The sequence below is a fragment of the Pelodiscus sinensis genome, chromosome 10, assembly GCF_049634645.1.
Source record: "Pelodiscus sinensis isolate JC-2024 chromosome 10, ASM4963464v1, whole genome shotgun sequence".
In the NCBI taxonomy this organism is placed as follows: domain Eukaryota; kingdom Metazoa; phylum Chordata; order Testudines; family Trionychidae; genus Pelodiscus; species Pelodiscus sinensis.
The window spans coordinates 49,308,360-49,366,344 of record NC_134720.1 but is presented as its reverse complement, the minus strand read 5'-3'; the positions used below and the strand labels follow the sequence as shown (position 1 = coordinate 49,366,344).

The following is a 57,985-nucleotide window of genomic DNA, read 5'->3' as shown; positions in this document are numbered from 1 at the left end:
CCTGCGGGCGTCTCCAGAAGCAAACATTTGCAATGCACATACAGCGCCAGCACTCGCCCCTGCCGACACAGCCCGTCCCTGCCTATAAATGGGAGAGACAGCTCCACTGAGCCATCAGCTTTTTATAGGCATCTCACTTGGGTGCAACCATGTAACGGGGGGTGCAACAATGATCGTAGGCACATACTACAATCCAGTAATGGCAACGGCGGGGGAGGACTGGCACGTGGAGGCCAAGGCATAGCCCAGCCCCTATCAATCCATGACACCATGCGTGTGTGAGATCCCCTTTCACCCAGCCAGGGAGGGGACACTATTTGGAGACAGAGCTATGCAGAGATTGGCTAAGATCAGTAGCATCTAAGCCGTGAGCTCAGGCAGTCAGGTATCCCTACTGCCTTCCTCGGGCACCTTTGCTTAGGGGGTCTCGAACCCTTGACAGGTAATAAAGGTGTGGAGGAAGGAAAGATCACACTCGGTTCACAGCTGGGGAAACTGAGGCCCAGGGAGGGGAGTGATTTGACCAGGGCCCCACAATAGCTCTGTGGCAGAGTTAGGGAAGAAAACCTAGGTCGCTGGCATCCCAACCCAACCAGAATCTCTGGGCTGGCAGGCTGGCAGGCTCGCAGGGGACTGCCTGGGCTCTCTGGTCCTATGGAGAAGCACCAACCCCCACCACAGATGTAACCCAGCCCTAATGGGGTTCCCCGAAATGGGGAACTGCCCCCACACCCCAGCCTGGGTCCTGATCCTGTGTGGGCCCCAGCTTGGGGCTGGGGATGTGTCATGGGTTCTCAGGGTCCGTGCTATGCTCTGGGTACAGACAGGCTGTAGGAGATCCCCTTTAGCACCCAAGGGTGCACTGCGTTCCACACGGTCCCACGCCGCGGGGCCTGCGCCTTCGTGCTCCAGCAGTGCTGGCTCCCCGCTGGGGGTGCTGAGCGGCAGGCCGGCCTGCGGCAGAGGCCCCGTGCAAGGCCCTTTGCCCTCCGCACACTTCAGGGGTGTTTGCAGCGACAGGGGCCAGCGGCCTCCGCAGCCAGCAGCTCAGCGTGGGAAAGGCAAGTGGGAGCCAGACGGCCGGATTCTCTGCGTCCCTCTGGCCCTCCTCCCTGAGAACAAGCTGGTGGCTGCCTGGGCGCTCTGGCTCCGGCTCCAGCCATGCGGTATTCGCGCCCTCAGGCTACGCTGGCCTTAAAGTCCCCGTCCGTGGGGCTTGTCACGTTGCTGGATTTTGAGGGGAGCAGCCAGATCACTGCTGCACCCACGGGGGGTGTTGGCCCCAAAAATGGTATAAAAGGGGGGCCATGTGAGGTGTTGAATAGAAGCTTACTGCCTGCTAATCCTGTGTACGCTGTTCATGTGATTGTATAATGCCTGTGTGTGAAATTATAAGCACGTACTTTGTATGGATACTGAATATTTCCCTGCATGTGGTTGAGCAGTGGGCAGAGCCTGGCCTATGGACATGCTAGTCAGCAAGGCCCTGGGGGACAAGGACACACCTAAAGAATGACTGGTGACTCATACCTAAGGGCTACCAGCAGGGAACACAGGGATAGGCCGTGGGCCAGGTGACCTGCTGTAGCCAAGAAGAGACCAGGAAGGAGGGATAAATAGGCCATGTGGTGGACTCCATCTTGGTCTTCAGCTCAGCACTTCATCCCAGAGGCAGCAATGCAGGAATCGAAGAGCCAGAAAGAACTGTGGACCCATCCTGATCCTAGGATGCGCAATAAGGACTTTTAAGCCAGCAGCTGTAACATCTCTGCTAGAGCCTGCATCGAGGACTGGGAGATTCGATGCATGTAATGTACTATTCTTCAACAATCTTACTCTCATGCTTTTCTTTATTGTAGTAATAAACCTTTAGAGGATAGTTTCTAAAGGATTGGCTCAGCGTGATTTGTGGGTAAGGTCCAGAGGGTAAATTGACCAGGGATCTGTGGCTGGTTTCTTGGAGCCGGACAGAACTTGTTCGGGGTAGGGGGGATTGGGTGCTAAGACCCCCCACCGGTGTATGAGGCCCAGGGCCATCTGGGGCACGGATATTGCTGGGATGTTGGAGGGGTTTTGCTTGGGAGGCTTCAGGCAGGCAGCTGAAGCGCTCTGTGGGACTGGTTTGTGGCCTGTTTGGAGAGGTCACCAGTCTGGGGGCTGTAAGGAGCCCCAAAGTTGAGCAATTCGCCCTGAGCGGACGCCCTCAGCTGTGCCCAGACACGGCCCGGTCCGTCACAGGGCTCCCCTTGGCTCTTCTGCATCCTCCAGTCTATTCAGACTAAGGATTCTGGCCTCCAACCAGGTTGCTACAGGGGGCTAACGTCTCCTCGGGACATAGCAGGACAGAGCACATGGGGAAACTGAGGCAGGCCGTGGCTCATAGGACTACTGACATTGCCCCACTCAGCACGGGGGAGGGGTGTCTGCGCGTCCCTGGCGGGCGGCTGCCAGGTTGAGTCGCCCCCTCCCCGCATGCCACGGTCAGCGCCCCGCCCCCATTGTTGTCTCCCGGCACTTGGCCATCCATGGGGAAACAGCTGACAATGCCGGCCGGACAGCTGGACCACAGGCATGGAGCATGGGGAGAGGCGGGGTGCAGGGGGCGGCCGCAGCCCAAAATAAACCTCCAGAGCGTGCCGAGCACACAGCAGCCGCTGCGCCGGGAGGGAGGCTGCTGCCACCATGCGCTGCCTGGCTCTGCTTGTGGCCCTCGGCTCCCTCACAGGTAAGCGGTGCCCAGCCCGTGGCTAAGGGGGAAGGGGGGGAGCGAGGGGCGGCCGGGTGTGGTGCTGGGGAGATGGCAGCTAAAGTCAGACTGTTGGCTCTGTCCTGGGCTCAACAGCAGGGAACCAGGGCAGCTCAGGAAACTACTCAATACCCCCCCACAACACACTCCATCCCAGGGCTGGGGGAGTGGGGAACAGCCCCCCCCTGTGACGGGCACCCTCCATCCCTTCTCAGGGCTTGGAGTGCAGCCGCACCCCCTCATCTGGCTAGGCCGCACAGCCGCTGGCAGGCTGGTCTAGTCGCTGTGTGTACGTACAGCACCTAGCGCGGGGGCCCTTCCTGATTGGGGCTCCCGGGACCATGGAGCGCACCTGGCCCTGTACAGCTGTGGGGAGTCCTGACCAGGACACACCCGCCAGAACCCTGCCCACCACCTGGGGATGGGACACTGCCACCATCCCCCATTGCGGCACTTAAATGGGTCACTCACCGTCGTGCATTTCAAGCTGCCGGTCGGGGGGGTCACTCACGCTCGTGCATTTCACAGTGTCGGTCGGAGGGTCACTCACCCTCGTGCATTTCACAGTGTCGGTCGGAGGGTCACACCCTCGTGCATTTCAGTGTTGGTTGGGGGGGTCACTCACCCTCGGGCATTTCACACTGTTGGTCGGGAGGTTACCCTCGTGCATTTCACAGTGCCGGTCGGGGGGTCACTCACCCTCGTGCATTTCACAGTGCCGGTCGGGGGGTCACTCACCCTCGTGCATTTCACAGTGTCGGTCGGAGGGTCACACCCTCGTGCATTTCAGTGTTGGTTGGGGGGGTCACTCACCCTCGGGCATTTCACACTGTTGGTCGGGAGGTTACTCACCCTCATGCATTTCACAGTGTCGGTCGGAGGGTCACTCACCCTCGTGCATTTCACAGTGTCAGTCGGAGGGTCACTCACCCTCGTGCATTTCACAGTGTCGGTCGGAGGGTCACTCACCCTCGTGCATTTCAGTGTTGGTTGGGGGGGTCACTCACCCTCGTGCATTTCACAGTGCCGGTCGGAGGGTCACTCACCCTCGTGCATTTCACAGTGTCGGTCGGGGGGGGTCACTCACCCTCGTGCATTTCACAGTGTCGGTCGGGGGGGGTCACTCACCCTCGTGCATTTCACAGTGCCGGTCGGGGGGTCACTCACCCTCGTGCATTTCAGTGTTGGTTGGGGGGGTCACTCACCCTCGTGCATTTCACAGTGTCGGTCGGGGGGGGGTCACTCACCCTCGTGCATTTCACAGTGCCGGTCGGAGGGTCACTCACCCTCGTGCATTTCACACTGCCGGTCATGGGCACCCGTCTTTATCCATTTTATACGGCCATTCCTGGTCCATTTCAAACTGGCCAGCGAGGGGCACTCACCCTTGTGCATTTCACGCTGCTGGTTCCCTTGTCTATTCGGCACCAGGGTGGAAGGGGGACTGAACTGGACTCCTCCTGCTTTGAGAGCGTGAATGACTGAGGCCGCAGCACCATACTGATGGGCATTATTGCTTGACAGGGGGGCCAGCTGCTGCCTGTTAGCAGGGGCTCTGAGCCCAGAGAAGTCAGAGACATGTGCACATGCCCATGCCACGTGTGCACGCACACACACACACACACACACACACACGTTGGCCAGCTGCCAGCACTGCACCCTGGCACACTTTGATTCACCCCGGCCCCCATGCTTTCCAGTAAGCAGCGGCAGGTTTGCTAACGAAGGTAATTCGTTAGCACTTCAAGCTTCCCGCAGAGGCGCCTCCTTCCCGCGATTGGCCTGTCATTGGCCATGGATAATTTAACCGCACCTGGGATTTGTAAAACAGCAGCTGGCGAGCCGAGGGTCAGGGCAACCGACGGGGATCCATCCCAGGCTGGAGCAGGCAGGCTGTGGGGTCTCATTCTTAGCCCACCGTGCAGCTGGGTTCAAGACACGTCGCCTGATGAGTTCACGCCACAGTTGCTCCTTCTGGGGCCTCGGAGTCGGGACCAGACTAGGCAGATGCCTGCCACAGGGCTTCTGCCCCCACAGCCACCTGCCGGTCATTGGCCAGCTTTGAACCAGCGCCCCTCGGCTCCAAAGCAGAGAGCTCTGCCCCTCGTGCGCAAGAAGTCACCCCTCGGCAAAACAGGCTTTTATCCTCAGCGTGCACAGCCCCCCAGACGTCCCATCCTCCACCCCGCAAGCTGGTTGCCCTCTTGCCTGTCGTCAGTTCAAACCCCAGGGAAGTTGCTAAAAGTTGCTCCCATGAATGGTTGGCTTGTGACACCGCCCCCCCCCCCCCCCACCCCCACCCCCAGCACAACTCTGGGCAGCCCCAGTTGCTCACTTCGGGCGTGGCTGGAGGGGGCAGGGACACGGAGCGCCCTGTCGAAGGGGCGAGGCTGGGGGAGGTGGTGGAGGGGCGGAAGGGGAGCGTGTCTTGCAGCCGCCTGGGCCAGCAGGACTCAGGTCAGGCGGAGGGTGGCCAGTGCTGGAGGGGCTGGGGTGGGGACGGCGTGGTGCCTGCTTCCCTCAGCGGCTGGCCGGGCCCTGCTTTCAGCCGTGCGGTGCCGGAACCAGGAGGAGAAGCTACTCAGCGACCTGATGGCCAATTACAACCGCAACCTGCGCCCGGCCCAGCGGGAAGGCGACATCATTAACGTCACGCTGAAGCTGACCCTCACCAACCTCATCTCCCTGGTAAGCCGAGCCTCCCGCCCGCACCGGGCCAGCAAGCGCCCCTCGGCGGCGGGAGGCCTGACTTCCCCCAGGCTGCTGCCCAGGGCCCTTCCCTGTCTTCCTCCAGATGCAGCTCCGCTTGCTCCCAGCCCCTGCCCCAAACCAAGGGGGCGGCGTCCCGTGAGGAGGGGGCAGGGATGGCTGCTTCCCCTCAGGCCTAGCGTGGAGGGCAGAGATCCGAGGGCAGGCAGCCCAGGATGGAGAATGACGGAGGCAGGAGGCACCGATGCCAGGAACATGCTGAGTCCGGGGCCAGCCTGTCCCGAAAGGCATCCAGCAGCACCTGGCCCTGATCCGGGACAGCCAGTCCCGCCCGGCTGTCAGCATGGGCAGGGGCAGGTGCCCATGGAATTGACTGCAGGATGCTGTGTCCTAGTCCCCAAAGGGGAATCCTCGTGCCAGGGCTGGGGGGGGAAGGCACGGGGTGGTGACTGAGGCTACGTCTAGACTGCAAGCCTCTTTCGAAAGAGGCTTTTTTGAAAGATACTTTAGAAAAAGAGCATCTCGACTACAACGGTACTTTCGAAAAAGCGAGCCGCGGCAGTCTGGATGCTCTCTTTCGAAAAAGCACAGTGTGCAGGACGTAGCCCCTTTTTGAGAAAGAGCACGTCCAAGAAAAGGCGTTCCTTGTAAAACGAGGTTTTCCGCGGTCGAAAAAACTGCCGTGTTCTTTCGATTTACTTTCAAAAGAACGTGGCAGCGGTCTAGACACAGGGGAAGTTTTTTCGAAAAAACCCTGCAGGCTAGACACACCCTGAGTGGGGGGAGCTGCATGGGCAGAGCTGGGGCTGGGGAGGAGGGCAGGGGGCAGTGAGCGCCTTAGAGCAGTGGTTCCCAACCTATTTTACGCCGCGGACCGGCAAACCCATTCACAAACTTTTGGTGGACCGGTAACATTTTATTAGAATAAATAACGAATATGCAAATATGCAAATACAATATTACCGCCGGGGCTGTTGCCCTGCTCAGGGCACGCCTGCCGCCCCCACTGCTGCAGCCTGGGATGTGATGCCTCAGGATCCCACGCGCCGGAGCCCCCCAAGGAGGGCGCTGCCTGGGGGCCCGCTTGCTGGCAGGCATTACACAGCTCCTGGGTGCCGCCACAGGGCCACCCACCACCACTGACCCCTTCTCCTTTCTTTCCGGCTCCCAGAACGAGCGGGAAGAGACCCTCACCACCAACATCTGGATTGAGATGGTAAGGTGCCCTGGGGCAGAGATCGGCCACGCCCCCCCCCCCCGAAGCTTCCTCAGCCCTCTGGCACCCATAACTGGGGGGCCGCAGCCTCTCCTGCCCTGAAGGCAGGTGCCAGACGCGCCCCCGCTGACGCCGGGATTGTGTGGGCCTCGCTCCGTAGCGCTGAGATCAGCTGCACAGGCAGAGCCCCTGGCTCGGAGCGCAGGCCCCGGGGTGCAGCCCCCAGCTACGCCCCCGCCCTGTCATCACCCGTGAGTTCTGGGGCTCCCAGAACAAGTCACAGAGAAACCCCAGCCGGGGCCGGAGCATGCCTGTTCCCTGCAGCCCACGCCCCTCAGCCGTGTGGTCTTTGGGTGGGGGAGCCAGAGTTGCTCCTTCTATGCCAAGTGACCGGCCCTGCTTTGCTCAGGCCCTTCCCCTCTCTTCCAGAAATGGTGCGATTACCGGCTGCAGTGGGATCCTGACAAATACGACAACATCCAGCTACTGAGGGTGCCCTCCACCGAGGTGTGGCTGCCCGACATCGTCCTGGAGAACAAGTGAGCGGCTGCAACACCCGGCAGGGCCGGGGGAAGCTGCTCAGGACACCAGCAGTCGAAACTCACCTCGGCCGGCCCCCCCTTTGCGGCTCCATTCGCTGCCAGCGACGTCACAGGCAGCAGCTAACCTCGCCCAGACAGAACCCCACGTGCTCTGCACTGGCAGCACAGGGCCCTGGCAGGTGGACTAAAGAGGGAGGTCTGCGATAGATGCAGCGGTAGTAAGCTTTTATCTCCTGGGAGCTGCCACCAATAGGCAGTGGCGTGATGCCAGCCATGAGCAGTTCTGATTCCATCCAGCAGAGGGCAGTGGTGGTGCACCTCCCCCACCCCATCACGCACTGTTCCACAGCTGATAGCGGGTCCTTGGGGGGTTGGGTGTCCAGGGGCATTTTGGGATCGCTCCTGCCTTGCTGGGCGCTGATCTCTGGCCCTGGGACGGTCCAGCCCCGTGGGCAGTGGCTCGCCCACAGCAAAAGCTCCGGGCGGGCAGGGTGGGAGGGAGGGAGCGCCCGGCTGGCCTGACTGGCCCGTCTCCTCCGGCAGCATCGACGGGGTGTTTGAGATCACCCTGTACTGCAACACCCTGCTGGAGTCCAGTGGCTGCCTCCTGTGGATGCCGCCCGCCATCTACCGCACCTCCTGCGCCATCTTCGTCACCTACTTCCCCTTCGACTGGCAGAACTGCTCCATGGTGTTCCAGTGAGTGCGGGCGGCCCGGGAACAGGGCCAGGGGGCGGGGGCAGCACCCGGGTGTGCACGCAGGGCTCCTGCTGAGCAGGCAGCTCTTGCACCCTCTTGCCCACACCAGCCCGGAGGGGCCTGTGGCACCATGCACAGCTGTGACCCGCTGCCCCTCCCTCCGCCGTAGCCAGAGGCGGGTCGCGCTCAGCTCTGCGGCAGCCGCCACGCCGGTTACTGTGGCACGACCACGGTGGTCGCCCAGCCAGCCACAATGGCAGGCCAGCCAAGAAAGCCAGGGCCCCCCGTTCCAGCCCTTCACCCTGGGCCCATCTCCTGAGTGCAGCAGCCAGGCGCCCTGTTTGTCAGACGTCCTGTGATCAACCCTTTCTCCCCCTGCCCACAAATCCGCCCATCGTGTGGCCCCCGGTCCAAGGGAGCCAGGGGGGTGTGGGTGGGAGAGGGATGCCAGCCGGCACAGAGTGCTGGATCGGCCCCCGGCGGCTTGTCTGACTGGCGTCCCCCTCCGATCAGCCTGTGGCTACAGAGCGTGGCCGGCTCTGGTCTCTGAAGCGCTTACTACATGCTGTGCCAGTCACGGTTAGTGACGCAGGTTCCCCTCCCCCAGCATCAGCCAGGAACTATTTAGAAAAGCTAAACGTACACAAATCCATGGGTCCGGACTTAGTGCATCCGAGGGTACTGAGGGAGTTGGCAAATGTCATTGAGGAGCCTTTGGCTATTATCTTTGAAAAGTCGTGGAGATCGGGAGAAATCCCGGATGACTGGAAAAAGGCAAATGTAGTGCCCATCTTCAAAAAAGGGAAGAAGGACGATCCAGGGAACTATAGGCCGGTCAGTCTTACCTCGGTTCCTGGACAAATCATGGAAGGGATCCTTAAGGAATCCATATTGAGGCACTTGGAAGAGAGGAAAGTGATTAGGAATAGTCAGCATGGATTCACAAAGGGCAAGTCGTGCCTGACCAATCTGATTAGCTTCTATGATGAGGTAACTGGCTCGGTGGACATGGGGAAGTCAGTGGATGTGATATACCTTGACTTTAGCAAGGCTTTTGATACGGTCTCCCACAATATTCTTGCCAGCAAGTTAAGGGAATGTGGATTGGATAAATGGACGGTAAGATGGATAGAAAGATGGCTAGAAGGCCGGGCCCAGCGGGTAGTGATCAATGGCTCGATGTCAGGATGACGGTCAGTTTCTGGCGGAGTGCCCCAAGGTTCGGTTCTAGGACCGGTTTTGTTCAATATCTTTATTAATGACTTGGATGAGGGGATGGATTGCACCCTCAGCAAGTTTGCGGATGACACTAAGCTGGGGGGAGAGGTAGATACGCTTGAGGGAAGAGATGGGTCCAGAGTGACTTGGACAAATTGGAGGATTCGGCCACAAGAAATCTGATGAGGTTCAACAAGGACAAGTGTAGAGTCCTGCACTTGGGACGGAAGAATCCCAAGCATTGTTACAAGCTGGGGACCAACCGGTTAAGTAGTAGTTCTGCAGAAAAGGACCTGGGGGTTACAGTGGATGAGAAGCTGGATAGAAGTCAACAGTGAGCCCTTGTAGCCAAGAAGGCTAATGGCATATTAGGTTGCATTAAGAGGAGCACTGTCAGCAGATCCAGAGATGTCATTATTCCCCTTTATTCGGCTCTGGTGAGGCCACATCTGGAGTATTGTGTCCAGTTCTGGGCCCCCCACTACAAAAAGGATGTGGACGCATTGGAGAGGGTCCAGTGGAGGGAAACCAAAATGATTAGGGGGCTGGAGCATATGACTTATGAGAAGAGGCTGAGGGACTTGGGTTTGTTTAGTCTGCAGAAGCGAAGAGTGAGGGGGGATTTGATAGCAGCCTTCAACTTCCTGAAGGGAGGTTCCAAAGAGGATGGAGAGAGGCTGTTCTCAGTAGTGACGGATGACAGAACAAGGAGCAATGGTCTCAAGTTGTGGTGGGAGAGGTCCAGGTTGGATATTAGGAAAAACTATTTCCCTAGGAGGGTGGTGAAGCACTGGAATGGGTTCCCTAGGGAAGTAGTGGAGTCTCCATCCCTAGAGGTGTTTAAGTGTCAGCTTGACAAGGCCCTGGCCGGGTTGATTTAGTTGGGATTGGTCCTGCCTAGAGCAGGGGGCTGGACTTGACCTTCTGAGGTCCCTTCCACTCTATGGTTCTATGATTCTGTGGGAGCTCCCCGGCTCGTCCCTGAAGGGTGTTGGACAAGCAAAGCTCCCACTTATGGTGGGACACGGCTCTGGGGACGTGCCTGAGGCCACATGATGCCGACAGTTGAGTCCCCGGCCTGCAGCATGAGCCCCCCACGTACCACCCTGATGTCAGACTCAGGGAGCTGCCGTGTGGGTTCAATTGCAGGATCGGGGCCTATCTGGAAACTTCCCCATCTGTGCCCAGGTCTGCCCTGCCCCAAAGCCACAGCTGCAGGGGTGCGGCGTGGGATGGGTCTGAGTCAGAGACAGGCCTGACCCCGAGCTGGGGAGGTGCTGGAGCAGTAGGAGCTAGGCCAAGCAGCCCAGATGCCACGGTGCTTCCAATCCCGCAGTCCAGTGCACGTCTGGCTGCGGCGCCGGCCCTAGGATTGGCTGAAGCACCCAGGGGCGGGTTGGAGCTTAGCACTTCCGTGTGCATGAGCATCTCCGTTAGACAGCCAGTCTCGGCCACACGCAGCCTCCCCCGCAGGTCCCAGACCTACAGTGCCAATGAAATCAACCTGCTGCTGACGGTGGAAGACGGGCAGACCATCGAGTGGATCGTCATCGACCCCGAAGCTTTCACAGGTAACAACCCGCATCCTCCGCCTGTCCCCGGGGTCTTCCCTGGCCCAGCGGGGCAAGCCGACCCGTTGTGGCTCCGGAAATCTTCCAGCTCTTGGCCCGCTATGATTTTGTTTTCAGTTGCTTCAAATCTTTGCCGAACTCCAAGCATTCGGCTGACATTTTCCACACCGGGCGCCTGCCTCGGGCTGAATTTTGGGAACTAGCAGCCAAAGCACCAACCAGGTCCAAGAATGAAGCCGGGGGTGGGGGGAGGGGGAGAGAGAATACTGTTCCAGGAAGAACAGCTGTAGCGCCCCCATGCTTTGAACAGGGGTTTGAAACATGGCACCAGGCAGGGGAGAGGGCTTTGAGCTGGGCTGGACCCTTTGCCATCCAAACCTGGCCCTGGGATAAGCCTCTGTGCTCAGCAGAGACTAGCAGCTAAAATCTCCAAAGATTCGGGCCGGACTGAGCATGCTCCATAGTCTCCCACTGCCAGAGCGACCAAGCTTGCTGCATTGGGGGGCTCCAGGGTGGCTGCTGCCGGGTGGGTCGGGGCTGGGCACAGGCGCTTAGAGCTGGGAACCTGCCCCAGTGCTAATGCCCAGGCAGCATGAAGGAGGAGCCATCTCGGGGGGCAAAAACATCCCGTGGCAGGGGGAGGGAGCAGCCTGGGGGGAATGGGGCAAGGGGGGAGGGAAGGCTGGGACTGGCTGGGCACAGAGGCTGGGCGGGGGAGAAGGGGAGACGGGGGGCGGGGGCAGGAGACTGGGGCTCAGCAGACGGCCGGGAAGGGGATGAGGACTGGCCGAGCGAGGAGACTGGGCCTGGGCAGAGGGATAGGCAGTCGGGTGGCAAGGAAGGGCTGAAGTTGGCCGGCGGGCGAGGGGGGGGGCCGGAGACAGAAGAGGCCCTGGAGCCTCCTCGAATCTCACTCCTCTCCTGCCCCGAAAGCTCCGGGCTGGGGCCATGCCCCCTCTCGGGCCGGTCCCCCGGCTCCATTAGTGTCTCAGCTCAAGTGCCAGTGGTCGTGGGAGCCACGGCTGGGACCCCCCTGCCCCGAGGGCTGTGAGCAGCCGGCACCAGCGCCCAGCTGCTTACGAGTCACGCCCCGAGAGAGCAGCGATGTGTTGCTCTACCCTGTCCTCCGGCGCTCTGCCTGCCCATCGCCCCTGGAGCGACCCGGGCCCAGGCGGGGAGCGATTCAGGACCTGGAACTCTCGCAGGCAGACGTGTCACGGCGTCCGGAGGGACAAAACGCTCTGGGGGCGGCGAGATCTAGTCTTTCGTCACCAGGCCGAGCCGGGGCGCCGGAGAGGCTCAGAAATAAGCGCTCCGGCAGCCGACAGGAAAACAAGAAACCTTCGTAAGGCCTCACGTGCGGCTCCCCAAAGCCTGCTTCCGAGGCCGCTGCACTGAACGGGCATCGCTTAGCCCCCCCAGGCAGGATCGGGCCCCTGGGCATCAGCCCCCACGGGGAGGCAGGAAGCTGGTGGCTGTGTGTGTCCTGCAGCTCCCAGCCACTGCTGTAAATCTCCCTGCCCCAGATCTTTATCTGCCCCCCCCCCCCCCCGGGAAGTCCCCAGGGCAGGATTTCTCTTCCCGGATGGATCAGGCATTGTCTCACGCCCGCTCCGTCCCCTAGAGACGCGGCAGCAGCTGGAGCAAGGGGAATGGGCGCCGGCTGCCCAGACACAATGTCAATACTTGCTCAGCTGGCCCTGTCATTCACGCTGCGGAGGTGTGCAGAGGGGCAGATAGACTCACAGCCCAGCCCCCCGCTGTTCCCAAGCCCGCCCCCCCACAAACGCCTAGGGAGAATGGGCACCTTGGTGCCATTCTGGCTGCATCCCGGGCTCCGAGCCAGCGAGCCAGATTCCCCTGCCCTGCAGCTGACGGCCCCAGCTGAGAGAGGCAGTTCCAAGCATCCACCAGCAGGGGTCGCTGGACAAGCTCCTTCGGCCCCCGCCCGGGGCAATGCCTGCTGCTCCCCAAGGGAGTCGGGGCCCAGAGTGGGGTCCCCATGATGCTGTGCCGGGGCGGTTTCCATTCTCGCGCGGTGTCGTCTTTCCGGCAGAGAACGGGGAGTGGATGATCAAGCACCGGCCGGCCAAGAAGATCGTGAACGCCGAGCGCTTCACCCCGGACGACTTGGGCTACCAGCAGGTCGTCTTCTACCTGATCATCCAGCGCAAACCGCTCTTCTACGTCATCAACATCATCGTGCCCTGCGTGCTCATCTCCTCCGTGGCCGTGCTGGTGTATTTCCTGCCTGCCAAAGGTAGAGCCTGGCTCGCTGGCTGGCCCCCGCCTTAGCAGCCCCCGGCACAGCTCGAACCGCTGGCATTGGCGCGGGGACAATCCACACCTCCCAGCATGGCAGCCACGGAGGGGGACAGAGCTCGACCCCGCTCGCGGGCGCAGGAGAAGAGCAAAGCTCCTCCCAGGAGGTGGCCAACATGGCGGAGGGGCCAGCGTGTGGGGGTTGGGGGGCAGACCCGGGCTCATGTCTCGCGTTCTGCATCCCGGCAGCGGGCGGCCAGAAGTGCACGGTCTCCATCAACGTCCTCCTGGCCCAGACGGTCTTCCTGTTCCTGATCGCGCAGAAGGTGCCCGAGACCTCCGACGCCATGCCGCTCATTGGCAGGTAAGGGCTGCTCCCCGAGGCCTGCCAGCCCACATCCGGCAGGGTCCGGGGTGGGCTCCCAAACCCGCTCGGCTCTCCTCCTCCCCTGCATCCCAGCTGATATGATTCGCTTCAGTCTCAGTGGGGTCCTTTGAGGCCCGGCTCTGAGGGACAACATGGGAATGGGCAGGGCCAGAGAATGAGAGCCGTCGCGGGTGGGGCTTGGGGGCACTGGTAGCTCAGCACAGAGGGCTGCCTCCGAGGCCTGTGCAGGCGTGGTTGTGCCGCTCCCAGTTTCCCTGCCCTGCACTGCCAGGATGAGGGCATGCCTGAACAGAATGCCTAGCAGCCCACAGGATACACCTTGCTGCACAGCCCACAGTTAATCTGCGGAACTCACTGCTGCATGATGATGCCGAGGCAAATAGCCGGGTGAGACTTGAGTGTGTGCTCCAGGGGGTGGGGTGGAGCTCTAAGCACCATCCTTCATGCTTGGAATGGCAGCTGCGAGTTCAGAGGGAGATTCCCCACCCCATAGGTGCGTTATCGGAGTTGGCTGCTGCAGGAGAAGGGATAGCGGATTAGCTGCCCATGGGGGAGTTCTGGTCCGGGCTCCCTTAGTCTCCTGCATGCAGATGGGCTGCAGCGTCACTGCTGGGCAGCGAGAGATCCGGGCAGTTCCCATTCCCTGGTGCTCGGCTTTGTCTGGTGTCTGCTGCCTGGACACAGCCCCAAGGACCAGCAGATGCCGTGCCTGGCTGTGGCTGGTGAGACAGGGTTGGGGGAAGCAGGCCTGGCGACCCGCCTCCGCGGCTCCTTCTCCCCGCCAGGTACCTGACCTTCCTCCTGGTGGTGACGGTGCTGATCGTGGCCAACGCGGTCATCGTGCTGAACGTGTCACTGAGGACACCCAACACGCACAGCATGTCGCAGAGAGTGCGGCAGGTAGGATGGAGGGGCTGGTGGGCTCCCCTCCCCCCCATGCTGGTAGCGACCTGCCTAACGCTCGCGGCATCAGCCTCCCCCTGCTCCTCCCTGAGCCAGCAGGGCATCTGGGGCACCGCTGAGAGGTGAACTGCTTAGAACCAGGGCTACTTGCAGCCGAAGACTGGGGGTCCCCCTCTATAAGGCACCGAGCCAGCCATAGAGCACTGCAGCTGCCACTCGGCCCAGCGAGAATCTCACAAGCAAAGACACCCCCCCGTTAATCTGTGCCACAGCCAGCACTGCTCCTTGCACAGGCGAGAGGTTATAAAACCCATCTCACCAGCTCTGCACAGGTTCTCCCCATCCCAAAGGACCAGCCACAGTCCCCGGTCAACTCACACCTTGGATCGTACCCAAAAGAGCCCGCTGGCCCTACGGATGTTACATTTGGATTAATTAAGTAATCGAATAGTCAATGAGATTTCCAGGGACTATTCAATTAGTCTATAAGGGCACCTCCACCTTTGAACTGTAGCATGGGGCTTCCTTTTGAAATGTACAAGAGCCCTATTCGCCGCTGGGACTCTTGTACATTTCGAAAGCAGAATCGCAGCAGGAGCGGCGTGAGTGAGGACTGCTTCAGTCCCTGCTCGCCTGTTTCCCGCTGTGTCTCCACCTTCCCTGCCTCTGCGGAGACAGTGCTGGGGGGAACTGGCTTGTAAACCGGTTCCCCCCAGCACTGGCTGCCGCTCTCCCCACCTTTGCTGCCACATCACTCCTCGTGAAATGAGGAGTAACGGTAGTTCATGCCCCGTGTAGCCGCGCTGCACGGGGTTCGAACCAGCGGGGTTTTAAAAATGGCGGCTCCCCGCTTATGCAAATGAAGCCTGGGAAATTCAAATCCTGGGCTTCATTTGCAAGTGCGGTATGCCTACATTACCCCGCTAGTTCGAACTAGGAGGGTAGTGTAGACATACCTTTACATCCCTAGCTGGGCCAGACCCTTAGACTCTAACATCTAAAGGGTTAGTAATAAAAGAGAGAAAAGGCTGAGAGTAAGACGTTAAAGAGAATACGTTACATAGATCGATCACCCAGGCTCTTAGCAGAGATGGAACAACCGGCCAGCTTACACGTCTCTGGAGTACATCCCATGTTAGGATGTCCTTGGCCAAGGTGCGTCTGGAGCAGAGGGCAGGAGGAGACCAGATGGAGGCGCCTCAGGATACTTTTATCACCTTGCCCAGGAGGAGGGAAACCCAGTGTTCTCCTGGGCGCTGGTGCCTCCCAAAATGGGGCAGATCCATGACCACCAAGCCAGCCTATGTCCTTCCTAGGCCAGGAGCCATGGAGTAGCCAGGTGGGTCTGTCTCAGGCAAGGGGCCATTGTGCGCTCCTCAGGGGTCAACTGGCGACCTTGCAGAGCCACTGTCCATGCAGCACTGAGCGACCGCCCCTCCCGGCAGGGGGTCCACGCCCACTGCTGCCTCCGTGTAAAATACAAACACAGAGCCCGTATTCGTCACGTTACACGCACAGATCGTACACGGACATGAGCCGCCTAGGCGGAGCCAGCATCGCGAACGCCTTCACTTCCCACCTCCCGGGGCCCCCGTGCACCCCATCTGGGGCAAACCCACACCAGTGGGTGCAATAACCATGTTCCTACTCGTATGTTCCTACTCGTATTAAAAATCCATTAATGTGATACCCCACATGCTCCCTCCCGCACCAGTCACTGCCCTCAGGAAAAGACAGGGGAAGGACTGAGGGCAGAGGCAAGTACATGGAGCTTTTGAGCCGTTGTGGGGGATCCTGAGCCCCAGAGACTCAAACAGACTGCCTGACCCACAGTGCTGTGGGGCACGCTCCCCCAGGAGGATGCAGGGTCTGGCCCTGGTTTCAGGTAGCAGGTTTACAACAAACCAAAGGAAGTATTTCTTCATGCAACAGAGAGTCAACCTGTGGAACTCCTTGCCAGAGGATGTTGTGAAGACCAGGCCTTTAACAGGGTTCAAAAAAGTCCTAGATAAATTCAGAGGATACGTCCATCAATGGCTGTTAGGCAGGATGGGTAGGGATGGGCTCCCTAGCCTCTGTTTGTCAGAAGCTGGGAATGGGTGACAGGGGAGGGATCACTTGATGATTCCCTGCTCTGTTCACTCCCTCTGGGACACGTGGCACGGGACACTGTGGGCAGGCAGGATACTGGGCTGGATGGACCTTTGGTCTGACCCAGGGTGGCCGTTCTTACGTTCTGTTTCACTACCGTGCAGCACCAGCGTTGCGGGCTCGCTACCTGATCCGACCGCGTCTCCACACCGCTTTGCGCAGGCCCACAGGAGGGCCTGGGGGGCAGGGCTGCAGGGATAGAGCCAGGCCTCAACCTGCCAAGGGACTGCTGGGCATTAGCCCCCCTCAGGCAGGCCCCCCTCGGCTGAGGTATGGGAGACGGAGCCAGGCTGCTCCACTCCCACTGGTGCCAGGAGTCACGGCCGGGTGCCGATGGAGCAGCCCCGGGGCCAGGCTGCCGCTCGGTGAGCCCCGTCCCAGCAGACAGGGCTCCCCTGGGCTGAGCGTGATGGTGCCGGCTGCCCCGGTCCCGTGCGTGTGACGGCGCCGGCTCCTCGCTCTGTCCCCAGATCTGCCTGCGGCGACTGCCCCACTTCCTGGGGATGCACATGCGCCGCAGCGACGTGGCCGCCCGCCCGCTGAGGGCTCGGCGCCGCAGCTCGCTGGGGCTCATGGTGAAGGCCGACGAGTACATGCTGTGGAAGGCCCGGACGGAGCTGATCTTTGAGAAGCAGAAGGAGAGGGACGGGCTGATGAAGGCCGTCCTGGAAAAGATCGGTGAGTGACAGCTCGGGGGGGCAGGGGCGGCCAGGGCCTGGGGCCCTTAGCATAGATGTCCCCACCCCACAGACTGTGGCTCCCCTTGGCCTTTAACCAGCAGCAAACTCACCCCCAACAGCACCCCCTCGGGGCTGGAATGGGGTTGGGAGGGCGGGGCTGACAGGGGAACGGGACCAGGCTGAGGGTGTCACCACGGCCACCAAGTGTGAGGAGCTGGACTGAGGAAGAGAGGAAACCCCGTGTTCCTCACCCCTTGTAATACGGGGTTTCTGGGGGCACCGCTGAGGGGGCCAATTCTGGGCAAAAGGCTTAGGGGCAGGGCTACTCGCAGCCCACGACCCGGGGCCCTCCGCCATCAGACACCAAGCCAGCCCCCAAGCGCACGTCCCTTCTCCACATTGGCCGGCAAGGAGCCGCCAAGCAGTCCCCTCCGACACTCCTGTTCTCTGGGCCGTGGCCAGCACTGCTCCTGGGGCCGGCGAGAGGGTGTGAAACTCCATCGCGCCAAATAAAAAGGCTCCTCCGGCCCCCAAGGACCAGTCACATCCCCAGGCCCACCTGCACCTCAGCTCTTCCCCAGCGTGCTCGCGGGGCCCGTCTGTTCGACCCTATAGGGGTTATTCAGAGAGCGTTGGGTGGTTAGAGGGCTCAGACCCCCCCAGCGGCAGAGTCCTTGGGGCAGGCTGGCAGTAGAGCCGGAGGCGACGGCTGGCTTCAGTCAAGTCTCCAGTTTAGCCAGAGCCCCTCAGCCCTTTGTTCGGAGCTTCAGCGAGTCAGGAAGTTCCCCCCGAGGGGAGAGTCTGGATGGAAGACAAAATGGAGGCCTCTCCGGGACCCTGTCTGTGTCCTGGGCCGTGAGGAGGGACTCCCACAGGTCCTGCTGGGGAAAGTCGGCCCCAGGCTGGAGTTTGGAGACACACGAGCAAGTCGCCTGCCCACGTGCGGCTCGGCCCTTTGCAGGGGGATGACAAGGCCCAGGCTCCGGCCTGAGGGGCTGCAGGGAAGTCCCTCCGTGTAGTTGGTGCCTCCCACGCTGCATTGTTCGTTGGAAGCTCCTTGAGAGGCCAGTCAACCTGGCTAGCCCTTCTCCCACACCCTGGCTGGCTACTTGGGGGCTGCTCCAGGAGCTGACCTCAAACACCGACACCGCTGGGGTGCACAGCTCCAAAGCCAAACACGAGAGACGCCCAGGAGACCCGTCCCCGCACAGGCCGTCCCCTCGGGGAGAGCCATGGACGCCAGCAGCATTCAGGCTTCTCTGGGGGAGGGCTGGCTGGTGCTTTGCAAAAGGCCAGGGGCCTGAGACGCCCGAGGGAGTGGGGGCTTTCTGGTGCCGCGCTGATCCGGTGCTATCCCGGCGCCTCCTCTTCATCTCCAGGGAGAGGCCTGGAAAACGGGCGCAGCCAAGATCTCTGCCACAGCTTGGTGCAGGCAGGTCCTGAGATCCAGGCCTGCGTGGACGCCTGTAACCACATCGCCAGGACCCTGCAGGAGCAGAACGACTTTGACAACGTGAGTCTGCCCCAGCAGAACAGGAGCCTACAGGGGGCCCATGGGAATGGGGCCAGAAGGGCTCCCCGTGTAGGGACCCGAGCATGGAGAAGCAGCTCGGAGACCGAGCTGGAAAGGGGAACCACTCTGGGGGGGATCCGGGGCCGTGCTTAGCCACAGGGGAGGTAGGCGCAGTTCTGACTGGGTCAGAGGCAGCAGGCCCTGGAGCACGTGGGCCGAGCGACAGTGGGAACCCGCAGCAGGTTTGGCCGTGAACATCTGTGTCTTCCCCCCCCCCCCCCGCAGGAGAACGAGGAGTGGATCCTGGTGGGGCGAGTCATCGACCGGGTCTGCTTCCTGGTCATGGCTTCGCTCTTCGTCCTGGGGACCGTCAGCATCTTCCTGATGGCCCATTTCAACCAAGCGCCCGCAGCGCCCTTCCCTGGGGACCCCAAGCGCTACCTGCCGTAGCCCTGGACGTCTGCACGCAGGCCCTGGCACCGGGGCTGCGGAGAGCCGCCCCCACAGCTCTGCCAGGGGAGGCTGAGCCCTGCCAGGGTCCCCTGGGCTCTATGCAGGAAGCTGCCACGTCCTAGGCAGGGTTCACAGAGCTGCAGGAGGATGGAGCCGGCGGCCGCACCCCCCCACCCACTGGACCCTTCAGCCGGGACTGCTTGTGGGAGCTGCAGATGGAGGCCACCCAGCCCGCGGGGAGGGATGGCAGACAATCTGCGGAGTGCAGAGCCGTCCGTGCCCACGTGGTGCCCAGCTGCAGCCCTCTCGCGTGGGAAGGGGACCGCTGAAGGGTGCTGGCTGAATTTGGGCCCCACCCCCAGCACTGAAGCTGGCAGCTCAGAGGCAAGCCACCTGCCTGTGCCCATGAGGGGGGCAGGGCAGCTGCATGGGGGTTTGGCAGGAGATCCCGGCGGCCGCGTGTGTATCACGTGCACCAGGCGTGGGAGTAAACACCACTGTGTGTCCAAACAGCTCCTGAGCTCCTTTGCTGGGGGCGGGGTGGGGCAGGCAGGCCCGGGGAGCCGGGGGGAGGGGAGATGTGTCCTCCTCCACTTTCCGTGCCACGCGGCAGAGGGATGTGGGCAGGAGAGGCTGCCCGTGGGCTGCTGTGTGTCCAGGTACGCCAGCCACGGCTGTGGGAACACACGTCCAGATCGGCTCTTCCAGGCTGCGGGATTCCTGTGCGTTAGCAGAGCACCCCCGGAGCACCCGCAATCCGGCCACGCAGCGTCCCGCTGGTGCCAGACTGTCTGGGGAGCTCTGGCCAGCCCCCTCATTGGCCATGAACCCCTATGGGCCAGGTGTCACGTTGCAAATGCGCTCGAAGGTGGCTAAAAACTCCTTTATCGTTGAAGATGGGTCAGATCCTTTCCCAAAGCTTGTTGGCAAGTGGGGACTGGCTCTCAGGTTGTGGTATCCTTTGTTGCTGTTCCGTTATTCGGAGTTGGGCTGCCAGCTCTTCCATTCGACGTGCGTGGTCCTCTCGACGCAAGTCGGCAAGGGCCCTCTCGTGTTCCAGCTCCACTTTCTGCAATGCCTGCTGCTTTCGAACTTCTTCTGCCACCGCATCTGTAGCATCGGGTGGGGGCCACTCTCTGGCCCTCTGGTCGTTCTGCACTAGCAAAGATATCAACTGCTGCTCAGGAGCTTTTTTCCTAAAGTCAAGGCCTCTCTCTGAGCACAACTCCTTCAAGGACTCTCTGTCCCGACTCTCATATTGTTGCTGACTCATTTCAGCTGCTCTTTACCCAATCAAACTCTCAAAACCAAAAGATCAAATTTAGACAGCGTGGGGTCTGGATCCGAAGCTCCTGCCGACTATGCCACCTTGACAGACCGGGCCAGGTCTGGGCACCACTGAGGGTGTCCGCTCAGGGCAAATTGCTCAAACTCGGGGCTCTCTCTAGCCCCTGACTGGCGGCCCTTCCCAAATAGGCCACAAACCAGTTACACAGAGCACTTCGGCTGCCTGCCTGGCCAGCCAGAAGCCTCTCGAGGAAAACCCCTCGGAGACCCCAGCTCTCTCCATGCCCCAAACAGCCCCGGGCCTGCCCCCAGGTGAAGGGTTATAGGACCCAATCTCACCTACCCCGAACAAGTTCTGTCCGGTTCCAAGAAACCAGTCATTGATCCCAGGTCAATTTACACTCTGGATCTCACCCACAAGACCACGCTGAGCCAATCCTTTAGAATCTACCATCTAGAAGTTTATTATTAAAAGAAAGAAAAGCATGAGAGTAAGGTTAAGTGTCATACATTACATGCATCGAATCTCCCAGTTCTCAATGCAGGCTCGCAGCAGCGATGTTATAACTGATGGCTTAAAAGTCCTTGGTGCACATCCTATGTGTCGGGAGGGGTCCACAGTTCTTCCCGGCTCATGATTCCCTGCGAGGCCGCATCTGGGGTCAGGAGCAGATCCGGGCAACCAAGATGGAGTCGGCCACATGGCCTATTTATATCCCCCGCCGCCAGCTTCTTCCAAGCTGGAGAGAGTCACATGGTCAGGTGTGTCTTTGGCCTGCAGGGGTCCATTGTTCCCTAGAGCTTTGCTCATTAGCATGTCCATGGCAAACATTCCTGGCCCACTGCTCTGCCTCAGACAGAAAGCCTTTCAGCATCCACACAGAGTCCGTATTTATAACGTCACACACCGACATTGTACAGGTATATGAAGAGCACATACAGAATCAGCAGACAATGAGCTTTCATCGGACACCTCACATGGCCCCCTTCGTACCAACGTTTGGGACAAACACCCCCCCCCCCAGGGGTGCAGCTGTGATCTGGCTGCTCCCCTTAAAATCCAGTAACGTGACACCGGGCCCAAACACCGGGCAGGCTGCGCTTTGTGCTGCCTGGGGGGAGTAGAACATCCGGCCACTTGCACCAAGCAGGCATGAAACCTCGCAAAGCCTTGTCCTGTTTCCGGAGGCAGAATTGCCCTGGCGCCCAGCTGCGATGGTCGAGTCAGGACAGAGGGTGGGGCTGGCCAGCGACCCTCGGAGCTTGCCCCTTTCCTGGGCACATCTCGGCGGGTGGCGAGGAGTCCCGTGGGGCGGGGGCAGCCGAGCGCTGAGGAGTCACAGCGTGGACACGGGGGATGGTGAGTCGCTCGGTGCCAACCCTGCCTCAGATTTGCAAGTGACCTTGTTTTCTCCTGCCCCCCAGGCGTGGCGGCACCCTGACCCGGCCTGGCACCCCTGGCCTCTGGTGTCATGTGCTCCCCCACTGCCCCACACGGGCCCCCTGCTCCCAGCCGGGTGGCTGCTCCCATCTGCCCCGGGCTAACCTCTGGAGGCCATAGCTTTGCCCTATGCGCTGCGGCCCCGCCATTGTCCCCGCACCACGGGGAGATCCGGCCGGTTGAGATGGCAACGCCGGGAGGGGGGGAATGGACGGGAGGGGCGCTGGCGGGGGCCGAGCTGAGCGAGGGGGCTGGGGCACAGCTGCAGCGTGGAGCGAGGGGCCGGGGAGTTTGCAGAACAGGTGCCTTCCCCACGCTGAGCTCCGCTGTGCTCCAGCCCGGGGCCTGCCCTCGGCGCTCGCCCCTCGGGATGGCATCTCCCTTCGGGCACCTGACGCGGGAGAGGCACATCCAGGCTCTGGCACGGCCCTCCAGGCAGAAGGAAGAGGCTGCAGGTCCCTGGGCCGGGGGGACGCCCCCCAGCTGGGAAGGCACAAGCCGGGCGAACCCAGCTCAGGAGCTGGCCTTCGGGAGCAGCCGGAGGAGCCCGGAGCCGGCGCGGAGGGCTGGTGCCAGTGCCCCTGGGAGGGCCGAAGAGGAGGCTGCTGGAGAGGAAGTCAGGGACTCGCCTCTGCCGCAGCGGGGCTGGCAGGGCAGCCGAGCCCGCGGAGGGTGTCTGGAGCAGAGCTGGCAGCGGGTTTGGGAGGACGCCGACGCTCCCCCGCCGGGGCTGCAGGCGCTGGCCGGCGTCCCCCAGCTGCACGTCACCGCCCAAGCTGCGCCACGCGGTAAGGTCCTTGCGAGGCCCCAGCCGGCACTCCGGCACGGCCCAGGGAGACCCCAGCACCTGGGGGGGCTCCGTGCCGATGGGGACAGAGCCCGTCAGCCCAGCTCCTCTTCACAGCAGCCCACCATTCGGGGCGGAAGCTGCTGCTGCCTGGCAGGGGCTGGGCTAGAGCCTGTCAGCCGGGCGCCCAGATCACCACAGCCAGCACCTGCCAGGCCTGGGGCCAAATAGTGCCAGGCCCCCCCAGAGCAGATGGGCCGCTTCCGAGGGGCAGAGCGGCCCCTAAGCTCGGCTCCAAAATCAGCCTGGCCCAGGCAGTGACCAGCCCCGGCCCAAGCCCAGCACAGAGGAGGGGCAGAGCCCCCAGCAGCCAAGCGGGGCAGAGGGAGGGAGGGACGGGGGCTTTGCTTTGGGAGAGGAAGCACCAGGCACCGCTGTACAGCCCGGGCCCTGTCCTGCTCCACGCAGGCGAAGGCCGAATGCCCGGCCCCTCCCCGGGCAGGGCACTTTGTGGGGTCCCGTCCCAGGAGCAGGGATCCATGTGCTGGTACGTACACGTTTAACCCAGGCTGGCGAGTGCGCGCTGGGCCCAGCGCCCTGCCTCAGCCCCGCGGCCCTCAGCATCCCCAGGCTGGCTCCAGGGACAGGCCATGAGCACCCCCCAGACCACGCCTGGCGACAGGGCCGTGAACTCCTCTCTCGCTCCCAGACCGGCCCTGGCGATGGAGCCGTGAACTCCCCACTCCTGTTCCCAGACAGGTCCTAGTGACGGAGCCACGAACATCCCCTGCCTGTTCCCAGACAGGCCCTGACGAGGGAGCCTTGAACATTCCCCTCCCCTTTACAGAGGGGCCCAGGCGCTGGAGCTGTGAATATTGAACTCCCGTTCCCAGACAGGCCCCGGTGATAGAGCCAGGAACATCCCCCTCCCATTCCTAGACAGGTCCTGGTAACAAAGCTGTGAACATCCCCCTCTCGTTCCCAGACAGGCCCTTGCGATGGAGCCAGGAACATCCCCCTCTCGTTCCCAGACGGGCCCTTGCGATGGAGCCAGGAACATCCCCCTCTCGTTCCCAGACAGGCCCTTGCGATGGAGCCAGGAACATCCCCCTCCCGTTCCCAGACGGGCCCTTGCGATGGAGCCAGGAACATCCCCCTCCCGTTCCCAGACAGGCCCTTGCGATGGAGCCAGGAACATCCCCCTCTCGTTCCCAGACAGGCCCTTGCGATGGAGCCAGGAACATCCCCCTCTCGTTCCCAGACAGGCCCTTGCGATGGAGCCAGGAACATCCCCCTCCCGTTCCCAGACGGGCCCTTGCGATGGAGCCAGGAACATCCCCCTCTCGTTCCCAGACAGGCCCTTGCGATGGAGCCAGGAACATCCCCCTCCCGTTCCCAGACGTGCGCTGGAAATGGAGCCAGGAACATCCCCCTCCCGTTCCCAGACAGGCCCTTGCGATGGAGCCAGGAACATCCCCCTCTCGTTCCCAGACAGGCCCTTGCGATGGAGCCAGGAACATCCCCCTCTCGTTCCCAGACGGGCCCTTGCGATGGAGCCAGGAACATCCCCTTTCCGTTCCCAGATAGGCCCTTGTGATGGAGCTATGAACATCCCCCTCCCATTCCCAGACAGGTTCTGGTGACAAAGCCGTGAACATCCCTCTCCCGTTCCCAGACATGCCCTGGAAATGGAGCTGTGAACATCCCCTTTCCGTTCCCAGATAGGCCCTGGGACAAGAGCCATGAACAACCTCTCCCACTCCCAGACAGACCCTGGCATCGGAGCCGTGAGCATCCCATTCCCAGGCGGGTGCTGCCTGCCGGCCCTGTGTGGGAAATGCCAGGGCGCCAGTCTGGCTAGCGGGGTTTGCCGCCCTGGCCAAGGGTGGGCGCGGCTCAGACGCGGCTGGTGTGACTGTTGCAGGGTCCGCGGGGCAGCCCGGGAGGACGTACGTGGTGGGCACCGCGCAGGCAAAGGGGCTGCTGGTAGCTATGGAAGGTAACCGGTCCCTCCCCTCCTGGCCTGTTCGCCCCCCGCTCGGTGTCACTTGCCGTGGGGAGGGGCACAAAGCCCTCCCAAATGGGGGGAGGAGTCTGTGTCGGAAGTCATAGAAAGGGCAGAGCCCATCCTCCATCGGGTAGCATCTCCCACCCCCTGCCAGCCCCTCCCGCAGCAGGGCCCGCGCCGAGGGTCTTGCTCACATCTCACACCCCCTCTATTCACCCACCCCCCAGCATTGGCGTGCAGGGCCCCCAGTGCCTGCCCTCCCCCCAGCATTAGGGCACAGGGCCCGCAGCACTGGGGTGAAGGCCCCCCATTGCGTGCCCCTCCCCAGCACTGGGGGGGGCAGTCTCTCCCACATGCAGTGGCCGCCCGGTCTGCCCGGTTCTCTGTGCCCGCTTCAGAAACCAGCCACTTGTGCCTGCACCTGTGTGGCCCTGCCCGCGCCTGCCGCATCCGCCTCCGGGACACGCAAGGCCAGGACGTCCTGTGGCTGCAACGGCCCTTCCGGGCAGGCACCAGCTGCCTGGGCTGCTGCCAGATGGAGGTGCGGGTGTTCACCGCCAGCGACCAGCTCCTGGGCAGCGTGCGCCAGAGGTGAGGGTCCCCTGGGCTCTGGCCCCAGGGCTGGGGCAGGGATTGGTCCTTGCCGAGACCCCCATGTGGGCGAGTGGCCGGTGGGGCAGCAACCCCCTGTGAGGCTCCAGGGCATGGCCACCAGTGAGTGGAGTCTGTGGGGGCAGATGGACCAAGGATCGGACCCTGCTCTGAGCCCAGCAGTGCAGCCCAGCTCTCACCGCCCCCCTGGCTGGCACGGGGCTCTCTGCCCTGCCCGCGGCCTGACTGTACCACCCGGCCTGTTCTGTGTCTAGATGGGGCCTCCTTGCCCACCTCTGGGATGTGTGCGACCCCCACGGCACAGGGACCATGAGGGTGCGAGGCTCCTGCATGGCCAGCCGCTGCTCCTCCAACCAGGAGTTCCAGGTAGGGGGGCGGGGGGGCTGTTGGAACAGGGCAGCGCGTCTCCCTGGGGCTCCGGCAAACACAGATGTTTTGGGGTGGATGGGGGGAGGGGCTTCTCATGTTTCCTCCCCCCCAGAAGCTGCCAGCTGCCCTCATTTCCCCTGCAGACAGGGCCATGGGGGCGAACCAGGGCAGGCTGCAACATGAGAGAAGTAACTGGTGTAAAATCCACCAGCACCCACCCCATGAATACTGCCTCCAGCTCTGGTTGCCCCATTTCAGCCAGGATATAGCGGGACTGGGACAGGGAAGGGCAACAGAGATGAGGAGAGATTAAAAGCAGGGTCTATTCTGTTTATAAAGGAGATGATTTGAGGGGGAGGGCAGTATGACAGAGGTCCATAAAATAATGACTAGTGTGGAGAAAGTACATTGGAAAGTTATTTCTCCTTCCCATAAACACAAGCACTAGGGAGCTACCCAGTTTAATTACTAAGCAGCATGTTTCAAACAAACCAAAGGAAGTATTTCACGCAACACACAATTAACTTGTGGAACTCCTTGCCAGGGGATGTTGTGAAGGTCAAAAGCATAACTAGGTTCTACAAAGAACTGGAGAGGTTCATGGAGGACAGGGACATCACTGGCTAGTAGCCACAACCCCTCTGACTGCCAGAAACCGGGAGTAGAAGACAGGGATGGATCCCTCCATACCTACCCTGTTCAGAACGCCCTTCCCCTCCTCCAAGCTCCGGTCCTGGCCATGGATGGAGACAGGACCCAGGGCAAGATGGACCATGGTCTGACCCAGTAGGGCAGCACTTAGGCTCTTGCGTGGTCTGGAGACGACCCCAAAGCCTTCACCGGGGATGTCCCCAGCGCCAGCCATCGCAAACACGGTTTTAGCACTGACGACCTGTCCTTGCCCCCTGCCCAGGTCACCTCCCGCACTGGCAGCCCCCTGGCCGTGATCTGGAAGAGGTGGCCGGGTTTCAACGAGGACCGGAACATGGACCATGAGTTCTTCGGGGTGGACAGTAAGTGGGGCACGCAGAGCGGGCCAGGGAGTGCCGGGGCCTCTGGGATGGGCAGGCTGGCCGTGCTGGGGGAGGGGGGGGCGGCAGGGTTCAGAGCTGGCCGTGCTCTCCGCAGCGCCCCCCAGCAGGACACACGGCTGCTGTCACTCCAGAAGGGTCCTGGTGCATCTCACCCTCCCAACAGGCATTGCCCAGGCACAGGTTTAATTTCCAGGTTCAGTGGCTGCCCCTCCTCCAGCATCTGCCCCCAGGGCCCCTGAGCTCCAGCAAGGCTGGGAGAATGGCCTGACCCACAGAGCCAGCAGCTGGGAGGGTGCTCAGCGCCCTGCTGTGTCCAGGCCACCGGAGACCAGGGGTCCTCTCGGATGCCCCAGGCCCTTGCCAGGGAGAGGAGCCGGCGGGATGCTCACCCCCGGGGCAGCAGAAGGTCCAGTGTGGGGGCGGGGTCCCCCAACCTGCCGCTGGGGTGAGACGTGGGGCTGCTGGGGGCGCCGGCAGCGACCCCGGCACCGTAGCCGAGCTGTGGGCAACGCGCCTTCCCGCCCTCTCTGGCAGTTGCAGCAAAGCTGGGGGCAGAGGACACGGCGCTCCTGCTGGCAGCAGCCTTCCTATTGGTAAGTGCCGGCAGCCGGCCCCGTCCCGCTCACACCGGCCCCCTGCTCGCACCCGGGCACGGCCCCTCCCAGGCCTCCCCTGGCACCCGGGCTCAGCTTGCCCCTCGCAAAGGGCTCTGCAGAAGCGGCCTCGGCGGACCCGCCTGGCACCGCGTCGCTTTACCCGAGCTCCAGCTCGCTGGTTACACTAGACCCTCGGTAACAGCCAGCCCTGCCAGCCTCCCCAGCCCCATGCTGCCTGCGGCACACACCTGGGCTGGTGCTACCTGGGGGGGGTCTGTGCCATGGGCACTGGGCAGGATTCACTTTGCCTTTTCCTTGGCCCCCACATCCGCCGCCAGCTGTCCTTTCCCCTGCTGGCCTTGGCTGCCCCGTGCACGGGCCCCGCCCCACGGAGCCTGCCGACTCCTGCCTGGGCCGAGCCCCTCAGCACCTCACCCAGCTGAAAAAAACCATTGATGCCCCGACCCAACATCACGTGCCTGGAGCTCCGGGGTGGGGCCGAGGATGGAGCTTTGGGGCGTGGGAGGGGGCTCCAGCTTGGGGGAGGGGTGGAAGGGGCTTAGCTTGGGCAGCTCCCGGTCAGTGGTGCGGGGAGGGGGGTGGGGCTAAGGCAGCTTCCTGCCTCTCCTGGCACCACGGACCACGATGCCCCAGAAGCAGCCGCTGGAAGGCTACATCTTCCCCGCCCAATTGCGTGGCCAGGCCACCCAGCAGGGGCAGCGGAGCCCTGTCGGTGGAACCCACGGACACATGGATTAGTGGGCGGGGCAGGGCTTTGGGGCAGTCCCACGTGTTTGTCACTTCTTCTTGCCGCTTCCCAGAACTTCATGTTCTTCGAGATGAGCTGAGGAGGCCCAGATGAGACCAGCTGGGAGCCCAGCCGCACCAGAGACACTGGACCAGCCCAGCAGCTCCACCGGGCCTCCTGGACCTGCCTGCGGGGGCAGGATGGCGCTCAGCCCCTGGCTTCGCAGGCGTGGGCTTCGCAAGGCAACGGGGGAACCTGGCGTCTGACACGCTTCCTGTGTCGTAGGCTGCGCTCCGCCCCACCCCCAGTGTGTCTGAACCCCTCCCAATCCTCAGTGCAACGTGCCTGCCCCATTGTATAGTGGGGAAGCTAAGGGAGGTGCCCCAGTCACACAGGAAGTCAGTGGCAGAGCAGCGAACTGACGCCTAGTCTCCCAAGTGCTAAGCTAGGGCTCAACCACTAGGCCACCCTTCCCCTCCTGGGTCACTGTAAAAGCCAGCCCCGACTTGGACTATTGCTGAGCTCCTGGCCAAGCAGCCACACACGCTCTTTTCACCCCTTGAACTCCGCGGTACCGTGCTGGGAATCCGTGCCAGCCCCAGCGCCACGAGGACAGGAGGAGGGGGGACGGCTCGAACCCAACACAAGCTGTGGGAGTGGAACAAGGCGAAGCTTTTAGACCTGCAGGAGTGCGCCAGGCTCGGTCCCCGGAACCTAGCGGGCACCCTAACTCATCCTTCCCAACGCCCTGCCAGGGAGCTCGGTTCCTGACGCAGGAAGCCCCGGGGACTGGTATAGGCGGTTTCCCCATTCAGCCAAGGAGAGGGAGTTTCCCTTTGGGCTGATAGGGGCTGGGCCGGTGCGGGTGGAAGAGGGAGGGTTTAAACCACCCCGGGAGTCATCTGGGGAATTGTTTCCAGAAACATACAGGTTCCAGAGCTCAGCAGCCCCATGCACAATTGCGGGTGGTGGGGGGTTGTAATGCTGGGGGCTCTCCCCACCGCAGAGGTCAGACCGCTGAACACAGGCCCGGCAGTGACCAACGGGCGCAGCTGTACGAGCGAGCGACGGGCGTGACCAGGCTGCAGGACACTGGGCTGGGTGCGCACGGTAACAGACGAGCCTTGCTCTTGCTGGGATGGTGCAGATCAGCTAATTAGCCAGCTCTCCTGTGACACAAAAACAGGGACCGGCTCACTAACCCTGCTGGCTGCCTGTCTACCCACTAACTAACAGCTGGTTCTCAGAGGCACAGGGCAAGTGATGGGGAGTGTTTCCAAGTGCCACAGGGTTAACTTGCAAGGCAGAGTTCCCACCTAGCCAGACCGCGCCCAGCTAACCCCACCCCAGGCACGGTTTCTTGGCCTCACCAAAGTGCGTAGCTTCTAGCGCAGACCTTGCTGCAGCACTTGGGTGTAGACGACCAGGGTGCCGCTCAATGAACTTCATACAAGCAGGGGAGGAATTAACCAGGCTTCTAAAACCAGCAGCCACGTGGCTCAGAGGGACGTGAAACAGCTAACTAAGCCTGAACCAGCATCAGCCCCATTTTATAGGGGGTAGCCAGTTATTCACAGGGCCATCAGTAGCCAAACCAGGAGTCCTGGCTCCTAATCCCTGGAGCAAGGTGACTGACTCCCCAGGAAAATGCAGGGTTGACCTGTAGCAACAGTGACTCCATCTCCAGGTCAAATCTATTTGCCCTCCCCCAGAGCAGAGGGCCCATCCAGCAGCAGTTGGAAAGACCAGGTGCTTTCAAAGGAACCCCCCCCCCCCAGCTGTTTTTCTACAGTTCCCTTAACCACAGCAAGGTGATGGCCCAAGGACCTTACCAGTGACTGTGTGGAGCCCCGTCTCCCAGCTGCCTGCTACCTCTCCTGCACCAGAGACAGATTTCACTCTGGTCAGCTGAGAGGAAATGATGAATTTCCCCTTTAAGACGGGGAATTCTGGGTAAGTTACCAGGTCTATAAAAGGGCATCTCAGGCATCTCTCTGACAGACAGTTGGGTTTCTTGTAAGCAGGGCTGGCCTTCCAGGAAAGGGGACTTCTTGTAATTGTAATAAATGGAGAAACCTGGCTTTTTCTCGCACAGCCTCTCTGTAAAGCTTCAGGTGCCCTTGTGGGCCTGTGAAACAGGAATATCTGGGTGCTCCTGGTCTCCCTCCCGAACTATGGAGAATCACTTCTTCCTGGATCACGCTTATTCTACTGTTGCACATGAGGGGGTGGTGAGGACTAGTGGTCAGTGTCGGTGCCCAAAATCCTGAGCCCCTTTCTCTGCATGTGGCTTTGATGGTGTATTACTTGCCTCCTCCCATCTCAGCAGGAACAGCAAATCCCTTCGGAGCAGGTTGGGTTGAAGCCTGTTTTCTACCGGTGGGAGAACCAGCATTTCTCCCGCAGTGCTTGAGCGTTTTCTCTCCCAGACTCGGGTCGGCTACAGGAACTGAGCAAACGCAGCATGGCGGGTTCCTCGTTGCCAGGCTCTCTGCCTTCGCTGGCTGGGAAGCCTGGCTTGTCCGGGGCCCAGCACGCTGGCTGCTCTCTGGCATGCGACACGTCGTTCCCAAAGCCTGACCTGACGCTCCACCAGCTCCTCGTGCCGCTGGCTGGTTGCTCCTGGTCATAGAGGCACCCTGACGCCCGCCTGGGATTGGTGCAATGCCGCCGTGACGCTCTCTCCAGCGGGAGCATCCTCGCGATGGGGCGCTGGGGGAAGGGTTGGCTTGTGGCGCACTCAGTGAAGTCCGAAGAGCGGGTTCTCCATCTCGTTCTGAGCGCCGAGAGCCGTGCCGGTTCCCAGCGCGTGCAGCGTGCTCCCTAGGCTAGCCGGGCTCTCGGGAAGGTTCTGGCTGGTGTATTCGCTGTGGAGCCAGGGGCTTGAACAATGCCCTGGCACGCAGCATCCCCAGCCAATTGTTCTGCTGGGCAGGCATGTGGCAGCGTTTTGTACCAGCTGGCCCCTTTTCAAGGCATGTGGCTTGTGCAGTCTATTTATACGGGCTTGACCTGCCAAGACTACCGAACCCGCATGACCCACTGGCTCCCAGCTTGCAGCTCTCCGTGGGTGATTTAGGTGCCCTCTGCTTTCTGACAGCTGCTCCGATGGTCTCACACCGGCCCCGCTGCCGCCATCGTGCTCGTGGGCCTTTGGGAAGACAGTTTCCATAAGGGGGTGTTGGCTGGCGCAGAGGCTGGTACGGACGCTGCAGGGCCAAACCAGCCCCCATTTGGCTGGCACAGTGTGGATGGCATCAGTGCCAGGGCTTTCAGAGGGTATCGGGTACGCTGACCTAGGGGGCAAGGAGCGCTAGGTGGCTGACTGAGCTCCTGCCTGAATGGGCATTGGTACAACTTCATCGAGGCATCGGAGTCTTTCAATCCATCCCACCACCCCAGCTCTGCAGCAGGGCCCTCGCCCTGCCAGCAACTCTGCCCAGCCTTTCCCCCGGGCCCTGGTTTGGTTGCCCAGCCTGCCCGAGCTTGGGCCTGCGTTTCACAGGCACTGAGCGCTCACAGGCGCCATGCGCGGCAAATCAAGGGAGGGTGGGGCCAGAGACAGAAGGAAGCAGAGACCATGGGGCTGATTTTCAGGGGGCAGGGCCCTCCCTCCTCCAGCTAAAGATGATGCAGAGACGTTGGCCAGCTCTGGGACTGCAGGAGCAAGTCCTGCCTGGGCCTGTCCTCAAGGCCCCCCCAAGGCATACACAAAATACGTGGCTGTATGGTGCACCTGAAAATTTGGGGCACCCCACATTTTTGGGTGCCCTTACACAACCAGGTGTGCTTGTATGTTCACGGCTGCTGCAGGGCTTCCCCCTGGCCCCTCCTCCACGTGCTTGCGGTCAGCAGGAGCAGGCTAATGAGGGCTCCCTGCTGCCAGACTGGGGGCAGAGAGGTGCCCTCGGCCCCTTCAGCTCTGCTCCAGCCGCAGACACACCCCTGAGGTGGGGTGGGAGGAGGGAATCCCCAGACTGGAGCTGCATGGGGGAAAGAAGCCCCAGGCCCTCTGCAGATTCATGCTGGGAGGGTTGGTGGAAAGGGAAGAACCTAGTAAGAGCTATGGGGGGAGGGATGTACCTGGACCCCAGCAGAATCGGGGGGGGGGGCATCAATTGCATAGGGCCATAATTTGTAAGAACAGCCCTGCCTCTCCTTCTGCAGCACGGGGGTGGAATTGACAAACACTTGAACGAGGCACAGGAGTAGGGGGAGCAGGTTGGCTCGCAGGAGGCACAAGGGGCTTTTCCCCCAGGCAAGGACGACGCTGTTTTGTGAAACAGCAGAGACACGAGGGCAGAGCAGCTCCCCGCCCCGCTCCCGGCCCTTAGTGGTGCTGAAAAGGCAGCAGAGGCTTCTTGTGTCTTTTGCTAGGAGGGGATTTGAAAGCTGGCCCGGGAGGGGCCTTTTCTACTCTAAGGGAGGAGAGTCCCAACAGGCCACGCGTTTAGTCTTGCAGGTTTTTATTAGTGCAGCAAAACAGGCTACAAAGGAACAGCCCAGTCGAAACACGCGTCTCACCAGCCACCATGACGGACACGTCTCCGTAACGCCCCTGCCCTCTCCCCAGAACTGCCTTCATTCGGAGCTTCCTCGATCAGTTTTCGTAGGAAAAGTCCCCCCCCCCCCAGCAAACTAATCGCCACCTCCTGATGATCAGAGCAGAGGGGACGGAGGTTTGGAGAGATCTTTGAACTGAAACACAAAGGAGCCGGGGAAGGAGACACACAGCCATCCAACCCCCTGGCCGTTCAACCAGGCGGCTCACTTTAAACAGCATTTAAGCCGAGCGGCTGCTCCCCCAGCAGAGCTTACAGTAAGCCTGCTCCTGGGGACAGCCTTCCGCAGCGTGCGTCCGAGGGGAAAAGCCTGAAAACACATAAAATAGCAATGCTGGACTCTGTGCACAGCTGGGACTAAGAACAGGACTAAAACCTTAAGCACTGTCATCTGCAAAAACGCTCAACGCAACACGGCTCAAAGGAGCCTGCAGAGAGTAGCTCAGACGAGCTTATATTGCCAGAGTGTAATTATGACGGAGAATAAATCCCCCTTACAAAAACAGCAGGACAGAGTAGTATTGAAAAAGGAGCATTTTAAGTGCTGCCGCTCTGGAATGCTACCTGGCTGTATCAGGCAAAACAAGCTGCCTCTGGACTGGATTCATTGTTTAAGAGAGGCCCTAGCAACCGATAGTGGGTAAACAAGCAGCAAGAGGTGAAATGGGACAAGGTGTCCTGAAAAGTGCAGCTCCAGAGAGAGGGGCTAGCCCATCCCGCCCCGCTTATAGAGAGCGGGCAGCTGGGGATTTTCATGCCGACTGTTCCGTGCCAATCCAGCCACCCTGTGAAGGGGCGCGCTGCCCAGGCAGATCAACGGCGGCTATTTTTTGTTCTTGCTCAGGAATTGCAGGCGCGGCTCTCCTAGAGCCTGGGATGATGGTAAGCGATAGCAGGAGGAAGAGCACGATTTCCAAAGACCCACATTCGAGTCTTAACCTGCAGTTAGCCTCGGAAGAGAGAAGTGGCTAAAGATCTCTGCAAGTAAATACCAGTCGCTGTCTGCCTTGATTCCCATGTGCCACACCCATCACATCCCCTGCTTCTTTGGGGCACTGCACAGCAGCTCTCCGTCTTTTCCTCCAATTTGACTGAGGGCTCCTCCTTCAGGCCGGCCAGGGAATGGCTACGTTTTTGTTCAAGTGAAAGTGTCAGCTCAAGCAGACAGGGAAAGGATGGAGCCCTGAAGGAGCAGCACTGGGGGTGGCAACAGCACTAGGCATTCCCGCTGTAGCTGTGGAGTCAGGGTGTGTTCTCAGCCAGCAACCGCACTGGGCCAATGCTAGGGACACAGCTGTGCCTAGCCCTATATCCCCTAGCACAGTGTTTCTCAACCAGTGGTTCGAGTCCCCCTAGGGGTACTGGAGAGAAGCCAGAAGTGGAGGGGAGGGGGTACATCAACACCTGAAATTTGGAGAAAACTTGAATTTTTGTTTTAAGTTTTACAGCATTTTATTATTTTTGTACTTTTTACACCCCAAAATTTAATCGTCCGCCCAGCTACGATTAAGTTGTTTAAACAAATGTGTTGCAATGGCAGGAAAAAAAAATGTGTCTGAAAACTGTAGGTACTGGGGGTACTTATGAATTTTTTTGGAAAAAGGGGTACTTTATTAAAAAAAAAAAAAGGTTGAGAAACACCACTTTAAAGCCGCCTTCACGCTTCCTAGCAGCCTGCTCTCAGACGGATGCACGCTCCCCAGCTAACCGCGCTCTGGCCGGGACAGCTCCAGGCTGGATTGCTCCCAGAGACAGAGCAAGGGACCCATCGCATTGGCTGCGAAGAGATGGGGCTTTCCCCTAATCCCAGCCACACTGACAGAGTAAACGTCACCACATTTGACCTTTCCGCCTGTCACAGCCTGCAGGATCACCAGAACGGAGGCCATTAAACCTGTGAAGCCCCTCCATTTACGGGACAGCTAATTGACAGGCTGATGGTGGCACAGGCAGGAGCGCCGGCAAGAGTCCTCCAAGGAGGCAGGAACGCAGGCCCGGGCATTTTTAAAGCTGACCAATCTACAGGTCAATGCCTTGGGCTGAGTTCTGTGCCTGCGATGAAACCCGGGGGTTACGCCAGGGCTGCACAAGGCCCCTCGTCTAGGAACGAGTCGGGAGCAGACTGCAAAGCCGACCCTCTGTTGGGACGGTTCCTGTGTGGTGCATGGGCCTGGAGGCAGCCCGGCTGGCCTCTCTGGGGTGAACAGGCAGAGGAGGAAAGGCCGCGCTAGACTCTCCACACCCTAGCTATTCTTACACAAACCGAACCAGAGAGGCTGAAAGAAACAGAGACCCAATAATTTATTGGCAGAGCGAAAAGGGGGCATTTGCAAACCAATGGGCTCTCTCCTGGCCGCAGAGATGCCTTAATACTGGTACCCCTCAGCACAAGAGCACGGGATCCCAAAACCCTCTGCTCAGGGAATGGAAAGAAAGTGCTGAAGGAGGTACGGGGAGGGCACCTGATACCTGAAAAGCCGGCCTCCAGCCCTGGCCCTGAAAAGAGCAGTGAGGCCAGGCCGGCCTCTTATTAGTCACCAACACAAAAGGGCACAAACAAAATCCTTCCTCCGGGGCTGAGCGCAAAAGGGCGGCGCTGTCAATCCAGCCTGCGCAGCCCTCCAGAAGTGGCAGGGCCCGGCTGGAGACCCCTCGGAGGCTTCACACCGAGAGGAGTTTCCCGTCCGCCTTGTTCTCACAATGTGATTTTTGTGTTTCGAAAACTCGAATTATCCCTGGAAGAGAGGGGGAGAGGAGAGGTTAAATGCAGGTAAGCACGTGGCCCCAGACACAGACAGAGCCTGATCTGCCCCACCATCTTGGGGACAACGAGCAACAGCCCGCCTGATTCCTGTTCACCTCCCAGGTCACCACCAGTGAACAGCCAGTCTATCCAACCAGCATCTGCCTTCTTCCAAGCTGCTACCGCTCACTAGCACGCCGAGATGGAGAAGGAACTCTTGGTTCCATCCTTAGCCATTTAGAAACGGACAGGACATTACTTGCCAGTAATGGGGGCATTAGACTTGTAGGTTTCAGGACTGGACTAAGTTGGCTCATTACAGACACAGACAGACAGACACCTGTTCTGCCCCCAAACAAATGGCAGGTCATTTTGTTTAGCATCTGTGCTCTTGGCTCTAATGCCACCGGCTCATTTGAACTCTCTTGCCTTCAGCCTGTAACCCACAGTCTCTTGGTAAAGGGACTGAAGGTTAGGCGCCAAATTGCCCTGCCTTCAAAATCCTGTACCTTGACCAGGAAGTTCTGAGTTCAAACATGGAGGGGGAGATCCCACTGCCAATACGTGTGTGACTAGTCCCAGTCCAGCTGCTGCCCCTACCGTGGTACTAGCCACGAGACCCGTGTCTATTCGGAAGGCACAGGACAACATTACATTGGTAACATGAGCTGCCTCATTAGCCTCTGCGTCGGTGCCTTCTGCCAGCCTCCGGCAGCAGTGACACAGGCGGCTGCTAGCGCGGGACTGATGTGATGGACAAGTCGTGATTGCAGGTTTCGAAAGGGTCTTTTCAGCCAGGAGAGAGGTTGATGGAAGGGAGGGACACCTGTTGGGGAGGCAGGGTCTGTAACTGGACGACTTTAGGCAGGATTTCTTGAATGCCCGCAGGGAACAGGGGCATTCAGAATGTCAGGCACCAGACCAGAGCACGGCGACGCCAAGGCACGCGTGGCTCCCAGGAAGGCCTGCTGGCACGTCTGCTATCGGACTGGGAGAGGTTTCTTAACCCTCTGAATTCTAGCAAGCCTTGCGGTGGCTGAGCGTGGTGCATGCTGGGATATCCCCGAGGGGCAAGCTGGTGTGTCTGTGGGCAACCAGCAAGGAGTATGTTTAAAGGGGACTGCATGCTGCATGCCCTCCCGGTATTTGGGGCATTAAGTACATTTCCCTGCTATTACCTGGACTCACGCTTGGATGTCACTCTCAGAACGGTACTAACGGTTCTACTCCTGAGTGCACTACTGACAGAATGGGGCTGCATGGCCATTTGGGAACAGGTGTCTAAACTCTTCTTGAATTCAGAGTTAATTTACCACCAGACAATTTCCCATGGTCTCCCCTGCTGCATCCTAGCCCCTGCCAAGACACGGATGGCTAAGAATTTACCTCAAAAGCAGGTCTCTGTGGGACTCTTAGGTTCGTGCTTACTCGGTGGGGGTTTGGGTAGAGTACTGCCATTGCGATTTCTTTCATCACACCCCATTATTATATGGGGCCTGACGTGTTTCTCTGTGGACTATCCTATATTGGTTCTTGCCGACTCTCTTTGTCCAGGGTAGGCAACTCGATACAATTAAGAAAGTGAAATCAACATGCCCCACATACTCAAATGCACTTGGCACATATACTGTCTTCTAAGGCGGGTAATTCACAACCTGAGCTGGCAGCTTTTTCTTCTGCAAGGTCATGTGAATGTCTTTCTAATAATAAAACATTAGCAAGTGCTTATGCAGCACTTCACAAGCATCATCTCATTAACCCTTCCCAACCGCCAGTCCTGCGAGGGAGGGACGACAACGCCCTTCGGGTTGGCCCAAGGCCACAGGGTTTCTCTAAGCAGTGTTTGGACAAAGCCACGGAGAAACAGTGGCAGTGTGATGATTGCCAACGAACACCGGAAGCCGGTCTGAGCTGCGACTGTCACAGACGCAGCCTGGTGGGATGCAGGCGCTTGCGACGCATCCCCTTCGGGCACGTTACTGGGCACCAGGCTGGGCTACGCTGCAAGAGGAGGGACTGCTGGACAGCAACCCTGCTGGTCTCCAGCATCATGACAACGGAAGACAGGTCTAGTCACTAGTCAGCACTCTGCCCCCTCACCAGTGAGACACCCGCAATCACAGAAGTGGACCAGGGCATGGAAAAGATCTTGGCCATCTGACAGACAACTGGACCTAGCTATTTTACCTGCGCAGGGCTGCCGTTCACGGAGGCCCGTGGGAGCTCTACTCTCACTAGCCTTTCTTGACACAGTCTAGCTATTTTGCCCAGGCCCTCCATCCAGAGCAAGGACTTGCCTACCGAGATGGAAACGCCATTACCAATGCGTATTACACGTATGCGCTTCGTTTCTGATTAGAACGCCGTTTCCTAACAGCCAGCTCTAGACAATATAAACAAGCTGAAGCCATACCTCTCAGCCTCCTGGGCCCTGGGTCTGGACACGGCCGCCTTGTGAACTGGGGATGCATTAGCTGAATGGCTGACAGCATCACGGCAGAAAATGCCAAGCGAGTCGCTTTTCCCAGGGTGAGACTATTAGTGCCTTTGGATTCAAAGCCTAGTTTGGACGTTGGCACGGCGGCCCACGGTGACGGGACTGACGCCAAGCCATGAGCTATCCAGGAGTGCCGTCCCACAGGAAGCAGGCACGGCTGAGAGGTATGCCGTCAAGTCAGGTAAGAAGAAAGATGAGGCCCTACCCTGGGCGTGACAGAGAGAGGGGGAGCGTTCGATCAGCGACCACTGCTGTTCACCAGGCCATGAAACTCCTCCCAGGCCCTGGTAAGCCAGAGGGAAAAAAACAAAAAAACAAACAGCACTTCAGATCAATGGGTTCTTAACGTTTAATGAGCACAGAGACATTCGGTGGGCTTTGAAAGGCTATTTGGTGAGCAAGGCAACATTCTCAACTGGCCCTAGGGGACAGCAGCATCCTTAAAACACAGCCAGACATCTGACAGCACGGGGCAGCTTTAATGTTCTGCACAGACACGAAGCTTTCTGATTGGCTGCCAGTGACATCATAGCATGTGAATATCCACCAGATATAAGACAGGACCCTCGACCAGTTTTTAATAGCCATTTCCTATTCTTCATCAAATAACACAGGGCTGTGTATTTCTGGAGGATCATCATGTACCCTGACTGGCTTTAAGTCAGTGGCTGGCTTCTTCAACCGCCTAGCAGAAAACACACTGCTTTTCATGCCATATGGCTTAGTAATCAGATCATTCTTTGACCAGGCTGCAGATTTCAATTGTTATTAGAGAATGAGCCTCATTTCCTATCATAAGCCTGCCCGGCTAATGGCGCCTCGCTAAGAAACGACAGCTATTCGCAATGAAAATGTTTTGAGATAAGTTACAGGGATAGGCCTGTCGCTCCATTCCCTGGCGGAGAATCTGTTAGGGACAAAGTTAGCAGACTGAAAAATTACTGTCTGTTTTACAGAGACAGCAGACTCAAGGGTTTCCCAGGGAAAAGATGCTGGGGTGAACACGAGCAGAACTATTACCGGAGAACAGACCCATCAGGGAGCTCTCTATCTCATTGCTCCTGACTATTGAGCTTATTGCTACAACGCGTGCTGTGTCTCACAGCCAAACAACCCAATGCAGGCACAGGGAAATTAGAAGCAACCAATTTCGCTTGTAAAATCTGATTCCATGCCACGATTCTGCCTCTAGTACTAATTTTCAGACCTAAAGCCACGCATTTACCAGTGGCCTACGAGTTCACTTACTCTGCGGTGGGTTTATGACCGTTCAATGTCCTCTTCCCCACAGTATTGGACAAGAGAGTTCAGATAACACAGCACACTGTGTGTTTTCATCACCACACAACGGGGGGCTCCCAATGCATTTATATGATCTGCACCTAAAAGCCAGGCTGTCAGTTCTTGGGGCCAGTAACGGCCATCACAGTGTCGTATAGTGCTAGACACCCATCAGCATTTCAGCAATAAAGTTGTGTGGGTGCATTTGCAATTGCTCTTGCCTGGTAAAAGCACTGTCCAAAGCAAGACCAGGGCTAACAAGCCAGTGTTCGTCCCAGATACTTTTCTGGCCGAGTTTGACAGCAGCATGAGTTTCCCCCTTACTAGTCAATTTCACCTGGGGGATGTGGTCCAATACAAAAAATGCGTCACAACATTCCTCTCCTCTAGAAGTTTACAAGATTGATCTCTCCTAAAAAACCTCTCCCCGCTCTGAAAGTTACATGGATAGATCCCTCCTCTGAAAACAGCCTCAGCACTGGTGAAGGGTTAACAGCCCTGGAGGCTAAGGTCCTCACTTGGACCTCGTAGGGCAGGAGTAACAAGATCACCTGTCAAAGCAACTCAGGACCGAGAGAGAGAAACCATGCTTCTAGGGGGAGAGAGGAAATTAGCTTCCGTGCCCCATTCAGCCTGCAGCCTCTCTGGAGGTTGCTGTTTTGGGTAGGTCTACACAGCAGTAACAAACCCTCAGCACCAAGACTCAGAACCACGTCAGCTACCTTGGGTTATGGAGCTAACAGCAGCAGCACAGGCGTTTGGACTCTGCAACCCACCCCCTCAAAGGGGCTCAGATCCCGGGCTGCAGCCCAAGTGTCTATATTGCAATTTTACAGCGCCGCCCCCACGGGTGTCTCAGGGCAGCGTGGACGCACTAGCCAGGGCAGCACTTCCTTAGGAGGCGGTTGTCTAAAGCTGACTTGTTTTCTATCCGTTCTCTTTGCCCTTGCCTGGGAGCTGCTGACTCCCAGCGTGCCCTTTGTCAGCACGGGCGACCGCCTGAGAGGACGGTGTAGGAGAGAAATCGCTGCCTGACATGTAACGAGCACAGCTGGAGTCCAAACGTTGGTCCGAAGCCTCCTGACCAAAGGACACGCGAGGGGCAGTGCTGCCAAAGGGTCAGTGTGGCCTGGACGGGGCAGCCCATTAGCCGGCTGGGTGGGGGTCAGCTGCTCCTTTCCGTCCAAAGCCAAAAGCGAGTGATTGTGGAACGGAGCCGCCTCGAGTGGAGGTTTGCACCCGATTCAAAGCTCTACATGGACAGGCCTAGCAGCTGCGGCTCGGGAGGCCCCTGTGCTAAGGGCTTATCACAAGGAGGGCAACAGCATGGAAAGAGACAAGAATCTCCTACGCCCCTGAAATCTTCCCTCCTCACGTACACTCAGGGAGCACTGTCCTTCAGGACTACGCACCCTGGGGATCTTCCAGAGATGGGCTGGGCTGAGCGGAACACCGGGAACTGCAGAATCCACAACTATTAGATCATCTGAATTCAGAGCGTAGGTAAAGTGACAAAAACGGGCCCTTCTTACACAGCAGAACTGCCTCAGGAGCGCTCCCCCCGCGGCTCTTCCATCTGCCCCCCACCCCGCTCGCCCCATCAGCCTTCCCTCACCTCCCATCCTGGAGGTTTCCACCCCACAGACCTTTCCAGCTGCTCTGTCTCTGCCGTCGCTCCACAATATCCCCTTATGCTTGGGAACACGCGTCTTACCCCTGTGAACCTAGCACCCGCCGCCCCCTTGACATCAGCAAATCCCAAGGCACTTTGACGACAGCATCCACGCCGCACTGCGACCCCCCGAGGCCGGCTCAGACTTTGAACTCCTCAGGCCAAGGTCTGTGAGTGGTCACACGCCGTACTCAGTATACACTATTAACAGGGGCGAGATCCGCTGACTTTACTGATACCCGCACCTTTGTTCGCCCTGAAACACCTCTGCAGCAGGGGCAGAGCGAGATGCCGTCTACTCTGTGTCGTGCATCAAGGTGTCAGTTGAATTGTGCTTGCCAAATCTTTATGACCTACGGCAGGGCCGGGGGCAAACGCTGCCACGGTGGGAGGTTATTTTTATTTACAGGCACTTTTATGCCCCCTCATCATGGTCTCCATTAAACGAACTTATCCCTAACATTTGGGGTTACCGCCATTTTTACTGGTGGTGAAATGGAAGCAATGAAATCACACGAGGTGCTCGAGGTCCACTGGGAAGTGTGTAGCAGAGGCAGGGACAGACCTCACATCTTCAAAGGATGCTTGTTCCTGTAAACTAGTTAGACCAGAATTGGATTTTTCAGATCTTGGGTGACATCTGCAGCCCTAGCAAGCAGGGACAGAATCATTTTTTGAAATAAGTGTGTTTGAGCTGGGCTCACGGGGAAGAAATAGGAAAGAGCTCCACTTTAGTCACTTTTCCGATCGCAAAGGCAACCCACCACGAGACGGGAACCTGTCAGAATCGCCCGGGGGGAAGCAAGGGGGATACGTGTCAACCCTGCGGGCCTGGAGCAGCCTCCCCCTGCCTGCCTGCCACAACCCTTGCTAAGCCCACCATGGACAGGGGCTGCTGCAGCCGGTCAGAGCAGCCCCTGCCTGCGGTGGGGCCCATGGGGCTGCAGCTACTCCGCCCCCTACCAGTCACTCATTCCCATCCCTCCTGCACAAGCGACCCTCGAGGCATTACCACCATTTCAAAACCCCGCGTTTAGAAAGTGATCTTGCAATTGCAGACTCTACTGGCTGGCATCGCAGGATGGAGTGATAACTGCATGGAGCCACTGCTGCAGGGACTCAAGAGAAAAGGAAGCAATCTGGAGCGCCGGACCATCTGCTGCTCCGTTCCTCAGCCCGACGGAATAAGCACAGAGCATTCCATACATCCGGGCAGGTGACCAGACTAAGCCACATGTCAGTCACGTCAGGATTTCTACGGGGTCCCTTCCACCGACGCAGCTGCATAATGGTCTGAACAGGGCTAGAAATTAAAGGCCCTGGGGGTAGGTCACATTCCGCGCAGTGTAAAGAGAATCGCAGGAGCGGCTGCAGCGTTAAGCAATTTCATTTCCCAGTGTGCTCTGGAGAAATTGGGAGCAGATGGAAATGGGCATCCCAGTGGGGCAAGCGAGCTGTAGAATTAGCTGCGCTCTGGTGTGGCGGCAAAGGGGACGCCCCCTCCCCCAACACTAATCCCACAGCCTTGCTGTCTCACTTGCCCGTAGAAGCAGAGAGGGGGCTAGGATTTCCCGCCAAACAGGGCAAAACTCTGGGGTGGGTTTCACTTTCCAGCCATCTCCGGAGGTGCTGCGAACTAGCTCCCTTCGTGTGGGTCCTGGGGAGCTCTCCCGAATTCATTTCTCGACGCTCACTGCTCTCCCTCCTGTACCTGCTCACCGTCTGGCTGGCCTCAGACCTTCATTTTCTCCCCGTGTCTGCAGCGAAACAGACCTGATGCCAGCTCTAATCAGATCAGCCATTCTTCCAATTTACTCTCCTAGTCCCATTATTTATCAGTGCAGACGGGGCGGGGAAGGGAGAGTTTTATACCCAGCTCAGCTCCCACTGCAGCAGCAGCCACCTACAAATCACAGGGGTTTTGCTTTCAGAAAAGCCACCCGGCTTAAAGCTCTGACAAGACAATCCACAGAGTCGCTCTCACTCCACTATTTCCGGAGTCTGCCAGGCTGCCACTCGCGGAATATGTCCCTCTCTCTCGGGAGGCATCACTCGTGCGCTGCCCTGGCTGCTGACTGAACGCTGGTGGGAGTAGCCGCCCCACACGCGGCACGAGAGCTGGGACAAAGGAAGGGGCGACACGGGGAAAGCCACAGCGAGCCGGGAAGGCAACCTGCTTACCCAGCACAGGAATGTCCCATGGCTGCAGTAGCCAGTTCTCCCCAAGTGCACCACGGACCCAACAAGCTCCAGGTCCACAGGCGACCGGTGTCAATACGTGCAGGGGTTTAAGCCAGATGCTGCTGTGCTGGGGGCCAGTCCATCCCTCCCTGGCAAAACGGCGCAGCCTCCATTTTAACAAGGGACCGGGAAGGGTGCGGTGTTCAAAAGCCAGGAAATGCCTTGCAAAGGGCGCTGTTGTCGATATTCCGCTTTTCTTCCCAGGCGCAGGGCGAATGGGCTGGAGATCACACCTGGGCTGGAGCCAGAAAACCCTTGTGGTAGAAGGGATGGGCATAGTTGGAGAGGCAGAACAGAATTTCCCTCGACTTGCCCAGCATGAGAAGTGAGGGGGTTCTGCAGAACAATAGCTAACAAGGTCTCTGGGCGAACAGCAAGATACTTGCTCCCCCATCCCTGAAAGCAAGACAGCTACTGAAAAGCCAGATGCAATTCAAAAGAGACCGGCACTGCTGGCTATGGTACGGCAGGTTCCCTGGACTTGCACAATGCTGCAAGGGACTCGTCTAGTGCTTCTAAGGAATGGAACCTGCTACTTGCTGGGAGTTAGGACATTTGTCAAAATCATAAGCAGAATGAAGGGACCCAGGAAAACGGGAGAACTGGCTACTGCAGCCGTGGGGTATTCCTGTGTTGGGTAAGTTGGGATGGGTCCTGCCTTGGGCAGGAGGCTGGACTTGATGACCTCCTGAGATCTCGTCCAGCTCTATGATTCTATTAACGGCTCTGACAGATCCACTTATCAAGCTCAAACCGTGTCAGTTCCATTGCTGTCCCCAGAGCCCTGGAAGAACGGCACGCAGAAGAAGCCTTGTGAATGACAGGGGCACAACAGATACCTGGCAGCCCCGCCTCACCTCAGAGCCTGGAGAAATGGTGTGTATAAACTAAGCTTACCGTGTCCATTTAATATCACATGCAAGATATCTGAATCCCACACCACAGGGCCCAGAAACCACAGGGAGATGTGCATTTGCCACGTATCAAAGCCTAAGAAAGAGCAATGCCCGCCCCGCCCCTCCCCCCCCTCCCCCCTCCCCACACACACAAGAGAGAGAGTCAAAGCTTTGAGAAATGCCCACCTTCTCTCTAAGCCCACTCCCCCAGAGCCGCAGTGCCAATGAGCCGAGCTCGGTAGAGCGACGCAGCCTGTACAAACAAGACTGCCAGAAACCATTTGGAAAGGAGGCCCTCTCCTCTTCATAAAGCAGAGCCCCGGCGTGGGAGACTAGAGTGCTGGCTAGAAAGCCCCTCGAGCCATCCATCAGATGCTACAGGTGCAGCACAAGAGGAGTGTAGCCACGTATTTCGACAGGGCTTGACAGACAGGGCAGGTCATGGCGTGAGACTTCCTGGAGGACGACAGCAGGTTTGCAGGAGATTTTTATTAGCCAAAGGGCTCTGCTAATGCAAACCAGCTACTCCAGATACGGTCAGACTGCAGCCAGTGCCGTGACCCACTAACAGAGCGGTCAAAGACAGAGTTTACAACTACAACCATTACACTGGGGGTGAGCAGCAACTACACATTAATGCAAGTGGCATGGAAGCCAAACACAACGGGCCAGATGCTGCTCTCAGTGACTCTGGTGGAAGCAGTGAGGCCTACTTTGGATTAACATAGCGGAAGGGAGATCTGGGACCACACGGCAGCAGACTTAGCTAGCTAATAGCAATCAGTTTTTGTTCTCCTCTGGGTGAGTCCGCATTAATTGCCTCAAAGAGAGCAGGAGACAAGCCAATGTAGCGCCTTTTACGAACCATTCCTCACTGTAACATGAGCTCGTGGACATCCGCCCTGGTGCGGTGAATGCATTCCTCACACACCTGTTATTCCCAGACACTGGCATCCTGGACTGCATGTCAGCAGAACACAATGCAAGTGATGCTATCCACAGAGAAGGGGCCATAAGCAAAGGGGGCAGAGCCCAGCCCCCGAGGGCCAATGCAAAGCATTCCTAGGGCAGCAAAGGGTAGGAATGCTGTGGAAGGAGCATTCAGCCTCTGGGGAAAGGCTGGCATGGCTACATCCCTTGGTATACCTCTCACCCTCACCAAGACAGAAAAGCCAGCCTTTAGCAGGAATGCTGGCTCACAGCTGGGGCTTTCTGTACAGAGCCCTGGAGGAAGGTAGGGAGAAGAGAGGGGACAGAGAGGAAATTCTACAGCCCCGTCACCCACAGAGAACCCCGCAACCTTCGCTCTCAGTCTGCGCCACTGCCCAACAAAGGTCACACATGACACAGCCAACGGTGGGTCTGCAGGGGCCTGCTGAGATCCTGTAATGAAAGGAGCACCACAGAAATTCTGCTCCCCACAAGCAATTAACGTGAGCAGGCACAGGAGACAGGTGTCGCATGAGAGAGCCAGCCAACAAAACAAGTCAGATTTTTCAGAATCAGGAACAGGGTTAAGTTAATGGAAAATATCCCCACGTCCACCCCACTATGCCAGAAGTCCTCTGAGAAGGAGAGGGTCTTTGGCAAAGAAATATGCTGACAAGGCAAGGTTCTTTGGCATAAACACAAACAATATGTACTTTGACTAGGAGACCCACAGCTTATGATGTAGATGCTTGTCCACTAAGAACGAGGCTGAGATGACCACTCATCGTGACACCACTGTTCTGTGGATTTTATATTGGACAGATGGGTTGCCAAGACTTGGGATATTTTAGCCATGGAAACAGGATTAGCCTGGGGGAAAAAGTCACACATGCTTGGCCCCTGCTTACGAGCAGGACTAGAAAACCCTCTACGCCACGGAATTTTTGCTGTTCTGAATCTCTCTGTGCGTAGGTAAACTTTGAAATGTTCTCAGCCTAACCCACACAACCTAATTTACGTCTGGTTTATAATACACGTCAGTGGAAAGGGTTTAATGTTATTTACTTATGACTAGTGCCCACATATGCAGGGACTCTGACACTTTGAGTCATAAAAGTCACGCCAAATAGCCTAGCACGGCAAATTAAAATGGGCTTGGTTAAAATACAACTGTCCTCTCTATGCAGCACAATCCTCAAGTCATATTAAAAAGCCTCTATTACCCTGGGTTGAGACAATTTCATGTAATGATTTATGAAGACTAGAAATGAGTTGCACAGCGCTGTAAATTTACATGGGGCTTTATCGAGAATGGTTATGAATTTAAAGATTCTATAAATCCCAGCTAGCTTTTGTTTTCTATTCTCCAGAATTCCTACTCATTCAAAGGATTGCGGGCTACAGGCCAGCTGAGAGCTTTAAGTTCCTATACCCCCAACAGCAGCGTGGCAATGGGCAGACTTTTGGCTTTGTGAGGTCACGATGTGACAGCTGTGGCTTACAATACCATTAGTGGCGAACAGCTCCAAAGCATTAGTGCATGAGATGGCTCTTCCCTGCACCTGGATCCTACCGAAACTGGCCAGATGCACGCGCAAGGGGCAGCGCTCCCTCCCCGCCCCTGCACGTACTTGATGCTGTCGGTGTGCGTTTTGTATTCCATGATGGTGTTTGGAGGTAAGTTAAGCACTCGGCGTAAGGTGTCCCGTATCCGAGCGGTCGTCGCCTGGTCGCTAGCCGTCTTGTTCCATATGGAGATAATATCCTCCTACACAACAACAACGAGGGGGGTAAACAGACAGAAGTTGGTGCACCCCTGCAAAACCACATCGGATGATCCGCTGGGAAGTTCACACAGACCTGGACAGAGATGACCCCCCCCCCCCCGACAGATTCCACCCCTTGAACAGTGCGAGGGGCAGCTTACCTGGAACCGGACTGAGACAACTGCCCCACAGATTTCTTCCCCCACCATGAACTGTTCTCCCAACATGGCCAGAATGAGATTCTCCCAGCAGCGGGATGCTAAGCCCTTGCGCAGGCGGATAATCCACTTGCCACCGTTTTTGTTGGCATCGTCCTGGGAAAAGGGGGGAAGAAAGCGACTCATTTTGTTCCAGCTATTTTGCAGCAGCCTCACAAATGAGCAAACATCAAGTAGGACCACGAGGAACAGAATGAAAGACGGTTAATGCTAAAACTTTATCCCGTCTACCCAGGCTACTGAGGGAGGAGGCATGACAAGGGAATCCTGAATGCCAAGCAGCAGTTAAAACAAGGACTCTCCCCAGAGATTTCACAGATCTTCCCGCTATTCATGGAGTACTTGAGCTCTGCTTGACTCTGAATTAGGACAGTGTGACACATGGTTTCACTATGATCTGGTGGACTGCAGGTGGAACTCGGGGATAGGAATTCTTGAATTCTTCTAATCTCCAGCACAGATTCCCCCTCTAGATTTCGGCAGGTCACCTCTAATCTGCGATTCAGCTTTCCCAGCTGTAAAACGGGGATAATGCCTAACTACATCATTGGGAGGTTTAGGCTAATTAAAAGCAAAGGAAAAACTGCAGAGAAAAAATCACGTTCCAAGAACTGAGGAAAATACAGAACTGCAATGAGCCGCCGTAAGATTGGAGACGTTATAGACCTAGCCCTGATAACTATTGCTGCCATCGCACAGGCAGGCTGAAGATTTCAGTGCAGAAGGTAAGAACGGTTACATGCAAGAAGGAACACAATCTGCCCAAAGCCCAGGAACATGGCAAATTACTGACAGGAACAGACTACCTTTCGAGAAAATGTTCAGGACTGGGAGAACAGAACGTCCCCCTTTAGAGATAAGCTGTTTGGGATTCAGTTCTTAGCAGGGAGTTTAGTTTAACCCCGCGAAGACCTTTCCACACTGACTACGGCAGGCAAGGAAGCAAAAGGAGCAGATGTGATTGCTGAGGACAATCAGAAGAGACTTAGGAGGTTTTCAGGGCCAGAAGAACAGTGGTTGGAGTGGCGGGACTGGGCCTTGTAGTTATGGGTTATGGAAAGATTTCTTTCAGGTTGAGTGCACCTCAGTTTAGCCAGTAGCAATGCTCCCTCTAATTTTCCCCATGAACGTGTGGAATGAATTTTGTTATGTGCACCAATTGAGGTGATGCATATAGGGATGTAATAGTGTAGTCCATTAACCAATAAGCAAAAGCTTATCAGTTAATGCTATAGACTAGGCACATCCACCCCACCTTACCAGTAAATTTTTTAGCAGGCTGGCAAGCAGCCCAGCTCAGTCCTGGCTTGCGCCGGGTCTGGGAGTCCAGACCCTTACCCTGGACAGGGGCTGCTGCCACCCCACACTGCTGCCTCTATATCAGAGGCAGCAGTGCAGGGTGACAGGCAGCTGGTCTGTGAAGGAAACTGGTTTTTAAACCGGCTCCCCTCGTGGACCAGCACCCACCTGGCACCCTGTACTGCTGCCTCCGATACAGAGGCAGCAGCACAGAGTGGCAGGGGGCTTCTCGGGAGTGAGGCTGGAGCGCACTGGGGACTACAGAACAGTTGAACAACCTATATGAGTTCATAAGGTTAACTGACTATTCAAATTAAACAATATTTAACATGCCTAGATGCATGGCAGGGGGTGGGACTGACAGGTTTGGAGTGCAGGAAGGGGCTCAGAGCTGGGGCAGAGGGTTGCAGAATGTGGGGATGAGGGCTCTGGAATAGGGCCAGGGATGAGGGGTTGAGGGCATGGGAGGAGATTCAGGTCTGGGACAGAGGGTTGGAGTTTATGGGGAGGGAGTGGGGCCAGGAATGAGGGATTCAGAGTGCAGAAGGGGGCTTGGGGCTGAGGGGTTTGGGATGCAGGCTGCCCTGAGGCTAGGGGGAGAAGCACTTCTCCCCACCACAGCCCTGAGAACCTGCGTCGCCCTTGACATACGCTACCATGTGGCTGCCCAGCTCAGCAGTTGAATCTCCCTTTGTCAGATAAGCGGCTCGATTTCCCAGCATAGTAAACAGCCAAGAACATTAAACTTGACGCTTCCAACATCCTGGTCACTGCCCTCTCAACACATGCGCAACGCAGGTACCCGAAATGAAAAGAAACATTTTAAGGTGGATCAGAAGAAATGCTTTTTAAAGGGTTGACATCTGTGGAACCTTCTGCTGCAACATTTTCTCAAAGTGTCTACCTTACGGAGAGCGCAAAAGGGATTCGACATTTATATTAGAACAGCATCTGTAGCAACATGAGCTATAAATCCCACGCCTCAGGGCATATCCTAATTGCCCAGTGGGCTCAGAAATCATTTCTTCAAGGCAGAGCAGGCCAGTTACATGCTCCATAGCTAAACATAAAATCCTCATACAGCAAATGGTTCTGGGCATCGTGAGGGGCAGGTGGGCAAGTGAGAGGGAAAAGCAGCCTGGTGTGGCAACTGCCATGCAGAACTGCTATCTGGCTACTGCCCAGAAACAAGCCGAATTCCAAAAAAAAGGAAGACAGGAAATCCGATCTATGCCTCCCTGCCCGCCCCCAGATTCTGTGTTTATCATGACTGTTTAGTCCCAGTGCCTACGCTGCCACAGACACTTGCTTCTTCCTTACACACAAGGAGAGAAGACGGACTCCTTCATTCAAGCTGCAGTCAACAGAATCAGCCCAAACAAGGTGCATGTGTCACAAAACAGCAGACAATAACTTAGCCAAATTCCCTTGGGCCACAACTTCTGGAGTCTCTCTGGAATCTGTTGTCTTGCATGCAGGCAACTGATCGCTCAAGGCAATTTTCCTCCGTTTCAGGGACAGCAGTAGCTTGAATTGCTCCCAAACATGCAGGCAGGGCAAGCCTCTCATTAGTTGTGTCAGTACAAGAGAAAGGGCTCTACAGGAGGACAAGTGTAACCGCAGCTGGAATGACAGCCTGGCTTGACATTTCACGCTAGGAGACCAGTCACTGCAGAAACCGCTCTGCCAGGACAGACCCGCTAATAATCCAAGGCAGACACTCAAGCGTCAACTCACCTCCCACATGGGTTTGATTCCCTCTTTGAAGAGATGGAAGTCGCTATGGCCTGTCAGGTCCCCAGGACGCACCATGTGACTGTAAAACCTCCAGAACTGCTCCACCTGTAATGCCACATGTGCCAGGCAGTCAGACAAGTCATCCAATAAGGCTTCCGACACTTTAGAAGGGGGGCACCACAAAGGCAGGACTCAGGCTTCGGGGGCAGATGTATACCCTCCCCATCCGGCTGGAGTCTCTCTCCCTCCAGTGGCGCTGCTCAGCGCCGCTTCCCTGACAGACTGCACGGAAGGCCGCGGTCCTTACAGACATTCAGAAACAGAACGGTGGGATTAAAAGGGCTCGTGCAGGTGTTTCTGGGAGAGGTTACAGCAGAGCAGCAGTCATACAAAATAATTCAGGGAAGTCTATGTAAGGAAAACCCAAGTGGAACGGAGGCTGCTGTGGAGGACAGTACCATGAGATGCCAAGTCCCATTCAAGCACCTCAATTTGCAGGCACCAATGGTTGAAAGCATCTCAGCAGAGGGATAAGCTACCGGCCGCTCTCTCCAACAACAACACAGAGCCTCATTAGTACGGCACAGCCTTCCTCTCTATGACAGCGGGAACTCCTGAAACTACTCCCCACCAGAGCCTTCAACCAAGGAATGATTGGAGTTTGACCGTAGGTGCTTACAGGACAATATACACATCCTGGTGCTGGTTTAGGAACTTAAACCACCTTTGAAAATGCACATTCATACGGTTGCCTAAATCAGCGCATAGGGCCAGCCCCTGGAACCACTGAATTCAATAGTATATCTCTCCAATTTGGTACAATGGTGCATGATCAGAACTTGTTATTATAGAAGGATGGATTCATTTTCATACAAAAAAATTGCACATTTTACAGGAGTCTGTCCAATAAGGAAGTAAACAACAGTTTTGGAAGGGCTGCCAAACGAGTTGAACAAGAGCAATGCCGCAATGATTAGGAGAAAGCCTGATAGTACGGCCACCAATTTAACCTCAGGAATTATACTCCAAGCTTCTGTACTTATCTTTCAGGGGAAAAAATACCTTTCAAGAGCTGAACTTATTATGGACCCAAGAAATGAGGGGAGAAAATCTTGTTGAATATGGTCTGTCATTACAGTATGGTGAAGACATTAGTTTCCTGTGCCCTCTAGTGGCTAATTCTGTATTTGCAAATGCCTAGTGATATTTGGCCAAACTTACGAGGCTTGCATTCAAAATGATGCTTTTCCTTAAACCTTTTCTCCCTTCCCCTTGAAATCAGAAATCAGCTATCCTCTTGTAAACAAGTCTTCTCCTGAAGATAAAAATCTCCTATCCCACATGAAAGTGGGGCATTTCCAGGCCATGCTGGTGTTTCAATAAGTTTGTCCTTGCTCTTGATTGTAGTTAAGCAAAAGATTCACAAGTTCTTCACAAAGCGGTAGCCGTGTTAGTCTGATCTTGGTAAGACAAAAAAGCAGTCATATAGCATTTTGTAAAGACTAACAAAATAGTTTATTAGGTGATGAGCTTTATAAACTATTTTGTTAGTCTTTAAAGTGCTGCATGACTGCTTTTTTGTTTTACCAAGTTCTTTACAGTTCCTTTTTAAAAACATGCCAATGCGTGTGTAGGTTGTTTTGTTGGACAGCTACTGCCAGTCTCACCACATACATAACAGTCATGCTGGTTCCTCTCTGTTCAGGCTAGAGCCCTGAGCGGATTCAAAATTTGTATCCACATCTCTAGCCACAAAAATGAACCGCAGATATCTGCACTGACATCTATGGATGCAGATACCCAAGGATTTGCAGGGCTCTAGTTTGGGTCTGTTTCTTTTCACTACAGCTGGGAGAGCAGATAAGCACAATTCACTTGTGGAAGAGAAACTGATGAATCAGAGGGGTCAACTCATGACCAAATTTCTGCCCAACCCTGTCCCCATTTCTGAGGAATAGTATCACCCAGATGTCTGGACAGGCACACATGACACCTCCATACATTAAATATGTGTAGACTAATAGACTGTTCTCTTTTTAACAACCTGCCTCCAAAGTTGTGTGAAAGGAACAGGATATTTTAACATTTCAAATGGTCCAGTACAGAGTTCCAAAGCAGACAGGATTAACACGCTGACAGGGACCTTGGGAAAATTCATGGAACAACAAATTGATCTATCATGTTCCCTCTGTGCTCCACATCATGCTGAACAATTTCTGAAAATATTCAAAAGTGAACACAGTGGCCGGGTTTGAATTTAGGGTAACTTGCCTGGACGGTGACATTGCATTTGTTTCTGCAAGATTTGGCAGTGATTTCTACATGTGTTTCCCACTTCTCCTTGCTTTACCAGAGTATTTGAGAAGGCCACTGCTACCAAACTTGGGTTTTCAGTCCTCACCACCATGGAGAGGAAAGGAAGCACTTCATCAAGAGATACAAGGCCCTCTGCTATTTACACGGATAGAACAGACAAACGTCTGCGCCACGTATATTATTCATGAAGGGGATGCATGTAGATAGGAATTTACAACATTACTCCCAGAAGCAATGGACAGAAAAGCTTTTGATTTATGATGCACACATCAGTGGGAAAAGATCAGTAGGCTGAATTACAGCCATGGGACTGTAGGTTTGTTCTTAAGTTGAATTTGTATGTAAGTCGGAACTGGTACATATTGTAGGGGAAACTCTAGCCAAACATTTCTCCAGAGCTCAGTTTTATTCTTCCACACCTCACTTCCCTCAGTCCTTTATTCTCAAGCTGAGGTGTCTGCTGAGAAAAGCCGCTCCACGTCTCCCTGGTCTGCTGGGGGGGGGGGGGGGGGGGGGGCGCTAGCTTTGCATCTCCCTAGTCTGCTGGGGGGAAGCAGCTAGTGCGGGGTTGCCTCACCCCGTTTGTAAGTAGGGATCCGATGTAAGTCGGATCCATGTAACCCGGGGACTGCCTGTATAGGGAAAAATCACTTCCTCCCTTACACAAGTCAGGCTCAGGACTTGGCAGGTGAGTATCTATTGCCAGACATAAGGAGGAATGGAAATGCTTCTTACATGCCATTACTTTCAAGCTGAGGGAGTTCTGTTTCCACTGCTACCATCAGTGAAGGCCCCACCCCTAGAACAAGGCAGGCAATGCTGCTTCCTGGTCTCTTTTAGGGCTGTCATCTATTGTAGGTGAATCAGAAGCCAACACTATGGCCACAGCAGATGAACTGTTTTCCTTTATGTTTTGTGAAAGGTATATAACCACAGAGAAAAGTCTACTCCCAGAACCTGCCCTATGTTTGGTCACTAAAATGGAACAACTGGAGTGTACTCACCGAGGCAAAAGTGCCAATCTGTTTGATGTTCTGTTCGTAGCTCTGAGAGCTGGTGGGTCTCCCAGGTGTTCGTCTGGAGTACCAGAACGTATAATTATACTGCAGGGGGTGCTCAGCCGGCCCTGGGACAACAGCCTGGGGAACAGAGAAGCTCATTTATCCTCTCACATGTCTCTCCAGGGAAGACTGAACAAGTAACATTCATAGCATTAGAAGCCCACACCATTAGACGCTCCCAATGTAAGATGAACGGTGTACCTCATTTTCCTAGAAAAATCTCATCTCACGTTAATAGCTTGACACAGACCATTAGTTTGACAGCAACTGACTAGATTTCATATCGAATATTAGACAGCCCTAGCACATTTGTTCCCCAATCTGGTAGGACTAGGTGCGCTAACGATGCTGCTGCTTACTCCCAAGAGGAACGTCTCTCAATAGAAAGTCCTCCTGACGATTGAGGAGCATTAACTCTGCATTAAATTCTCTTTAGTCCCTGGCAGCAAAGAAACGCAGACCATTTAAAAAGCCCACAGCTGATGTGGGAAAGTGATGGGAAGCTCCCCCACACCAAGACTTTCCAAAAAGCTGTCTGGGGAAGAGTCCAGCTTTGCTTTCCATCTCCATATGGACCACAATTTGCTATGCAAAGAGTTCTGGCTGCACTAGCAGAGAAAATACTTCAGCTTGGCTCATGTTCAGGTAACTCAAAGTCTATTTAACATGGCTCCCCATCACAATGCTATCACAGCACTAAGCCAGGACAGTATTCCTAGATATACTCCATACACTGAGACACATTGACCACAAGCAGATGCCAGAATTTCAAGCCTAAAATTGTCCCTTGATTATGGCAGGAGATGTCAAGAACTCACCTTCCTCTTGGTGCTACTCTGGGATTTGTCACGATCATTTTTCTCCTTCTCACCATCTTTCTGTGTGCTGTTCTCTTCGTTCTGGTCATGGTCCCCACTATCATCATCTTTCAAACTAACAAAGGCAAGGGACAAAGAATGAGCTTTATGGCTCCTGGCTGAGGTGCCATCCTACAAAATCAGACTTACATTACTTGACCCCTCCTCCAAGACACAAACCACTGGCAGAAAGGAGTCTATGTTGGAAGTCTACTGACGACAGATTCTTACACACGAGAAAGCCTACACGCCCTACACCTGTCTCAGACCACTTGGCCTACAGGCACCCCAAACTTAAGCATCAACTCTTAACAGGGAACTAAGCAAAGATATTTATAACATACACATCACTAAGGGGCCTATTCACCAACTAATACTGACAGCAATCAGCTAAAGAAGGGAAAAGAGGCCAAGTTCCTCAAGTCTCAGAAGGATAGCTGTGTTAATCTGTAAATTTAAAAGCAATGAATAGTGCTGTGGCACTTTAGAGACTAACAAAAATATAAAGACTCATGAGCTTTCATGGGTAAAACCCACTTCATCGCAAGAGCTCATGAGTCTATATATTTTTGTTAGTCTCTAAGGTGCCACAGGACTACCTGAGTTTCTAAAGGTATGTATACACCACAAATTCTACAGTGGCACACCTGCAGCTTTGCTGCATAGATACTTAGAGCCCTGCAAATCTGTGGACACCCACTTTATATCCACAGAGGTGGATGCAAATATCTACAGATCATTTTCGCAGCTGCAGATACAAATTAGGTATCCAGGCCAGGCTCTATAGATACTTACTGCAGCAATAGAAAGTGTTTTTTCCAATCACTGGAATAAATCTACTCCTTCAGGTTAATAAAAGAATTTTTCTGTCAACTTAGTGGTATCTACTCTGGGGATCGGGGCAGCATAACTAGCGATGTAAACTGTGGGTTAACCAGTTAAAGACTACGTCTAGCCGGTTAATCCTGGAGCAGCCCCCTGCCTGCGCCATGACGCTGTGAGTCAGGGGGAGAAGGAGGCCTGCTATGCTGCGCCACAGGCAGCGCTGCTCTGGCTGGACCCCAATTAGCCAGTCAGTAGGTAAGCTTACCAGTCAGGCTGATGCTCACCGGGTAACTGGTTAACCCTTTGCATCCCGAGCCTTCACTACAGCTCTCCAGGAGGTGACTTTTCCAGCCCCCGGGGCTGCCCTGCGCCTGGGCCCGCAGGGCGTGAGCGAGTCGAACCCCAAGGCGGATCTTGCACGGAACCGGCCTCCCAACGCTCCCGAGACCGGCACCGGGGCAAAGACCGGAGCGAGCCTCCGACCCGACACGCGCCTGGCGCGGGCTGCTGGCCCCGTCCCAGAGCGGGGGGGAGGGGGGTGACAGAGTCACGTGGGGCCTGGGGAAAGGCTCGTGGGGGGGCTGGGAACGGGCCTTGCCCGGGGGGGGGTCACTCGAGACAAGGCCCAGCAGCGCCCCGAGCCGCCTGCCCGCCGCTCCCGGACCCGCTCCCCGGCCAGAGGGAGCCGGGGCCCCCCCGCGCGTCCCGGTGACTCATCGCGTCTCGGGGCCCCCGGGGGGGGGACCGCGGCGCCGGGCCGGTCAGTCGGGCCGCAGCTCGGGGGGGGGGGGGCCTCAGACTCACGCGTCGAATTTGTTGTTCATCCTCGCTCGCCGCCTCCGCCCGTCTCTCCGGGGAACTTCCGCTCCGCGCCAGCCACCTTCCGCCACTTCCGGGCACGGAACCTGGCAGCGCGGCCGCGGGTTTCCGCCCGGCGCCATGGACGCGCGGGCCGTTCTCGCGAGACCACGCAGGGCGTCACAGCCACGGGTGGCCGGGCCGCCATCTTGAGCGTGGCGCGGTGGGCGGGGTTAGCCCGCGTGAAGGGCTCGTGCCCCGCGGGGTTCAGCCCCCAGGCACGTGGCGTCGCAGCGCCCATCTCCCACCCGCCACGTGACCCCGGGGCGCCTCAGTCCCATCAGCCCCCTCCCCGCCTCCCCCTCCTGGCCAGCCCCTTCCATCCCCCCCCCCCATGGCCAGCATCTTCCATCCCCCCCCCCCATGGCCAGCATCTTCCATCCCCCCCATGGCCAGCAACCCCCCCCATGGCCAGCATCTTCCATCCCCCCCCCATGGCCAGCATCTTCCATCCCCCCCATGGCCAGCAACCCCCCCCATGGCCAGCATCTTCCATCCCCCCCATGGCCAGCAACCCCCCCCCCATGGCCAGCATCTTCCATCCCCCCCATGGCCAGCAACCCCCCCCCCCATGGCCAGCATCTTCCATCCCCCCCATGGCCAGCATCTTCCATCCCCCCCATGGCCAGCAACCCCCCCCATGGCCAGCATCTTCCATCCCCCCCATGGCCAGCAACCCCCCCCCCCATGGCCAGCATCTTCCATCCCCCCCATGGCCAGCATCTTCCATCCCCCCCATGGCCAGCAACCCCCCCCATGGCCAGCATCTTCCATCCCCCCCATGGCCAGCAACCCCCCCCCCCCATGGCCAGCAACCCCCCTCCCCATGGCCAGCATCTTCCATCCCCCCCATGGCCAGCAACCCCCCCCCCATGGCCAGCATCTTCCATCCCCCCCATGGCCAGCATCTTCCATCCCCCCCATGGCCAGCAACCCCCCCCCATGGCCAGCATCTTCCATCCCCCCCATGGCCAGCAACCCCCCCCCCATGGCCAGCATCTTCCATCCCCCCCCATGGCCAGCAACCCCCCCCCATGGCCAGCATCTTCCATCCCCCCCATGGCCAGCAACCCCCCCCCATGGCCAGCATCTTCCATCCCCCCCCATGGCCAGCAACCCCCCCCCATGGCCAGCATCTTCTACCCCCCCCATGGCCAGCAACCCCCCCCCCATGGCCAGCATCTTCCATCCCCCCCCATGGCCAGCAACCCCCCCCCATGGCCAGCATCTTCCATCCCCCCCATGGCCAGCAACCCCCCCATGGCCAGCATCTTCCATCCCCCCCCCATGGCCAGCAACCCCCCCCCCATGGCCAGCATCTTCCATCCCCCCCATGGCCAGCAACCCCCCCCCCCATGGCCAGCATCTTTCATCCCCCCCATGGCCAGCAACCCCCCCCCATGGCCAGCAAACCCCCCCCCCATGGCCAGCATCTTCTATCCCCCCCACCCCCATGGCCACCATCTTCCATCCCCCACCAACGCCCATGGCAAGCATCTGCTCCCCCCAACCAGTAGGATGTATTCCTGTAGGTTTCCTCGAATAGCATCGTGTTAAGATTAATCAGTCTCCGAGGGGCAGGCGAGTTAGTCTGTCATTTTAACAACAGCGAGTGGTCCTGAGGCACCTGAGCGACTAACCAAAATAGATATCTATCATGAGCTTTCGTGCACACAACCCATTTCATCAGATGAAATGGTCTTGAAGAAGAGGGTTTTGCCCAAAAACGCTCATGATACTCTTTATATTTTTGTGAGTCTCTGAGGTGCCACAGGACGACTCATATTTAAAAGTTGTTTTTAAAGGTTAATCACTAATTCCTAGAGATGCCAGGACAATCCTAGAGTGTTGGCAACCCTGCCTGTATGTGTCCCCTAGTACCTCTCTCACACAGCACTGGCTGACACCGCTCCCCCGCCATCCACACACCCCTGTCTCCCACAACCCTGTGGGCAGGACCTGTCAGTAGAATGCTAACAAACACCTTAATCTACTTCCACACCCTTGTGTCTGGCCCTGATACAAAGTGGCAGGACTTTTACCATCTGTAGAGGGTGAAGGGTCCCTGACAGACCACTGTGTTTCATGTTTGGTCCAGGGGTAGCTGGGGCTTCGCGGAGCCAGGGTTATGGGCCTGGTTCACCATAGCCCCAACACCTGGCCATTCTGCAGTTCCTGGCAGGGGAAAAAAACAGAAAATACCGGATATTTTTAGGTGTCCGGTATTTTCTGAATTTTTTTCTTTACCAGACAGGAGGTGAAAATACCAGACACCTGGCAACCCTATTTCCCC

General features: G+C 57.5%; 3 protein-coding genes across 4 annotated transcripts; 2 read left to right on the top strand and 1 right to left on the bottom strand.

The window, feature by feature from the left end:
* Window positions 1–2,579: 2,579 nt before the first annotated feature.
* LOC142830812 (acetylcholine receptor subunit gamma-like) lies at window positions 2,580–21,053 on the top strand. The gene is made up of 12 exons (XM_075938141.1): window positions 2,580–2,725; window positions 5,295–5,434; window positions 6,627–6,671; window positions 7,101–7,210; window positions 7,757–7,912; window positions 10,604–10,701; window positions 12,758–12,961; window positions 13,213–13,327; window positions 14,137–14,251; window positions 16,876–17,083; window positions 18,465–18,598; window positions 18,884–21,053. Exons 1-12 carry the CDS (start codon window positions 2,683–2,685, stop codon window positions 19,046–19,048), a joined length of 1,533 nt encoding a protein of 510 aa, XP_075794256.1. The 5' UTR covers window positions 2,580–2,682; the 3' UTR covers window positions 19,049–21,053.
* Window positions 21,054–25,450: 4,397 nt separating this feature from the next.
* LOC142830813 (phospholipid scramblase 2-like) lies at window positions 25,451–28,135 on the top strand. Its single transcript, XM_075938144.1, has 4 exons — window positions 25,451–25,552; window positions 26,469–26,568; window positions 27,124–27,182; window positions 28,007–28,135. The coding sequence occupies exons 1-4, from the start codon at window positions 25,496–25,498 to the stop codon at window positions 28,031–28,033; spliced, it is 243 nt and encodes an 80-aa protein (XP_075794259.1). The 5' UTR covers window positions 25,451–25,495; the 3' UTR covers window positions 28,034–28,135.
* Window positions 28,136–34,114: 5,979 nt separating this feature from the next.
* On the bottom strand, window positions 34,115–55,791 carry EIF4E2 (eukaryotic translation initiation factor 4E family member 2). 2 transcript variants are annotated; one of them, XM_075938142.1, is made up of 8 exons: window positions 55,639–55,791; window positions 53,971–54,085; window positions 53,096–53,230; window positions 49,776–49,880; window positions 46,683–46,835; window positions 46,387–46,523; window positions 37,941–38,019; window positions 34,115–35,230 (listed from the first exon to the last, which is right to left on the bottom strand). In XM_075938142.1, exons 1-7 carry the CDS (start codon window positions 55,773–55,775, stop codon window positions 37,974–37,976), a joined length of 828 nt encoding a protein of 275 aa, XP_075794257.1. In that variant the 5' UTR covers window positions 55,776–55,791; the 3' UTR covers window positions 34,115–35,230; window positions 37,941–37,973. The 2 variants fall into 2 exon arrangements, with proteins under 2 accessions (XP_075794257.1, XP_075794258.1); XM_075938143.1 differs by lacking the exon at window positions 37,941–38,019.
* Between the last annotated feature and the right edge of the window lie 2,194 nt (window positions 55,792–57,985).

Bases quoted from the DNA above. Each gene is read 5' to 3' on its own strand.
- LOC142830812 (XM_075938141.1), top strand. From the start codon at position 2,683: ATGCGCTGCCTGGCTCTGCTTGTGGCCCTCGGCTCCCTCACAG. The intron at 7,913-10,603 runs GTGAGTGCGGGC...CCTCCCCCGCAG, and splicing joins AACTGCTCCATGGTGTTCCA to GTCCCAGACCTACAGTGCCA. The intron at 10,702-12,757 runs GTAACAACCCGC...TCTTTCCGGCAG, and splicing joins CGACCCCGAAGCTTTCACAG to AGAACGGGGAGTGGATGATC.
- LOC142830813 (XM_075938144.1), top strand. From the start codon at position 25,496: ATGAGGGTGCGAGGCTCCTGCATGGCCAGCCGCTGCTCCTCCAACCAG. The intron at 25,553-26,468 runs GTAGGGGGGCGG...CCCCCTGCCCAG, and splicing joins CCTCCAACCAGGAGTTCCAG to GTCACCTCCCGCACTGGCAG. The intron at 26,569-27,123 runs GTAAGTGGGGCA...CCTCTCTGGCAG, and splicing joins TGAGTTCTTCGGGGTGGACA to TTGCAGCAAAGCTGGGGGCA.
- EIF4E2 (XM_075938142.1), bottom strand. From the start codon at position 55,775: ATGGCGCCGGGCGGAAACCCGCGGCCGCGCTGCCAGGTTCCGTGCCCG. The intron at 46,524-46,682 runs GTAAGCTGCCCC...GTTGTTGTGTAG, and splicing joins TTGTCTCAGTCCGGTTCCAG to GAGGATATTATCTCCATATG. The intron at 38,020-46,386 runs GTACGTGCAGGG...CTGGCTTACCAG, and splicing joins ACGCACACCGACAGCATCAA to GGCCTGGGAGGAGTTTCATG.